This window comes from Marmota flaviventris, chromosome 6 (assembly GCF_047511675.1).
Source record: "Marmota flaviventris isolate mMarFla1 chromosome 6, mMarFla1.hap1, whole genome shotgun sequence".
Taxonomy (NCBI): Eukaryota; Metazoa; Chordata; class Mammalia; order Rodentia; family Sciuridae; genus Marmota; species Marmota flaviventris.
In genome coordinates this window covers 127,401,358-127,473,446 of record NC_092503.1, presented here as the reverse complement: position 1 = coordinate 127,473,446, position 72,089 = coordinate 127,401,358, and the positions used below count along the sequence as shown (strand labels likewise).

Below are 72,089 nucleotides of genomic sequence, written 5' to 3'. Positions count from 1 at the left end.
TTCATCCTATACAATATTTAATTTATACTTGCAATTAGTATTTAGCTTTATATAGAATAGAAGATCACAAGAAGAAAAATACAGGTTATTTTCATCTGACCCTGAACTCTGATTGAAACATATGGGGAAATCAATCCATAAAATTTTGAACTTATGTTAAAATTGATTGATATGAGATAGTCATATAATTGATTGAAAGCTTCATATCTCATTCAAGTAGTTAATATTTGTCAGAACTACATTTTTGTGCTTTTACCATCAATTTCAGTGAGAAACTAAGAGAGACATTAATTGCAAATGAAGTCTAGTTGTTCACAAAGGCACCAAGCTAGTTATTTCCAAACATTATAAAAGGTTTCCTGAAATGAAATATACTCTGCCTTTCATATGTGTATTACGTAGTATGATGTACACATTCCAATCTCCTCTGAGAATACATTCCCCATAAAAAACAAGTATCTTTTACTTACTTTATTTTGATAGACTTCAATATAAAGGAAATGTGAGGAAGTATATTTAAATTTTTAAATTTTCAGAGGACAAAGAAACTTTAGTTCACAGATGTATATTTAACTATTAGCTTCAGAGCAGTTAGTTTTTCTGTTGATGCAAATGACAAAGGAAGAACGCCTAGGTTAGGAAGGCAAAGTAGAAAATATTCAGAGTGCTTTCTGAGCATGCTATTTACATGATATTCATAAAAACTCTTGGGCATTCTTTTCACATAGACCATTCTTTTGTCCTTTTCCCAGGTGAGTTATCAGAAAAAAATTGGGGGACAGAGTTCTCTATGGAAATGCTTCTTTTGTACAATTAGTTACCTACTGATCTGAGCTCATTCAATTACCCCAAAAAGTGAACACTAATTTCAAATGGAATACAATTAAAGATGAATAAATTAGAAGAAAAAAGGATACAATTAGAACAGAGAAAATTTGAATAAATGTTTCAGGGGGATTTTTATGAGAATTCATTGAATATCTTGCACCACTAATTCTTAGAATAGCTCACCTAGATTTAATTATTTCTAATAGTAATTGCAAATGAGCACAAAATAAGTTTAAAACAAAACAGAAAAGTGATCTTTCCAATGAGAAGTATTAAATATTAAATAAAAACTTCACAATATTTTTTTTCTAGAAAAAAGAAGTAATTATGATTTTCTCTCTAACTTTTTATTGTCTTCCTCTCTACACATATTAGTGACATATGTAGATATAATTAATATTCTTTTCAAATTACATGTATTATATTAAACTACATTATTTAGAAACACAAAATCAATGACATTGAATAGAACAGAAAGCGATAAGCTTTTCCTTTGACTACTGTCCCCAATGGTGTATAATTCACCTTCTTTCTCTAAACGTAACTATATCATGGCGAGTGTATTTTTATGCATTATATATGTGATGATTATTTTTAAGTCTGCTTTCCCTTTCCTAGACCCACCCTCTATTCAAATATATATATATATATATATATATATATATATATATATATATATATATATGTTTTCCAGAAGACAAAATTACAACAAACTTTATAATATATCTAATTAACTTTTATTCATGATTCATGAATATGGGAAGCTTCCTTTCTCCTAAATAGAGTGAGCTCACACTGGTTAATGGCAGAACAGAAATTATCAACGTGGATAACAAAGAATTAACACTAGAATAAGTTCATTGGTAGATGTCAGTTCATTTCAGGTTTCTTTTTCTCTTTTCTTTTTCACCCCCTCCTCCTCCTCCTTCTCCTTTTCTCCTCCTCCTCCTCCTCCTCCTCCTCCTCCTCCTCCTCCTCCTCCTCCTCCTCCTTCTTCTTCTTCTTCTTCTTCTTCTTCTTTCTCCTTTTACTTCTACTTCTGCTTCTTCTTTCTTCTTGTGAAAATGGAACCTCCTTATTATACTAACTTGAGTAGGCCATAATTTCCTATTTTTAGCAAGAACATTTCTTTCTTTTTTAAGGGGGGATTATCTGCTTTCTTAGAGGTTCTGTTTGACAATGTTGTATTCAACATAACTGGCTTTATTTTGGCTTGGTCTGGTCTTCTGGGGCCACATGCAGGAACTCAGTCCTAAATAATGGCCTCTTAAATATTTTGTTTAATACTTTCTACTGTGTTGTTCCACTAGAGGTTGAATCAAAAAGATTCTTTCATATCTGTCTTCTGGTCAGGTTTAACTGATGGCAGTCACCATGTGAGCATTTAAGAGAGAAGGAACAGCTTGTTGGAGGTATACTCTCTTAGTTCTTTCTCACCTGAACCTGTGAGACCGGCTTTGTTGCTCAACCAAAGGACACAGATGCTGGGTGTGGCCATGCATGTTCAGACTTCTCTCTTCTGGTTTCCAATACTATTTCTTCTTTTTGCTACTTTAGGTTTTGGTTTGCAACCAGGCTCCCCACTCTTGCAATTATCAGGGTAGTGCTTATATAATACACACTTGGGATACCCTTGTAGGATTTCTCAGTCTTTCCCATACTTTTGTAAACACTTCCTTTCTGAAACATTCCTCAATGTCCTAGTTGGAGTGTTCCATCTCTTCTGTTGTGAACAATGGTGACATTAACTCTCCATTATAAGCAGATTGAGATAGCTTCCTGATTCAGGGTGTTTTTTCCTTTTGTTTATTTCTTTTTCCATTTTATTTTCTTTTTTAAATTGACAGAGTAGAATGTCTGTATTTAACTTTTACAATATGATGGTTTGCAGAATATGCACATTGTGCTATGACTAAGTGTAACTAATATATGGCTATTTAACATAGTTGTGATTTTTGTGGTGAAAATAGCCTACATACACTGTTTTATCATTTTACAAGACTACAATATATTTTTTAACAAAGTCACCAAGTTATACCATAGATCATTTGGACTTATTATTTCAATAATTAATATTTACTATCCTTTTTCCAACAGCCCATGGTCCACAAACACCCAGCCTCTGGTAACCAACACTTTGCTCTCTACTTTTATAAAATCAATTTTTTTTATTCCACATATAAGTTATATTATGCACTATTTATCTTTCTGTGCCTAGCTTAATAAATTTAATATCATAACTCTGCTTTCATTAATGTTCATAGATGACAGGATTTGTTTCTTTTTTATAACTAAATAGGAGTCCCTTGTATATATGCACAACATTTTAAAAATCCATTTACCCAGAAGCAGAACCTTAAATTGATTTGATATTTTGCCTAATGAACATCATTATGTTGATTTAAATTCCATTGGCTATAAACCCAATGGCAGGATTGCTGAGTTATTTTCCTTGCATATGTAATTTCTTTCTTTATAAGAGTTTATCAACAAAAATCAACATGGGATTAAAAAAGCAAAAAATAGTGAATTTTATAAATATTGGTTCCCAATATGAACCATTTCTATCATTATGCTCTGAGCTCTATGATCAAGATCTGTCAGTAACAAGTGTTGGGAAATGTTCCCAATAATATTTTTTCATTTAACATCATTTTTAAAATTAATCCATAAAAATTGTACACAATTATGTGGTATAATGTGATATTTAGATACTTTTATATATTCAAATAAGAGTAAACCTATCAGTCTTCTTAAACATTTATCATTTCCTGTGGTAAAGGCTTATTTTTATTAAATATACAATATATTATCTGTAGTCACCCCTGTGCAAAAGAACATGAAAACTTATTACATCTATGTAACTGCTACCTAGCACTTGTTGACAAACTTCTTGTTTCTCCCTCACCCTTACTTTCTATAATTCTGGTAATAGGTATTCTACTTTGAATTCATCTGGGAAACTACATGTGAGTGAGATAATGAATTACTAATTGTTCTGTGTCTTCCTTACTTCATTTAATGTAATGACTTCTAGTTCACACCATCTTGTTGAAAATGACAAAATTTGATCTATTTCTTGTGGCTGAATAGTATTTCATTGTGTATATGTATGTTTCTTTATTGACCCATCAGTGGATGACACTTAGACTGATTCTATTTCTAGGCTATTATGAATAGCACAACATTAATCATATGAGTGTAGATGTCTTTTAGGCATACTGAATTCATTTCCTTTGGATGTAAACCCAGTGGTTTGATTGCTGGATCATATGGTGATTCTGTTTTTAATTTTTTGAGAAACTTTCATAATCCATAAGAGCTGTAATAATTTACATTCCCACCAAAGAGCGGGAGGGTTCCCTTTCTCCCAGATCCTCTCAGGTACTTGTCGCCATTTCGGTAATAACCATTCTAACTACAGTGAAGTAAATATCTCATCTCTATTTTTATTTTCTTGATCATTAGTGATATGTGTGTTTTTCATATGCCTGTTGGTCATTTATGTTTTCTTTAGAAAAATATCTATTTAGGTTTATTGACCATTTTTAATTTGGATTATTTTGGTTTTTGCCATTTAGTTGTTTGAGTTTCTCATCTCTCTCTCTCTCTCTCTCTCTCTCTCTATATATATATATATATATATATATATATATATATATATATATATATATATATATATATATATATATATATATATATATATAGAGAGAGAGAGAGAGAGAGAGAGAGAGAGAGAGAGAGAGAGAGAAGAGGGGAGAATATATAAGTACACTTATAAAGCTAAAGGGGTAAATTGTAGATGAGACTGTTAGATGTCTCAAACTAACCATCCTCCCTTCTACATATTAGCAGAAATTTTAGCTAGATCTATGACTATTCATAATAAAAAAGATCACATTTCTCATTCTTCCATAAATCCAAGCTTTACCATGAGCCTGAATTTTAATCAACAAAACATATTTGAAATTATAATTGACAGAATGCTGAAATCCTTTGAATAAAATTTCTTCTTCTATCCAGTTAATTAGAGAATAGCTGATGGCTTGGAAAATACAATGGGAACTATCATCTCATGACCTATTAAATCCTGATTTCCAGAGGATCTTATGCACCAGATACAATCCAGCAACCTTGGATATTTGTGTCTGTGTTGACTTTTAAGTGAGAGAGGAAAATACTTTCGTTTACTCTGTTAAATGTGCAATTGCTTTAAACACTATGGCCATACATAATTCTGCTTAATATATTACCTCTATAACACACAAAGATGTGGTTTTGATTTAAGTTATTAATAGAAAAAGCTAGAGATAAAAAATAATATTAATTCAGAGACTAATGAATACCAATGGTACAGGGAGGTAGAGAAAGAAAATTCCCTATTGAATCAGTAACTCTTAAATATAACAAAAATATTGTATATGTACTAAAAGAAAAACATGATTTAGAAATTAATTGTTTTAGGAATACATCTTAATAATCTTTGAATTAAAAGCACAACTAGAGCTCAAAGGGCTTAATTGACCATATTGGGACAATATAGACAACCAAATAAAGTAAATTAGTAATATAAAAAGGGAATTTATGAGTAATTATGTTATAAATAAAAATATAAGTTAAAAAGAAAAAAAATAAATAAATGGAGGAAAGAATGCTTACTTATAGAATGTCAACCAATAAATATAGAAGGTACACTTAAGTAAGAGATTCATTAGTGGATACTAAATTAATGAGTGAAAGCTTAATCACGATCAACATATTTACATAATTTCAGACTATCTCCCTACAGATTACTAATTATTTTTTTAAATTAATTTATTTTTTTTGGTACCAGGGATTGAACTCAGGGACCACTGAGCCACATCCCCAGTTAGCCCTATTTTGTATTTTATTTAGAGACAGGGTCTCATTGAGTTGCTTAGCACATCTCTTTTTGCTGAGACTGGCTCTGAACTTGTGATTCTCCTACCTCAGCTTCCCCAGCCACTGGGATTACAAGCATGCACCACCACGCCTGGAACTAATTAATTTTTAAGAAAAAAAAATATTACTTCACACCAGAGACACCTTGAGAATACCATCTTATAGTTAAGCAATTAAAATTAACCTTATTGAGTTTTAAGACAGATAAACGTCATGTGCATTTCTGAAATGATTCATCAAGATTATTATCCACAAAGCATGTACCTATGTACCAATGATGTGTCAGCAGAAAGAGAAATAAGAAAAACTACCCCATTCAAAATAGCTTCAAAAACCATAAAATACTTGGGAATCAATTTAATAAATGAGGTGAAAGAACTCTACAATAAAAACTACAGAACACTATAAAATGAAATTGAAGATAGGCAGAATTAATATTATCAAACTGATCATACTACCAAAAGTGCTATGCAGGTTTGTGAACGTCTAGAGCGTTCGGGTCCCTGGGTAAGGGTCACGAAATAACCGGGACACAGGGGATGCAGAGCCAAGGCAGCAATCGCAACTGCATGCTGAAGTTTATTTGCAAGTTCCTTTTATACACTTCTTCTAACAAAGCAAGCAATTCGTCAATAACACTTTACCCACATTGTCCAAATATCATGCCTCAGCGGATACACAGAGCTAGATTCAGATTGTTCCTGTTTGTTTGATAAGTACCCTCCTAAAGTTCTTTGTAGACATTATCTAGTCCCCTGAGGACGCATTTGTTTCTTTAGAATGTACTGTTCCCAGGATAAGTATGCAGGAAGCTTCTTCCTCTTGGCCAAACCATGCAGAACTTGTGACTTGCGATAAGGGGAAGAGAACTTTTCCTCCTCCTAGCTGAGGTTTGCCTCAGCTGACCTAAATCACAGCCACAGCTCTTGCAAAATGTCAGGCCTGAGGGAGCTAAACTCTGCACACTTAAACCCCAACACAGGTTTAATGCAATTCCTATTAAAATTTCCACAAAATTATTCATACAATGAGAAAAAGCAGTCATTTGGAAAAATAAAAGGACCAGAATAGCCAAAGTAATCATCAGTAAGATAAGTGAAACAGGAAGCATCACAATACCAGAACATAAATTATACTACAGATCTACAGTAACAAAAATGGTAGTATTTGCACCAAAACAGGAAGGAAAACAAATGAAACAGAATAGAAGACACAGAGTCAATTGAAAATAAATAGAGTTATCTCATACTAGACAAAAGTGCCATATCATACATTGGAGAAAAGATAGCCTCTTCAGCAAATGGTGCTGGGAAAACTGGAAATCCATATGCAGCAGAATTAAATTTAAGCCCTATTGCTCACCCTGCACAAAAATCCACTCAAAATGGATCATGAACCCAAGAATTACACCAGAGACCCTGTGCCTAACCAGAAGGAAAATAAGCCCAAATATCCATCTTGTTGGCTTAGGAACTGAATTCCTCAACAGGATTCCTAAAGCAAAAGAAAAAAAAATTAAGAATAAATGAATGGATGGCATCAAACTTAAATGCTTTTTCACAGCAAAGGAAACAATCAAGAACACGAAGAGAAAGCTTATAAAATGGGAAAAAAAAACATTTGCCTTCTGCACCTGAAATAAAGCATTAATCTCTAGGATATAAGAACTCAAAAAACTTAACACCAGAACTATAAATAACCAAATCAATAAGTGGACAAAGGAGCTAAAGAGGCACTTCACAGAAGAAAAAAAATATATAATGGTCAACATATGCATGAAAAATGTTCAACATTTCTAGCAATTAGAGAAATGCAAATTAAAACTACACTGAGATTCCATCTCACTCCATTCAGAATGACAGTTATTGAGAATACAAGTAACAATAAATATTGATGAGTATGTGGGGAAAAAGTTACACTTATACATTACTGGTGGGACTGCAATTTGGTGTGCAACAACTCTGGAAAGCAATATGAAGATTCCTTAGAAAACTTAGAATGCAACCAACATTTGACCCAGTTATCCCTCTCCTCCACATATACACAATGGTCTTAAAATTAGCATACAACATCGGTGCAGCCACATCAATGTTTATAGAAACTCAATTTACAATAGCTAAGTTATGGAACCAACCAAGTCTCCCTTCAACAGATGAATGGATATATAAAATGTGGTACATATACACTATTGAATATTATTCAACCATGAAAAATTAAATGGTGATATTTACCAGTAAATGGAGAGAACTCATATTCAGTGAAATAAGCCAAACCCCCCAAAACACAGGGTGAATGTTCTCTCTGATATGTGGATGCTGACACACAATGGTGGGGCACAAATGATTAGAAAAAGGGGAGTGAAGGGAAAGGAGAGAGGATGGGAATAGAAACAATAGTATAATTAATTGGACATGAATTTCCTATATATGAATACATGACCAATGAAAATCCACATCATGTACAACAGCAAAAATGGGCTTCTAATTAGAATGTTATAATTCACATATGCATAATTTGTCAAAATACACTATACTGTAATGTATATCTAAAAAGGACAGCAAAAGAAAAAAATCACTCCTGTATGGTGGAGATATAAAGTGAAATTTGGAGACAATTGATAAGGTCAAGTCAATCTCAGAGAATGTCCTGTTGAAGTGTTTAGCAAAAAATAATTTGGGAAAAATTCATGTATATGTATATCTATACTTAAATTATATTTACATATTATATATTTTTAAATGGCACCAAATGTAAATGAAGAAGGACTCTCCATAAAGGGCAAATACAGTATTTGGATTATTAAAGCAACTTTTATAATTATATTCAAATATATTATAACCATAATTGAATAATATGAAAAACTAAAAAGAAACACTGAGTCAAGATATTGCCTTCCAGATTAAGGTTTTAGCACATGTAGTTCCTTCTGCTTTGAATGCTCTTCCCCTCTGACACTACATCTAATTTATTTCTACTTTACTTACAGATCTGAGGCTAAATGACACCTCCTGAGAAGAGCTTTCCTTAAATGAATTAATTACCTTCTATTTCACTCGTGAAGCCTTGTCATCGGTACAGCACAACCTTTGTTACAACATATAATTAGATGTTTAACATTATGATTTGGTATTCTGTGAGGGGGAATTTTGCATATTTTATCCACAATGAACCTCACAATTATCAATATCTATGTATGTAGGCATTAAGAAATTGTCAGAAACAATGGATGTGTAACCGGTGTGATGCTGCAATCTGTATATGGGGTAAAAATGGGAGTTCATAACCTACTTGAATCAAAGTGTGAAATATGATTTGTCAAGAACTATGTAATGTTTTGAACAACCAACAATAAAAATTAAAGAAAAAAAATAAAATACAAAAAAAAAAAAAAAAAGAATAAAATGAAATTAGTACACCAAAAAAAAAAAGAAAAGAAATTGTCAGCAAATAAATAACCAAAATAGCCCTGGTTTGGGGTGTGTACTAAGTTTAAGAATACAGACAAACTTTAATTGCCTCAGATTAAGGTGTATATGACAATAATGTAGATATAGGCAATATAAAAATATTTTAGATATTGATGGTGATTTAAATGTTAGGGCCCAAATCACCTTGTATTTAAGTTATTAATGTCTCATAATTGATAAGTAGTTACAAAATTATTTGTAACCAGATTTTTGAAAATTGAAATTTGTTGCAAATTTATAATTATGATATTCTAATAGTAATTTCACTATCAATAAGTTTTTATTTTGGGCTGGGGTTGTGGTTCCTAAAGGTATAGCGCTCACTTAGCATGCATGAGGCACTAGGTTTGATTCTCAGTACCTCATAAAAATAAAGGTATTGTATCCACCTATTACTAAAAATAAATAAATATTTTTAAAAAGTTTTCATTTCAAGTTTATGGTATTATAATTCTAAGATAGTGTCCAATATTAACCAAATATCACATTGGAAAACTCTTCAGGACAAAATACATTCGGAGCATCAGGTTTTTGATGTTTAGTATCACTACACATCATTAAGTACCACTTTCTTGATATTTAAGAAAATGTATGATGTAACTTAAAAATGCAGAAAATTATGAAGGCTATAGTAAAAATGTTCGGGTATCCTGCCATTTACCCCAGCACAATTAACTTGTTGGAGAGTTTGTTTACAGTTCTTTCTTACAAGCATAGGTGTATTCAAAATTAGGGTCATATTTTAGTATAGATTTATTTTCTGACTTCTCCTCTCCCACTTACCAATGAGTACTTCTCCATATAACTTTTAGAAAGAAATGGCCTATGAACATATATTAGTGAACAAGTCCAAAATCACACTGGATTAATCCAAAAAAGATTTAATTTTTGCTCAGGTTTCATATCCACGAAGTCCCTGAGCCCTCTTCCATGTCATTCTCCATTAAAGATTGAAGAAAATAAATTGTCTAAAATTTTCTATATTTCTTACCAGAGGTTTATAATCGGTGTAACTCACATTTATTGACTAAAGCTAATTACAATGTCATAGTTCCACAGGGAAGAAAATGGTAATCCATACTCAAAAGGAAAGATTTCTATAGTTTTATTCTTTTTCCTATACACCCCCTTTTGAAAAAAAAAAGTTTAAACTTCCAACCAATAAAAACAAACCTCAAAGTTCAGGATCTATAATTAGTGCTCCTGATCTCTTCATCAGAAGTACTTAATTCTCTTGATTTAGAGATCTAAGACTAAAACAACACATTGCCTGTCCTTCACAAACTCAAATTTTAATATGGGAATCTGGAAGAAAATGACCAGTGTGAAAACTTCATTCATGACATGAAATTTTGGAAATAAATATAAGTCACAGGTTCCTAGAAATTCTGAAAATTACTAGGCAGTTACTGTGAGTTAAGAAAAGTTACTATATTTTACTCATTGAAATAACACCTCTGTCTATTGTTCTTCATAACCTCTGAGTTCCACCCTTTTGGAGGTGCATCTGTTTCTTTGTCCTTCTATGAACTATATGCACCTGAAGAGGGCAAGAGAAAATACATAAACCTTTTCAGCTTTTTCCTGCTTAAAAGAGGTTGGAGTTCCAAAAGGTATTTTATATCTCAAAGAGACAGAAGCTTCTTTAGTCCAGAATCCTGCTTTATTTGACAGTATAACTCCCTTTAAAACTTAGCTTCTAATCTCCTTGATCCTCTTCTGTTGCATGTACAATACCACTTCCACAATTTTCATTAAGACATCTTGTTCTCTACAAATTTATTTGTAGGCTTATTGGTACTACCAATCATCAGTAGAATTGTTTTCCTTGAACCATTTATTTTAACTGTGAAGGGGTATATTAGGTGTTATTTTAATCCATTCAAAGTTTAGTAGGAAGTAAATTGTTTACATTCTTGTACTCATTCTTATCCCTACAAATTTCATTTTAATTATTTTTTGTTGCTCAAAGAACTTCCTCATGGTTTTTTAATATTTTTAAGTTCCACTGGAAAACAAGGAATTTTTCTGAGATTTTTATTATACTTTGTCAACTATATACCATAATAATAAATGCATACAGTTTTTCCAACCTCTTCATCTAGAATCACAATCATTGTGTTCATTCTGCCTTTCAAATTATTGAAAGTGATGCCCTTCTCAAAATTTTCTTATTGTATAGCACAGCAAGGATCACTATGGCTCCAATCTTTAAAACTGATTTCCTTATACGCTGATATCTGACCCTATGCCAGTGCCTCCTATTTCAGTTATTTTCTTAACATCAGAATTCTTCTATTGTTTTCTGATTTCAGTAATCAAGACAAACTATATTATAATTTAGTAGTAAAAATATCAAAAATATCAGTAACTTTAACTAAGAAAGTTGTTTTAGTCAGCTGTTTTGCTTCTGTGACACAAAGACCTGAGGAAAAATTTAGTGGAGGAAAAGTTTATTTTAGCTCATGGTTTCAGTAGACTCAGTCCATAGATATCCAACTCATTGGTCTGGAACTGAGGTGAGGCAGAGGTGAGGCAGAACATCATGTGGGAAATGTGGATGAGGAAAGCATTTCAGGATGTTGCAGTCAGAGAGCAGAGAGAGCTCCACTACCAGGTACAAAATGTATACCATCAAAGCCTGCCCCAGTAATCTATCTACTCCAGCTGCACCCTACCCTACAGTTACCACCCAGTTAATCCACATCAATGGCTTAATTCAAGGATTAAGTTACCACTTTCATAATCTAATCATTTTACCTCTGAAATTTCTTAGATTGTATCACACATGTGCTTCGGGGAATATTTCATATCTAAACCATAGCAAAATATTTATTTCTTTTATGCTATTTTTCTAACAAGGGTGTGAGTTCTACTTCACATTTTACCAAATCTAACTTTATGCTGATTAAGAACTTTACCTGGGACATTGTTTAATGGATAGAGAAAAAGACAACAAGGCAGAGTGTGCACTAGATCTTAAAGTCATCATCCAAAGTGAACCACATATTTTCATATTTTATTGGAAAAGCAAATTTTAAAAGCCAGACTCATAATATGCAGGGTGGTGGGTAGTGAGGCTCACTGGGATTGGACAGGGTAAGGTGGTGGGAAGGGAGGAGGGCTAGCAACAGGAAAGAAAGTAGAATGAATTAGAAATAACTTTCCTGTGTTCAAATATGAATACACGACCAGGGTAACTCCACATCATGTACAGCCACAGAAATGGGAAGTTATATTCCATGTATGTAAGATATGCCAAAATAAATGAAAAGAACAAATAAAAAAAATAAATAAAAGCCAGGTCTGCATTTAGGAGGGCAGGGAGAACTATTTCTACAGTCTGCCTAAAAGAAGAAATCAAATATAGGAAATCAAATATTTGTGAACATCCCTAATTTATTCCATGTGTTACTTCTGTTCAACCCAGGGTACTGTTATCTCATTCCTAAGAAAGAACTTGGAGGACTTAACAGAGAGGTTTTGAACAATTTATTATGCAGGAACTCTTTGGTGGCAGCAGGCCAAGATACAATGGAGGGCTGCACAACACCCACAACTGGGGCAGATATCTAGGATAGGTTGCATGTGCACTGCATAGATGAGTTTTCTTAGATGTTTTATTAGTATATTCTTTTACTTTAGAACCAAGTTGCTCTGCTTTGATTTGTATCTAAAAAATAGAGAAAAGTGAAGTGGACAGTTTCCCTTCTCCATTTCCTTCCACTCCTTAGAGTCCTTATTTCACCTCTCGGAACAACAAGCTTTCCAACAAATGTTTATCCCAACAACTAGCAAAATGATAAAGGAAATTTTTAAAAAATACCCATATTTCCACTCCTAAAATTGGCAAATGTCTCAAAAGATGAAAAATCTTAGAATTGGCAAAAGCTCATGAAACAAATATTCACATTTGCCATGTACAATGTTAATTGGAAGGTGAAATTAAGAAATTTATGTAGGAAAGTTTAGCCATATTTATTGATTCTTAAGTCTGCTAAGAAATTTCTTTTCCAGACCTAAAAATACCATTGTCAAAACTATAAGTTGACATTTGGATACATGTTCATATGTGGAAAAGTCTTTGCAAAATCATTTATAATAATCAAAAGAAGAAAGGCAAATATTCAGCAATAGAAAAACATTTAAATGCATTTAAATATTCTTCCATAGTGCAATTTGATTGCAGCTATTTAAACTATATTTTCAAATATTATAGAGTATTTTCAGGATATAAAAATACACATAAAAGAATTGTGAACTCTATGAACAGAAAGTAATGAAAAATAATATTCTAGTAATGGTGAACTCTAAATATAATTTTTTCAGGATGAGTTATTTCCCATAAAACTGTTTACTTTCACTAACATATAAGGAATGAATCTATATTATTTATTAAAAGAGAAAATATTATAAATAACCATATGTGACAATGATTAGATTTTTCTTTTTCCATAGAAAAATAATTTCTTTAGCTTTTGAGAATTCAGGTTTATATACTACCATGGAATTTTCTGTGACCACTGTCCCCAGAACCAGAGCATAATCCTGAATATTTTTTTCACAGAAGTGAAAATTTGCATCTGAGTTAATTACCTATATTTCTGATAACTTAGAATTTTAAAGATCTGTGAATGCTTTGGTCAAAAAAGGCAAGCTTTGTTTCAGTGCTCCTAGAGCACACAGTCTAATGATAAGGAAAGACATTTATCAAATGATGATTTAAATGTTAAAATGCTACAAATTAGAGGTACTTGGTAAATAAGTAAAATTGTGTACATTTGACTAAATCAGGGAGATAAAAAAATGTCCTAAATAAACAATTAGACCTTTATACTCAGTATCAGGTAAAGATGGGTGGAAGGAGTATTCTAGGTAGAAGATCAGTGTGCTCAAATGTTCCAGGTTGGAAGGGAACACAGTCAGCATAAGACAACAAGGACTGAATACCTGGGAAGTGAATATGTCTTTATTTGTTAGGTAAGGAAAGGTTCCTTATGATCTAGTGCGAGAGAGTAAAATTCTGAACAGGATGGTATAAGATATGGCTCATGTTTTCTGATTTGCATATATGAAAAAAGGCGAATTCTTTCATTAAACTAGTTTTAGAACAGAGCTTTGCAGGGGGAGTAAATGTTCAGCTTTTGAATGTGTTGAGTCTGAAATGTCTTTCAGACATTCAGTAAGACATTGCAATTCACTGCTGTAGCTAAAAGGACCCAACCAGAACAACTGTAAAGGAGTAAAAGTTTATTTAAGGGCTCATGGTTTCAGAAGTCTTAGTCAATAAAAGGTCAGCTCCATTTCTTCGGGCTCAAGGTGAGGCAGAACATCATGGCAGAAGAGTGAGTAACAGGAAAGCAGCTTACATGGCGATCAGAATGCAGAGAGAGCAGTCTCCACCTGCCAGATATAAATATGTATCCCAAAGCCATGCCCCCAATTCCCACCTCCTCCAGCCATTCCATACCAATTCAGTCATCACTCAGTTAATCCCATCAGGGATTAATTTGATGATTGGGTTAAGGCTATAACTCAATCATGTCTTCTCTAAAATGAGATTCACACACTTAGCTAGTTTAAGCTAGACTGAAGTCACACTACTTGTTCAGAATATTTTGGAAGAGTATATACAATGAATTTTTAGGAAGGGATGAGGGAGTAAAGGGATTGAGGATTTGCGTTATGATGAAAGAACTTTAGGGTTGAGATCATTGGCTATTTAATCATGAAGATGTGACAATCCGTATCTAAGAAATAGACTAGATGACTGTGAAAGAAATAGTTTACATGTGGGAAGGTTAAAAAAAAATAAAGCCTTCCTAACTCATCTGACATGGTTAAGAAGAAATTAGAATGACTTGGACTCAAGGAACACAATGCATTGGGGGATTTCTGGAAAACCAAGGATTTTTTAACTTAGCATATGTTGTGTTTCTTCAGCATTATTTTCTGGACAGAGAAAAAAAATCATATGTTGGTATAATTCAATGAAATCAAGAGAGCCTGGAAAATTGGAAAATCACTTCAAATGTTATAATAATTTTCAAGAATAAGGGAAGACTTGGAGTATGCTCAATGAAGTACTTATTTCTTATAGAGTAAGATTCTTGACATCACCCTCTTGAAGGCCTCCTTCATATATTTATTTCTAAGGCTGTGGATGAGTGGGTTCAACATGGGGGTGATGATCCCATAAAAGAGAGAAACCATCTTTCCCCAGTCCTTAGAGGTTGATGAAGGTAGTTGTAGGTACATATAAATGCCTGTTCCAAAAAAGAGTGAACCACAACCATGTGGGACCCACATGTCCCAAAAGCTTTCCGCTTGCCTTCTGCAGACTTTATTTTCAACACTGCTTGAGCTATGAAGCCATAGGAGATGAGGATCAATGTCACTGGAATTAGCAGAATTAATACACTGAAGAAAAAGAGCTCAGCCTCTATAGGCTTTGTGTCAGCACATGACAACTTGAGAAGTGCAGGAACTTCACAGAAGAAGTGGTCCACTTCCCTATGACCACAGCGTGGCATGTTCAGTATCAGGGAAGACTGCAACACTGAGTTGCTGAATCCAGTGAGCCAAGAGAAGGCAGCCATTCTTAAGCAGAACCAACGGTTCATGATGACTATGTAGTGGAGTGGTCTGCAGATTGCCAAAAATCTGTAAAAGGACATAACAGCCAGGAGGAGACATTCTGTGGCTCCCAGGGCCAGGAAGATGATGAGCTGGGCCACACAGCCACTATAGCTAATGGTCTTTTTGTTGCAACAAATATTTGCTAACATATGAGGGACTGTGCTTGTGGTATAATAGAGATCTAAGATAGAGAGATTAGTGAGAAAGAAATACATGGGTGTGTTAAGTTTGGGATCCAGAATGCAAACAATCATGATGGACACATTACCAAAGACAGTGAATGTGTATGATATTAACAAAACCACCAAGAGGGGCATTTGCAGCCAGGGTTTGTCTGAGAAACCAAATAGGATGAATCCTTTTGGGGAACTGTCATTTGCCCAGCTCATGATAATACTTACTTTTTATTCCTAAAAAATAGAGAATAAGAAAAGAGTCAATAAGTCAATAGATATTTGGAACTGAATTGAATTTAGATTAATTATGATGATTAGCTCTGCACCAAATATAATTCACAGTCAAAAAATTTGGAACCCTTCTGAAATACTTATCATTTGGTTAAAACATAGATCCTTTGTTTCCAGTAGTAAAATGTATTGATAAAGGACATTGTTATTAAATGACATAAAGTATATAAAATTACATGTAAAACTCATGGAAAATTATAAGTGCTCAATACATTTCAAGTCTTCTCTCATCACTTCTTACTCTACCTCAATAAACATCTTCAATAATAAATACCAGTGTAAATTAAATTATTTTAAAACCAGACTTAAAATGCTGAGCATATAAACCTATAATTGACCTAAAGCAATTCATCTAAATTTGGTAACATCTTTGCATAATATTTTTGAGTTATGTTATGTTATGCAACTTTATTTCCACCAAATACAATCCTGAGTATTAGATACTTTGATTCCAGATAATAAAATTAAGGCTTATTTGTGAGGCAGTAATGATCAAAGTTGACATCTCCCCACTTAAAAACGTATAACCTAATCCTTGCTTGACTCAACATGACAGACACTGCTCACTGCTTGAAATTTGATTCTCACTAAAATGCCGATAGATATGAATTACATTTTACCTTTTCTGTGATTTATGAAAATGAAAAATTTGCACACTTAGTAATGATGAGACCAAGATTCAAACCCAGGATTAAAGACCATGCTTTCTTTTATACCATATTTCCTTCTAATTTTACATATAGCAAGTCAAAATTGGCTACATATAATGTAACATTGAGATAACTTATACCATTTGAATTTACAAGCATAAAAACAGAGAATACTGCTATGTGCTATGACACACACCTGTAACCCCAGAGGCTCAGGGAGGAGAAGGGAGTTAAAGCAGGAGAATTGCAAGTTCGGGGTCATCGTCGGCAACTTAGCAAGACTGTCTCAAAGTAAAAAAAAATTGAAGGACCAGAGATGTAACTCAGTGGTAGAAGGGCACTGTTTTCAATCTCCAGTACTGCTGGCAAACTTAACAAAGAAGATGAAACAAGATATGGTACACTTTACCAAGGAATGAGGCATCTTTTCCAGAGTGACAAACACTGATAAATGAAGTATAGCATGACAATGGAAAGTTTACATGACAACTAACTGATACGGACCCAGCATTTATAATTCTTCCATTATACGTGGTTTCAATTTTGACTTTTTAAGCTACAAATAGACATCATTCTTTGGCAAATAATAATAATACACCTACATTTGAAAGATATAAAAGGATATGAGTTTAGACTTCTTAAAATTTATTCTAATTAGTTATACCTGGACTTTTTTGAGTGTTCACAAAACTTTCAACTTTTTAATGATGACTATATGTAAAATAAAAGAAATTACAAGATGAGAAATATGTAGTGTCTATGACAAAAAAGTTTAATATATTAAAATATAAATAATTATTACATGATAATAAGAAAATACAAAAATTTAAAAAGAAAGAGCAATGGGTATAAATAAACAATTTGTGGCAGGATAAAACTATAATTTGATGGTAAGAAAAGATATACAATTTTCACACCATTAAAATTTATCAAATAAAATGATGAGGAAACTATTATATTGTCAATTCATTTCATAATGTAAAAATGCATCACCAGAAGTTAGTTTTCATCAATACCAGAAAGAATCAACAAGCCAAATGTGCTTCTCTTTATGAAATATTAGGCAACATTAAAATAATAAATTATATCTCTCTGCCTCTAGAGACCTCAAAATAAGTCCAAAATATGGTTAAATAAAAACTAGAATGGAGAATCATGTGAATAATATTCTCTCATGTTTTTCTCATGTTTTTAAAATTTTCTTAAAAAATAGTTAGACATGCTTATTTTATTGATCATATGAGAGAGATGCGGCAAAAACATAATGCTTTCATTGGTCATCCCAAGAGGTTGATACTAGAAGGATTTTGTGAGTATGTGTGAATGTGTATGTGTGTGTACACATGCACATGAACACATATATGTATGAATATACAGATGATTATTAATTTCTGGGGTTTCTAATTTCTAAAATTTAATATATTACTTTGATAATTTACAAAAAAACATCAGGAAAAAAAATTAATGCTTTAAGGCAAATGACACTGATCATATCCAATATTGGAAAAAACATAGGCAAATGCATAAAACAGTAATGAGACACTACTGCAAAATCCTTTTCAAATAAGAAATATAAACCTACCACAAAATGTGAAGCATAATATAATGAGGTCTATGCTGGATGCTCTATAATAAATATACTGTCTCACTATTCCTTGGCCCAAACTATTACCAGAAGCACAAGCAACATTGCAACACATTTTAAAACAGTAGGAAAAGGGTTGAGCTATGAAACATCATTGAATGTGTCACATACAGCTACACAGATATCACACACACACACACACACACACACACACACACACACACACACACTCACCACCTCTACGTACTGCCTCTACATACTAAAGAGGAAGGAAAGGCAAAATTTAGAAAACAAATACCTGTAAGTGTTCAGATTGAAGACAGAGAATGGCAACAGTGACCACATCAGATATTAAAAATCATCTCTCCGCAGGACAGAGATAGTCTCAGAGTTGTAAAGCAGAAGAAAGCTTCCTGCTCACCCTGGTTTGGAGAAGTAGGGATGCATAGCTGAAGTTACTGGAAGAGTTAGTCTCCAAATTTGAGTTGAAGATTAGGCACATGCCTTTGCCTATTCTTTCTTATCCTCTCACTTCAACAACAAGCTTTCAAAATACTCCTCCAATAAAGACCAAAAAAGAGTGAGCTGTTGGAGTCTCTGCCTCTTTAGGAGCTAGAATCTACTTTATTTCTGAGCTGTGTGATCTTAGACAAATAAATTAACAACCTTGTGCCATGTACACATATTTTAATCACTGTGTTGATCAAAAGCAAGCTATTATGAAGTTCAAATGAGACAATGCACACAGGTCTGAACTTTGGATAGTGCATGAAACATAGTAAGAATTTAAAGAATGTGGATAAGTTATCATTTAGAGTGTGGGTAATAGTGATATTAGCAATGATCATTAATAGTAATATTGTATCATTCTCAACTTGTTTTACATATAAAAAACTTATTGTTGATCCTAGTGCTTCTTATATTCCTATTGTATTATAATATGAAATTCTAACTGTATAAGTCACTGTGTCTTTTTTTCTGACATAAGACCTAAAATATAGTTTTTCAATAAATGGAAATCAAGTCAATAGTTGGAGATATAAGGTTATCTGAAGGCCATGGTATTGAAGAGGATTCTACTCAGCAGTTGTTGTTTCTTCTATTTCTATTTTTCTTCACATCCTCTACTTCACGTTTCATTTTACATGACACTAGTGCCAGCTCACCTACCAATTTCTCTTTTATGCTGTCAGAAAATGAACTCACCCTTTGACAAGAATATGTTGACTCCACTGTCATCTTAACATTTATCCTATTTGTTTATCCTACATCATTTTTTAAAAGCCTCAAATACCACTGATTCTTTTTTTAAAAACCTTAAAAAAATCCCACTCTTTTGAGAAATATATGTGGAGAGATAATGAGTATATATTCATTCAAATGGATGAAAAGATTAAAAAGAACTGGTTCCCAGGAAACAAATTGGATGCTCTAGATATTAAATGCATTTCAAGATGTGGGTGAAATGATCTTGAGATATTCTTCCTATGCTTGGTAGCATTACTCTCTGTAATAAACACCCTCACCTTTTCCCTAAGTGTCAAAGGGTATCCATGCCTTTGTGCCATGTGCAGAAGGAAATCTGGTCCAAACACAAGTTGATAAATGCAATCATTTTTTTGTGCTTTCAGCCTCTGTGATATTCTTACTCAACTATTTTTTCCCACAAATTGAGAATGAAACTAACACAAAACCTGGACTGCATCAAGAACATATGAGAAAAGTCCTTACAATGAAGTGAAAGTGTATTATTATAGTTACTGTCTTCAATCACTAGGGCATTTGTGACTAGCATGGGCTCTGCTCATCATGTTTCTAGTGGATTTCTATGAGAAGTTGATTTTAGAGACATGAGCAATATCGTTGTTTGTACCTTTAAAAAGGATGTGCCTTTAAACAAAACCAACTAGTATTTACTAAGGGCCAACTATTCACACAGTATTATGTCCTCTATTTTAACCCAAGGGATATTGAGTCCCAGAAGTTTAATTGGTCACTGTGTCCAAAGAGTTACTCAGTGAACTCTAGTCCCAACTGTCCTGGAAGCATGGTACTGGCACAAACGTGGTTCAAAAATCCTAAAATATAGGTGAAAACTACAGTCATAAAGAATAAAACATTAAAAAATAACTTCAGAGTTGTTTAATTAGGGCAGCACAAAGTTAAATGGATTATACCCCCATATTCCTTTTAAATGGTCTCAGGGTCAAATAGGGAGTCTTATGTCAGTATATACGGAAAAAAACATTTATATACTTCATTGATTTTTGTAATGCATAAGTTTGAACTAAAAATTCTGGAGATATTCAGGTTTAGAATATGCACCAATAAAAGATGAAATTATATCATACAAAGTCACATGTAAATTAATCCACATAGATATTTAAAGTTAACAGTAATTTACTAGGGTAGAAAAAGTAGAAATAATATGAGATTGGAGCAAGAATATTTTAATAAGGTTATTTATAACTTAATATTTGCCCACTTAAGATTTTTAATAAAATAAAAAAATTATAATTGCATTTAGCAATTATAATTTTCCTATATACATATATGAAAATACCTAAGTGAATCACACCATTGTGCCCATCTGCAAGAATGGGACCTAATTAGGATAAAATGTATACCATGCTTGTATAATTTTATCAAAATATATTCTACTGTCATGTATAACTAAGAAGAATCAGTAAAAATAGAAAAAAAATATAAACACTGATCTCTAAAACAAAACCCAAATAGCCCAATCAATTAACAGGCAAAAGAACTAAAAGGACACCTCTAAAAAGAGAATATACAAATGACCAACAAATGTGAAAAATGTTCAATTTCCCTAGCAATCAAAAAATGCAAATCAAAACTACATTGAGATTTCATCTTAGTCCAGTGAGAATGGCAATTTTCAAGAATATATATTATAGAAATTTGGAGCCCGACCCCACAATATGTAGATTGGAGCCAACTTTTTCTTCTATCAGACACAGAGTCTCTGATTTGATATCTAGCTCCTTGATCCACTTTGAGTTAACTTTTGAGCATGGCGAGAGGAGGGGATTCAGTTTCATTTTGTTGCATATGAATTTCCAGTTTTCCCAACACCATTTGTTGAAGATGCTATCCTTCCTCCATTGCATGCTTTTAGCTCCTTTATCAAATATGAGATAGTTGTAGCTTTGTGGATTAGTCTCTGTGTCCTCTATTCTGTACCATTGGTCCACCCACCTGTTTTGGTACCAGTACCATGCTGTTTTTGTTACTATTGCTCTGTAATATAGTTTGAAATCTGGTATCGCTATACCGCCTGATTCACACTTCCTGCTTAGAATTGCTTTTGCTATTCTGGGTCTTTTATTTTCCCATATGAATTTCATGATTGCTTTATCTATTTCTACAAGAAATGCCATTGGGATTTTGATTGGCATTGCATTAAACCTATAAAGAACTTTTGGTAATATCGCCATTTTGATGATGTTAGTTCTGCCTATCCATCAACAGGGTATATTTTTCCATCTTCTAAGATCTTCTTCTACTTCTCTTTTTAGGGTTCTGTAGTTTTCATTGTATAAATCTTTCACCTCTTTTGTTAGATTGATTCCCAAGTATTTTTTTTTTTGAGGATTTTGTGAATGGAGTGTTTTTCCTCATTTCCGTTTCAGAAGTTTTGTCGCTGATATACAGAAATGCCTTTGATTTATGCGTGTTCATTTTATATCCTGCCACTTTGCTGAATTCATTTATTAGTTCTAGTAGTTTTTTTGTAGACCCTTTTGGGTCTTCTAGGTATAGAATCATGTCATCTGCAAATAGTGATAATTTAAGTTCTTCTTTTCCTATTTGTATGCCTTTACTTTCTTTCCTCTGTCTAATTGCTCTGGCCAGTGTTTCAAGAAGTATATTGAATAGAAGTGGTGATAGAGGGCATCCCTGTCTTGTTCCAGATTTCAGAGGGAATGCCTTCAATTTTTCTCCATTCAGAATGATGCTGGCCAGAGGCTTAGCATAGATAGCTTTTACTATGTCAAGATAAGTTCCTGTTATCCCTAGTTTTTCTAGAGTTTTGAACATAAAGGGATGCTGTACTTTGTCGAATGCTTTTTCTGCATCTATTGAGATTATCATATGGTTCTTATCTTTAAGTCTATTGATGTGGTGGATAACATTTATTGATTTCCGTATATTGAACCATCCTTGCATCCCAGGTATGAATCCTACTTGATAATGGTGCACAATAAATTCCTTAATAGGACACCCATAGCACAAGAGTTAATAACAAGAATCAACAAATGGGACTTACTTAAACTGAAAAGTTTTTTTCTCAGCAAGAGAAACAATAAGAGAGGTAAATAGGGAGTCTACATATGGGAACAAATTTTTACTCCTCACACTTCAGATAGAGCCCTAATATCCAGAGTATACAAAGAGCTCAAAAAATTAGACAATAAGAGAACAAACAACCCAATCAACAAATGCGCCAAGGACCTGAACAGACACTTCTCAGAGGAGGACATACAATCAATCAACAAGTACATGAAAAAATGCTCACCATCTCTAGCAGTCAGAGAAATGCAAATCAAAACCACCCTAAGATACCATCTCACACCAATAAGATTGGCAGCCATTATGAAGTCAAACAACAACAAGTGCTGGAGAGGATGTGGGGAAAAGGGTACTCTTGTACATTGCTGGTGGGACTGCCAATTGGTGCGGCCAATTTGGAAAGCAGTATGGAGATTCCTGGGAAAGCTGGGAATGGAACCACCATTTGACCCAGCTATTGCCCTTCTCGGACTATTCCCTGAAGACCTAAAAAGAGCGTACTACAGGGATACTGCCACATCGATGTTCATAGCAGCACAATTCACAATTGCTAGACTGTGGAACTAACCCAGATGCCCTTCAATAGATGAATGGATAAAAAAATGTGGCATTTATACACCATGGAGTATTACGCAGCACTAAAAAATGACAAAATCATGGAATTTGCAGGGAAATGGATGGCACTAGAGCAGATTATGCTTAGTGAAGCTAGCCAATCCCTAAAAAACAAATATCAAATGTCTTCTTTGATATAATGAGAGCAACTAAGAACAAAGCAGGGAGGAAGAGCAGGAAGAAAAGATTAACATTAAACAGATACATGAGGTTGGAGGGAAAGGGAGAGAAAAGGGAAATTGCATGGTAATGGAGGGAGACCCTCATTGTTATACAAAATTACATATAAGAGGTTGTGAGGGGAATGGGAAAATAAACAAGGAGAGAAATGAATTACAGTAGATGGGGTAGAGAGAGAAGATGGGAGGGGAGGGGAGGGGGGATAGTTGAGGATAGGAAAGGTAGCAGAATACCACAGTTACTAATAGGGCATTATGTAAAAATGTGGATGTGTAACCGATGTGATTCTGCAATCTGTATTTGGGGTAAAATTGGGAGTTCATAACCAACTTGAATCTAATGTATGAAATATGATATGTCAAGAGCTTTGTAATGTTTTGAACAACCAATAAAAAAAGAATATATATATTATAATAAATGCTAACAAGAATGTAGGGGAAAAGGTACACTTACGCATTGATGGTGGGACTGCAAATTATACAACTACTTTGGAAAGTCATGTGGATATTTCTCCATAAACTAGAATGGATCCATCATATGACCCAGGTATCCCATTCCTTGGTATTTATCCAAAAGAACTAAAGTGAGCTTATTGCACTGATACAGTCACATCAGTGTTTATAGAAGCACAATTCAAAATAGTCAATTTATAGAACCTCTTTAGGTGCACATAAACAGATGAGTGGATAAATAAAATGTGGAATAGAAAATGGAGTTCATTACTTTGTCTCCTACTAGACCATCATGAAGTGATCACTTGAAGATATACTTGGAATGCCAGTTGAATGCAATCCCATCCTCCAAGACCCAGGATATACTTTTTTTTTAAGTTTTATTTGTACTTTATAGTTATACATAACAGATAAATTCATTTTGGCATATTTCTGTGTCTACTAACATTCAAATTAATTTGCCCTATATTTGTCTCCAGTGCCTCTTTTCTCCATTCTTTCCTTCTTTTCCCTATTCAATTTTATATACTTTACTGTTCTTTCTTCTATTCAGTTATTTATATCTATCTATCTATCTATCTATTTATATATGTATGTATATATACCATATATATATATATACACTAGGTATATATATATATATATATATATATATATATATATATATGCATATATATACTTCATATGTGTATATATATATATATATATATATATATATATATATATAGAGAGAGAGAGAGAGAGAGAGAGAGAGAGAGAGAGATAACTGATAGTGAAATTGTATTTCAGTATGTCTGTTTCATACTATATCACTATAGTATGCTAGTATGCTGACTTTAGTTCATACATGTACATGATCTATATCTATAGGATATTTACAATACATATTATATATATATATATATATATATATATATATATATATATATATATATATATATAAATAATATGTATTGTATAAGTATAAATAGATAATGAATAGTGAAATTGTGTTTCAGTATGTCTGTTTCATACTATATATGACTGACTTTAGTTCAGTGAATTGTATTTATCAATTTGCACATGTTGAATCAAGCTTGCATTTCTGGGATGAAAACCATTTGATCATGATCTATTCCCTCCTTATGTGTTTTTAAATGTGGTTTGCTAATATTTTCTTAAAAATTTGTGCATGTTTGTTCATCAGAGATATTGGTCTGAAGTTTTCTTTTCCTGATGTGTCTTTATCTGGTTTTATGGTGTCAGGGTTATGCTGGATTCATAGAATGTATTTGGAAGTGTTCCCTCCATTTCAGTTTCATGAACTAATTTGTTAATGACTAGTGTTAGTTCTTTAAAGGTCTAGTAGAACTAGAGAATCTATCTGGTCCTGGGCTTTTTGTTTTTGAAATGTTTTCAATTGCTATTTCAATTTCATTGCTTGATATTAGTCTGTTTTGGTTTTCTGTCTTCCTCATTCAATTTGTGTAGGTCTTAAGTGTCTAGAAATTTGTCGATGTTTTCTAGATTTTCCAGTTTGTTAATGTATAAATTTTCAAAATAGCTTATAATAATCCTCCAAATTTCAGAAGTATCTGTGGTGATATTTCTTTTTTCATCTCTAATTTTATAAATTTGGGCCCTCTCTTTATTTTGGTTAGTTAGGCTAAGAGTTTACCAATCTTATTTTTTCAAAGAACCAACTCTTTGTTGCCACTGATCTATGTATTGTTTTTTCATTGTCAATTTCATGAATTTTTGACTCTGATCTTAGTTATTTTCTGCCTTCTGCTGATTTGATGGAATGCATGTAATCATATCAATTTTTGTGTCTTGTAATACTTATATTTTTTACCTACAATATGGTTATTTTGGAAAAAATTCCATGAGCTGCTTAGAAGCAAATAAATTCAGCTGATTTGGGATGAAATATTCTATAAAGTCTGTTTGTCCATTTGATTTACAATATGATTTATGTTGGAAATACCTTTATTGATTTTATGTTTGGATGGCCTATATACTGGTGATAGGGATGTGGTGAAGTCATTTAGTATACTTGTATTGGGGTCTATCTGGGATTTAACATCAAGAATTCTCTTTATTTGTTTTTATGTAATTAGGTTCATTGACATTTGGGGCATAAATATTTACTATTGTTATATCTTGTTGTTGGATTTTTCCACTTACCATTTACCAATATGTTGTTTCTTCTGATTAATTTTTACTAGACAGCTGCCTTTTCAGATATGAGAATACCTCTTCCTGCTTCTTTTTGGACTCCACTTGCATAGAATTGTTTTTTATCTTTTTACTTTCAGCTTATGTGTATCTTTGCCTATGAGATGAATCTCCTACAAACAGCATATAGTTGGATGCTGTTTATTAATTCATCCTACCAACCCATCTCTTCTAATTCAGGAGGTGAGATCATTCCATAATACTATAGATAGATGTTTATGTGTTTTAGAGAGTTTCTTTTTTATCTTATCTATTTGGGATTTTAAATTATATATATATATCAACCTCATTTCTAAGGGGAGGAAATTTTTCTGCTATTATCTCTCTGAAGAAACCCTTAATGATTTTAGCCTGTATCTCCATAGTTGATTCAGGTGACTCCAGAGTTGATCTCTTGATTTTGTCCAAGAATTCTTGCATATTTTTGTCATGGTCTTTATTTTTTTTCCTTCCTTACATACTGAGCATTCAAGTTCATATACTTTGTCTTAAAGTACTGAAATTCTATCTTCAAGGTCTGAAATTACATTCTTCATGAACTCTATTCTGTTGGTGATACTTTCAAGTGAATTTTTAATTAAATTCATTGTGTGTTTCATTTTCTGAATTTTTGGTTGGTTTCTTATCAATATACCTATTTCTTTATTCAGATGGTCTTTCACCACCTGTATTTGCTCTCTTAATTTGTTCCTTGATCTTCTTTTTGTTCAGGAAACATTGTAATAATGAGTTTTTATAGTCTTTTCTGGAATTTCATACACTTACATATCATGAGTTTCTTTATTGAGGAATTGTGAATTTGGGGAGAGATTTGTTTGCCTATTTCCTCATGATTTCAAAGGTCTTGGACTTATGCATCTTTGTAAAGATGAATTCCTTTTTATACACATATTTTGGTGTATGTTTATCTTTTGTTAAATTTCTCTGTTTTTGTTGTATGAGTAACTGGCCAAAAAAAGACCCCTTTCTTTTTGTTCCTATTTGAGACCTGGTTATTGGTTTAGTGGTTTTTGTCTCCTCTATTCTATGTTTTGAAGTATTGTTGAGGCTCATATTTATGTATGGAGTAAGCTTTGCTGTTACTTGTCTTAGTTATGTTGTTACTTAGCAGCAGATCTTCTACTCTGTGAATTCCAAATGTCCCAATCACTTCCCAGCCCCTCTTAGAGAAAGGGGGAACAAAGAATAGCAATAGTGTTAGCAACCAATGTACAGTTTTAAAATAAATGTCCAGTGTCTAATTTGACATTTGTAACACTAATTAAAGATGAATGATGAGGTCAGCATTTAGCATCAATACTAACAATAAATAACCATGAACTACAACAGACATAGACAGCAAGTTGTCTACTATGTCATCCACTATATAGATAATCACACCACGAATGTGGTAGAAGTTACTTAAAATATATATTTATATAAGATAATAAAATTACAGTTCCTTAAATGAGGAGAAAACATGGTAGGAAAGCAAGAAAAAGCTTGAAATATTTTTAAAGTGAATAAAGGAGAAGCAGGGGATATGTAACAGATGACAGCTGTAAAAATGGAGAGATAAAAATAACTAAAAGTAATAAAGGAAAGAAATAGAGGAGGACAGAACAGGAAAATTTGGCTATTAGTAGAGTGAAGAAGAGATAATAAGAGGAACAAAAACCAAAGCAAAAACAAAGAAACAAATATAAGACCAAAACAAACAAAATTCATATAAAATTTTACCCCAGTAAAGTCAAAACAAGGCTAAATAATAAATGGGTGAAGTAAAGATGGATTTCTCTTTCTTTTTTATACACATATTTTGTGTATATTAAAAAGAGTTAAATTTAACCAATTATATTTAAGCAATTAAAAAGAGCAAAATTATATGAATATGTATATGTATATACATATTCATATAATTTTATTCATATACATATATGCATATATATATATATATATATATATATATACATATATACATATTCATATAATTTTACTCATATATATATTACATATATACACACAGCATCACACGGATTGAAAAAAATTTAAAAATTTAATAATAAGATAAAATAAAACTTAAAAAGAAAAAGGAGAAGGACTAAGAAAAAATCTTCTCAATGAGAAACTAAGCACTTGCTTCCACTGAGATAGTCAAAACTGTTGACAAGGAGAATGTTCATTGCTTATGTTGTTGAATCTTCCTGTTTGTTCATCTATTTATTCATTTATTAATGGGTTCTGTGACCCTTGGGTCAAGGGCTGGGCGTTGTTAAGTTCCACTTCTATGTATCTCATCAAGCTGCCAGCCACTGTGGCCAGGATCCAAAGCTGCCAAAGCACGTCTGTCTCATCTGACCATATAGACTGGAAAAAACTGGGGAATGCTGATATATGATGCACTTCCATAGTGGAACTGGTGCAGAGTTCTAAATTGAAAGTTCCAGAAGGTGAGGTTTAACCTTGGCTGACCTTTGAAATTTTGTCAGTGGGTATTTGAGACCTGATCCACACCCCCTATTAGTGGGATAATCTCAATTTCTGCTAGATATCTGGGTCTCAGGGATTTCCCCAAAATTCCATCTTTAGGATAAGGAACCTAAACCTCCACCAGCCTCATTTATTCACTGAAAATGAGTAATAATTGCCCAGTATCAGACCTGGAATCCTGGAGTATAGACATGTGTGTCTACCTGGTTACTGGCATCGTTTGAGTTGTTCATATGGGATTCCAGCAACAAAGGGAGACCTCTCTCCTCAGTATTCTGAAACTGGATTGCTCTGATCATAATTCTCTATGCACATATTTTAATCACGTTGGTCCAGGCACAATCTGGACCCCATGATAGGCAACTGCGGGGTCAGGAAAGTGACTGTCTTTACGAGTTTCCAGTCTGCTATTGCTGATAGCTGCCTCTAGACAACTTAAAATAGGTCTCTGCTGCACTGAACATGGGTTGAATGGTTTGGTTACGTTTCACTCAACACTTTCTCCCATTGTCCCTGGGCCACATAAGATCCGATTTTCCACTGGTTGGCTGTGGAAAAGTTGGTGCATCTCTAACATATTCTTTCTTATTTTATGTTCAAAATCTTCAGCTTTCTGTTTCTCTATGATGATTTTACTGTCCAATGTTGAATTTTAGTGAATTCCTTTAGTGGGTATCTTGCTGAAGTGCAGTCTTTCCACTGATTAAATCTTCTGTTGAGTAACTGCTGGGGAGTGCATTTTTCCTCTATTCTTCCACCTTTTGACTCACAGAGTATACTTGAAATAATTTATCTTAAAGCCATAACGACCAGGGCCTCAGTTACCTCTGTATCATTCCTCAGGTAAACTACTGTGATCAACAGAGGAACTAGCTAAGATAAAGATGAATAGAAAATGAAAATAATAAGAAGACAGTGGATATAATTAGTGGACCTGAGGTCAGTTGCAGTGGTAGTCATTTCATAAGTTCCACCTAGACCACTATAAACCTGTAAGAACTCTGCCGAATTCATGCAAAGGAGTGAATCTGAACATTTAAAGGTGTATACAGTATTGGAAATTAAAATGTCCTGCTCAGAACCCACTTGCAAAATAAAGGCATAATCTCAGGGGCTAGATATGTTATTGACAGACAGAGGTCATCTAGAATTCCCCCTTTGCTTCATTTAAATGTATGGTCCCTTTCCAGTGAGCTTACATTCAGCACTGATTAACTGAGAGATTTAGTTTGGCCTCTTTCCTCAACTCAGAATGTCTCAATTATCATCTCATATCGAATAGTCCTTGTAGGGTACAATGATACTTAGGAAGAGTTAAAATTGCAACTTGACATTTCATTCTCGTCAATCATTATTCCTCCCCTTTCCTTTCAAAGATGTTGACACAAAAATTATTTCCTAATAAACCTCCTCTGAATAATAGTCTCCATTTCTGAGTCTGCTTCCTGGGCAAGTCCATCTTCAAAATGTATTTTAGAATTGGTAGTCACATGCACGTACACACACACACATAGTCATACTTCACCAATATTACACATATCCCTACTATGAGGCAATTATATAAGCATGATTAAATGTCAATAAATCAGGAATATTTGTCTAAGCAGAACACTGCAGGCAACCAAAGCAAATACAAATTTTTAGAAAGTGTCAATGCTTTAAAGACAAATGACTCCATGCTCTGAGATTAAAGGTTTTATGTGATCAAATTGCCAATAGCCTGGCTGGTCTCTTTCATGCCTGGTACCAAAGTATCATGTGCACAGCATTGAATTCTGCCTTTCTTTTTTTTTTGTTTGTTTGTTTTTTTGCCTTTCTAATGGTCAGAAAGTTCACACAGTCAGCAATGGCAGTTCCTGCAACAGTGTTGGTCCAAAATCATCCATGCTGCTAGGCATGTACTTAGCCTTCATATATTCCACCATATCTACTCTATTGAGGACCCATTACATAAAAAATGAATTGAGTACCATCCACATGTTTGGATCAAGACCCTTATTTCAGTAAAATTCATATACATCCATATCTTAACCCATTCCTCTTTCTAAACAAAGGAGACTATCAAATGTGCTGTGCACAATTATGCCCACTGAAAGAGTTTTCCCTCACTAGTGTCTTTAGGGCAACACTAAATTGGAATATACTGCAGCATTTGTTCACTGACAAATTGAAGACTGACTAATGGGGGTGATGGCCAGTGTCTCGTTAGGGGGTTCTTCTTCCTGCCTAGGAGGATGTAAGCCACCCTAAAACTTAAATCTCAAACAATTAGTGAATAGCAAAACACAAATAGTCAGATATATATTTATAAAAGTGAACCCCCTGATAGATCTAGTCCACATGTATACTCGAATTAGACAAAGAAAAGATGGTTCTGGTGGTTTATTTAAGGAGTCACACCAAAGGCAGGGATGAGGTTTCAAGAGCGGAGTCTTGCTTCATGATGTCTTGCAGTCAGCAGATTGATAGACATCTTGACAGGTCACACCCATATCAGGTGCTGTGTGGGCCACTGCAGAGCAGGATAGAAATTCACATGTCCCTAGGCAATTGACCAGAGAAAATGTGCCCTGGTTATTTCAGATACCAAATGTTTCTCTCCACTAGGCTTCCATGTGTGATGACCCACATGCAACCCATGGATGGCTCATGACAGCTGACCATTTTAAAAGTCCTAAGTGAGGTTCTTATTCTTCCAGGACTTGGTCAATTGGGAATCCAGTGAGACTACAGATGTGAATTGAGAGTATAGCACTGATGGAACAGCAGTAGGTAATAGATGGCAGGGCCACTAGTTGAGATAACTTAATCAAAATAAGCTCTATTTGCTACAAATTCATCCCTTGCTCTCCACTTAAAGTTAATAACCTTTTCAGTCACGTAACAAATAGTCCATAGTAGGATACTTTGGTGTGGTATATGCTGCCTTCAACTCTATTTAATTCCATCAAGAACCATGCCTCTTTTCTTGCAATAAGGAATAAAAATATATTTTCTTTAATAAAAATATTTTAATTAAATAAAATATTAATATTAAAGAAATAGTAAAACAGGTTATTTAACCTCTAAAATTCCACTAATTTAGTGGTCCTAAATCTGTGTAGGTTTTATGTCTCACTCTGGCACTCAAACTTCTTGACATTTCCTACTCATTTGGTTTGATTAGGATACTGCCATCAATATAGGGGAACGTGTATTTTCTTTAAAGGATAAGGACATTCAAAATCCTTTCAGAGTATATTTTGTCTGAAAAGAAAGTTAACATGGCTCCAAGGTGAGACAATAAATATCAACTATAGTACTTCCCACAGAAATGTAAATTGCTTTTGATTCTTTTTACTGATTGGTATTGAAAATGATCTCTTCAACATATCAACAACTCACCAAAGACTGTATTAATTTTTTTTTCTGGTAAAGGTTCTACAACTGATACAGCAACTACAATTGGGGAAATCTTTTGTTAAATGTTCAATGCACTTTTATCTACTATAGTTCCTCTAAATTTTCAACCTTTGTATTTTAAAGACTGAAATAAAATCTATGCCTTTTCTTGAGGATTCGTTATTGCTTCTGATCTTGGAAGAGAAGTGCAATTTTATGGATATTCTCTTGGCTCTTAGTGCATTATGGCATCAATGAGAGAGTTTTTTCATCTGTTAAGTATATTCTGTTTCTATAATACATTCATGGATCCAGGAAATAACCATTGGTAGGTCTAGAAACCCACTGGACTAGTTACTCATTGGACTTAAACCAGGATCTTATATGTCTCCTATGTTCTGTAACCCTCTATCTAGCAGTCATGATGATATTTTTTGTTCCCTAATATTAGTAACACTTAGCCCCTATGTTAATCAGTCCTCAAGATTTTTATCTCAGTATCTGTCTTTCCTCTTGGATAATTACTCTGGTAAATGACTCTAGATCCCTACAAGGAAATATTTGTTGGAATATTTATCTTATAGTTTTGAAGTGGCATTCTAAAATTCTTTAAAAGACTTTCCCTCCTTTTTAATTAATAGTATGTAAGTCTGGGAACTGGTCTAGATAAGAAAACTGGGTGAAAGATCTTTTTGTTTGTTTGTTCCTTTTTATTGCAGTTTCCATTTCTGTTTTACCAAGTTGCAAGATACATAACTCAAGAAGCTCTAAATCTACTGAAGTGCTAAAAAGATTATAGGCTATTATCCATCACCACAGATCTTTGTGGGTCAAAGCATTCTGGCTTCTGATCACACCCTGCTCTTCCTTATATTTAGATAGCTCCTGATAGTTAAAAACTGTCATCTAGTTTCTACATATTTGAAATCATCCTGAAATTAGAGAGACTAATTCCATGAAAACATTTTCTATTGTCAATCTATTGACATAACACTTCTCAAAGTTACCTTGTCTCTTTAACTATTACATCCCCTCTTCTTCTAATAAAAGGAGTTGTCTCTAGGACAAACAAGGAGTACATATCTCATTATCCTCTTAAGGTAACTTCATTTAATTCTTCATAGATATCATTATATCAAAATTTTAATAAGCTACTTCTGAAATAGATTAAAACTGGATTCAGTATTCTTTTCCAGGAATGTCATTGGGAAGTCAGGGAAGAGTATTTGTATGTCTATAAACTTTCTTCTATCCAGTTTTAAAAACTATTTCCCCCCTAAAAAGAGTCCTGGTGGTTTTTGTTAAATCCTGCAATTTTTAGAATAAGGTATTTCTTTCTTGTTGCAGGAAACATTAGCATTGCTTTGGGGTGTTAAATGAAGGCAGTGAGATTTTGAAGACTGTACTACCTTATGAGGAATCGGTCTCAGGTTAAAGCTTTGCATTTTTTCCAGGCCAGTGGAGGATTCTCTCTACCAGTCTGGGGGAGACAGCTTCAGTCAGTTTGGAAGGGTCAAAGCAATATGGAAATACTTTTTTTGAGATGCAACTATACATATATACACCATCCTAAGTCCCAAAGTATGGCCTCTTCCCTTTTAGGGCCCTCACTGTAGCACAAAAGCCCCATTGAGCATATGCATTTTGTCTCTTGTTTGTTTGTCTTTTGTCTTTTTTTTTCTTTACCTTTGTGACCCTCATAGTTAAATCCTAGGTCTTATTTCCAATAGTCTCCCTTAGGATGGAGAATTAGGTGCAAATAACTGATTCAGAAGGAGATTTTAGGAACAAGAATGAGGGAAATGGGGAGTGAAACAGGTAAAATATACAAGAAACACAGGGATATAATAGGTTGGTTGTGTGCAATGGGAACTCAGTTCTCTTATGATCATCCTAGAAAAGAATCTTTTTACCTGAAGTAAGAGTGGTCGAAGGACTTACCCACTCACTACCATCCTCAGTGGTTGAGGGTTTCCCCAGGGTCATTAAATCTCTGCACTTCTGGGCATCACTTGATATTGTGCCAAAAGTTTTCCCATGGTATCAGACAAGGCCATGGGGCAGAGAGGGAAGATATATACAATTTGATGTGATACATCACTGACAGTAGGTGTGAGACTAATCTGAGTTCACACAGAACTCTTCACTGCTGCTCTGCTGGAATTAACTGGGCTAAGGAGATGAGCTACACTGGCACCAGAATCACCTACTTTAGGAGGTGAAATGTAGATGCTGTACTCTACATTTGTAACTGCAGGAATCAGAATGAACTGGCTTTCTGTATAAACTCCCTTTATACAGAAAAGCAGAGGAGGTGAGCTGAAAAAAAATCACAGGGACAATAGGTATTTGCAGGAAGAAGACAATCTCAACAGAAACGAAGATGAAGAAAATTCTTGCATCTTGCATAGTGAAAACAAGCTAATTTTTTAATCAAAAATTAAAAAAAATAGTTGATGTGAGGAAAAATGATTAGAAATTAATGAGGAACTGGAAGAGATAAAGTAGAGGGATAGACATATAGATATATAAAATTAGATGCAGATATATAGACACTAGTATTAGAAAACAAACTAGCAAGGAAGAATAATCTGAAAAAATAAAAACCATACACCAGAAGTTGTTTGCTATGAAGTGTATTTTAAAAATTAAAAGATGGAATAAGAAGCTGTTAACTTTGAACATGGGGAAAAAAAAACAGATGAGATTCTTTAAAACATCAAACTACTCTTTTCCCAATAGTATCAAACTCAAATTTAAAACAAAAGTGCCAACTAATTTTTTAAAAATCCTACAGAAACAATAGCACAGAAAAAAGTCAGAGATAATGTATAGATTTTCTGGAATGCATGGACTAGCAAAGAAAATTTGAGTAACATAAAAAATATGACAAAATTCAAACTGTAAAAGATCAATGCATCTAAATGCCGTAAAAAGAAAAAAAAATACTTGTATTGAGTGTAATGTGTTTATTAATATTCTTTAATGATAAGAATTACTAGTTGTGAAAATTTTAACTAAATCTGCTTCTAGTACATGGATCAAGGTAAGAGTATAACTATTGAATGTGTTGTAAATATTACTTTATGTCAGTTTTTCTTAGGCATAATATATTATTTTAATGTCTTCCTTGTAAGTTTTTTGTTTTCTATAGAACACTTTTTCTACTATTTTCATCATCACCTATTTTGAATAATTTAAAAAAAATACAAGTATATTAGAATATAAATTTAGGTTATTAAACAGGAAAAAATTCTCTAATAATTGAGAACGTGAAATACTACAATAAATGATCAAGTCGTATTCTTCATTGAATTAAGAGCATATTAACTACAGATATTAAGAGGATATTAAATACAAATATTTCTGCTTTGAAGAAGAAATATGCCTAACTTATAAAGAAAGGGAAGCAGGTCTGGGATTATATCTCAGTGGTAGAGTACCTTGTCTAGCATGTGAGGCCCTGGCTTCAATCCTCAGCACTGCAAAAAATAAATAAATAGATAGATAGATAGATAGATAGATAGATAGATAGAAAGATAGATAGATAGAGGTATTGTGTTTATCTACAACTTAGAAAACTTTTTTAAAAGGTTACATTTATTTTTGAAGCTTTTTTGCAAAGAAGGTAATTTAGAAATACAATACTCTATTTCTCTAAATGTTATTTTTACTCACACTCTGCAAAACATTGGTTATATATTTTGGTGTTCTGCCCTGGAAAAAAATTCTTTGAATATCATCATCATCATTATCACCATGGCTAACAGAGAGGTTGCAAGGCTACTATGTGTCAGGGGTTCATTTTAGTATTTTCTATGTGGCTTCACATTTAGGTCTTCAAACAATTGTATGTGGGTTCTATGATTTCTCAATTTTCAGATAGAAAATTTAAGGAGAGAACCATGTAAGAATGAAATAGTTAAATATGTTTCATAAGATCACACCGCATAAAGGTGGCTGAAAAAATAAAAGAGAAATTGAAAAGGAAAAATGGAAAAGGAATAAAAAGAAGGAGTGAAGAACAGAAAGTGGAGAAGTCAGAAGGGTAAAAGAAATGAAGAAGAAAAGGAGAAACATGAGAGAAAGATGAATTGAGATTCAAAGACAGAAATAAAAGAAACAGAGAGATATGGAAAGGTAATATGCTGTGAACAGTACAATATATATGTACAAAATCATGAAATAAAGTGATAAATGTGTACTCTTTACGAGCAAAGATGCAGAACATCTAACATTTAGCAAAGTGATTTTCAATAGCAAGTGCTTAGATATTTTTGCATAATATTTATAGTGAAGTTATCAAAATTGAAGAAAATGTCAAAGAAGGAAAGAGAGAGAGAATGAATGATTGATAAAAAAAAATACTAAAGCACTTCACTAAATTTTGTATTTTTTCCCAAAATACATCAGGTAAAAATCTCATCTTTGATCAGAAAGGAATCAAACAAGCCATACTGCCCTTTTTCCTGTCCCTGAACTGGACTCATCTCAGGCTTTTGAACAAGTACTTTTGATCCATCTCCCAAGGAGGCAATTGCCCCAGAAGCTATGATCACAAGTTGCAATGAGAGCCACAGTGACTTCATCCTCCAGGGCTTCTCTGACAAACCTTATTTGGAGAAGGTACTTTTTTGGATCATTTTGGTTTTTTATTGCTTGACACTTGCAGGAAATATGGTCATAGTTCTTGTCTCCATGAAGGATCCAAAGCTCTACAGCCCCATGTATTTCTTTCTTTCCAACCTTTCCTTGCTAGATCTCTGTTTCACCAGCAGTTGTGTGCCACAGATGTTGGTTAATTTATGGGGTCCAGAGAAGACTATCAGCTATATTGGCTGTGCTATTCAACTCTATGTCTTCCTGTGGCTTGGAGCCACTGAGTGTGTCCTTCTTGTTATCATGGCCATGGACCGCTATGTGGCAGTGTGTCATCCACTGCAATATACCACTACCATGCATCCCAGAGTTTGTCTGCAGCTAGCAACCCTTGCCTGGGGAACTGGTCTGGTGCAGTCTTTGGTCCAATCCCCTGCCACCCTCCAGTTACCCTTCTGCTCCAGGATAATAGATGACATTGTGTGCGAAGTCCCAGCTCTTATTCATCTCTCCAATACAGATACTACCTACAATGAAACCCAAATGTCCATTGTTAGCATTTTTCTTCTGGTGGTTCCCTTGATCATTATCCTTTCCTCTTACGGTGCTATTGTGCATGCAGCACTGAGAATAAAGTCGAATGCAGGACAGAAGAAAGCATTTGGTACCTGTACTTCTCACCTTCTTGTGATCTCCCTGTTCTATGGCACCGTCACAGGTGTCTACCCTCAACCCCAAAATCGCTATGTTCATGAACGGGGCAAGTTTCTCACCCTTTTCTACACAGTAGTAACCCCAACTCTTAACCCCTTCATCTACACTCTGAGGAACAAGGAAGTAAAAGGAGCACTAAGAAGATTAAGGAGGAGGACTGGGTTTCCCAGAATAACTAAAAAGGTTGATATTTGTTTGCCTATTGCTTAAAAAAATGAAGCAACCTCATCACAAAAGCTGCAGAACATAGGAAAGAACTATATTTTGTGATTTCAGTTTCAGCCATCAGGAGATACCAATTTTTATACAATATTTTATTATCCTTCTGTCATTTATTAGGCCCTTAATTTCTTCATGATGCTGATTTAGGCACAAGATGGTATAGAAATTAATATATTTAATAGTTATTTTCTTAAAAAAGTATATAATACTGTTGAAATGTGGGGGGTACAAAAGAAACACAACACTTGCAAAATAAGATACCAAGTGATATATTTCATGCTTTTACATTGATTTAAGTTTCATTCTATGTTTTTCCAAGTCAACTAAGTGCTTTCATCTAAATGTCTTGTCCCAAAAATATTTCTAAAGTTTTGAGACACAGACTTTAAGAAAAAAAATCATATTTACTTCTATAATTTAATCTAATGTATCTTTGTTCTGAATTATTTCTGTCTCTCTGCCTCAATATAACATCATTGCCACTTAATGCACTTAGCTCTACCCAATGAAAAAATGTAACTAACCACACTTACTGTTCCCTGATGTAATTAGTCTAAGATTCTATGTCCACATTTCTAAATTTTTGGATTGACATTCTGAACCCTTGATTAAAGCACTTGGCTTTTGTTTGTTTTTTTCTTCATTCTATGTCCTTATTTTAACGAAATGTCTCATTTTATCAAATTCAATTCTTATTCATTTTCCATGTAGATATTCATTGATTTCCTATTATGTACCTATTGTGCATCAGATACTAGATTATAGAATGGCAGATACAACATACAAAATCATCAACATTTTGGAGCTATGTTCAAATGGCAGACACAGATATTAACCAAAATAATTTTTATTTAGTAGAGAGAGGATTGCTTCTTACTGGCTGCCTGGGGCTCGTTACTATGCTACCTCCTTTTTGGCTTTTAAATATTATCCAACAAAGAACTACTTATTGGGCTGGAATTGTAGTTCCTTGGAAAAGTGCTTGCCTAGCATGTGTGAGGCACTGGGTTCAATTCTCAGCAATCTCATAAATAAACAAAATAAAGGTCCATTGACAACAAAAAATATATATATATATATATTTAAAAATCTACTTATTGCTGCTTTAAAGTGTCTACTACTTTAGTTGGTCTAACTAAAATCATGACTCAGACTTGTTGACTATCGTGCATGGATTTTCTGATCTACTGAGTTCATTCTTCAGCTGACCCCTGTGCACTGTTGCCTACACTGTGTTCAGGCATTATTCCCACTCATGTTCAAAAAGAACTACTACATATTTGTGATTGGATGAGTCACATTAAATTTTTAAAGTTGAATTGTTATTTGCAAACCAAAACTGAACTGGTCATAAAAATATAGTATAATCACTATGAGGATGCTTCATGATTTCTCACAGCCTAGAAGACATCAATTTTTATACAATATTTTGTTATCCTTCTGTTCAGTTGCAAGAAATATAGGGAGTAGCTGAGAGGAAAACTAGGACAGAAAGTGAATTGGACAATTTTACTCCCAGATTTTGGAGCTGGAGTAATTCTGTAGGAAGACTAAGTTTATGAGCCAGCATTATAATGTGTACTGAGAGTAAAAGGTGGCAACTACCTTGGAAATGGAAGAAAAAGATGTTACATGTTCAAAATAATGAATTGTGGTACTTCAGAATAAGAACTAGGGCTTTGGTATAGAAGGAAACTGGGTCATTTAATGGCAAAATTTAAATGCCTGTTGAAAGAAAGAGACTTGAATAAATGACAGCAGCAAAAAGAAAAGGAACAAAGGTGCTTGAACATGAGAATTCATAAGATTCACACAGTTTGTTAAAATTAAGATTTTTTTTAGAATTTATGATTTAGAGAATCAGAACAAGCTTGCCTTAAAATGGCATTTTAATTAATACACTAAGTGATTCTGATACAGGCTGTCTCAGATCATAGTGTAGGAAATACCTAGAGGGTTGTTCAGCTAAGATGGCATGGGCTTTAATGAGTCAATGCAGTTTGAAAAGAAGACTGAAAGGAATAATGGTCTAAAAATGGAATGAAGACAGTAGCTCATTTATCATAATTTGAGATATTGAGGGTAGAAATATCTTCTCATGAGGAAGTTCTGAATGAAATGGTTTCATTTGGGAAGAGTCTAATTTCACTGAATGCCAAGCAGTGTAGAAAATTTAAGGTAAGTAATTTGAGATTATGAGCTTATTAATTATGCAGATGGTGCCTTGGAAAGTTTGAGGAAAGAGGCAGGTGTGGAGATGAGGAGGAGATGCCCTTGTGGGAATGGAATATAAATATAAACAACTCAGACCTGTTTATAATTTTGGAGGTGACTGTTCATAATTTTGGAATGATAGGAGGCACTATAGTCTTAGCTTATGTACATGTTTGTCAACATTCATTTCATTTGAATCATGAGTATTATGGAATATAAGCCAACACACAAACACTTTTTTTACATATTGATGAACAAATCAGAAAAGTTATCTTTCTTCATAGACATTTTAGATAATGACAAATATTTCCTGAGATGAGTGGCTAAATCAGAATCCCTTACAATGTAAATTAAAATACCATTCCAAAAATCAAATGCTCTAAATCAGAAATTTTAGAGAATCGTAACAAATACATTATTGTCTCTTATAAATTCTCAACATATGACATAAGACCATAATGATTTCTTAGGTCCTTAGGGATGATTATTTTATGGCTTCAGATAGTTTCTTAGAAATTTCTAGAATGGGTAACAGAAAGCAAAGGAATATAGCATCATTTTCTAGCTCATGTGTTATATATGGTTAGTTCTGATTATTAATTGGCTTTAATCCACTTGAGGTGCTTAACACAGATGATATATTGCCATAGGGCAGAACATTTGTGCTTTCATGACATTTAATGAGAAAGATTGTGGTCAGAAGCAATTAAGTCTCAAATTCTGTCCTGGGCACCTAATCACCACTAGTCTCCAAATTCATCATGGATGTCATGTGCATGTGTGAGTGTGTGTGTTTGCATGTCTGATTTTCTTTTGTATGTAACCATATAAATGTCAATATATGTGAAAGAAGTATCACTTTAAAATGTGACTGTTATGAAAATTGTAATAATGTTTTTCACATGGACAATAGGTAAATCAGTAAGAGCAGTATGTAAAACAAGCAAATGAGAGTAATAACAGGGAAAAATCACTAGTTATGAGGGATACATTTAAAAGCATATAATTCATAGACTTTCAATAATTGGGTTTAAATTTGCCTTTCAGATTTCTTTCTTCCTTACCAAGGTGCTATACACCCCAGTAACCATATACTTATTCCACCTATATATTCAGTGCACAGATATATTTTCCATGGGCCTTAGTCCTGTATTTGTTATCTTGTACTTCAAAGTGAAATTCAATTGTCAAAAACTATTAAAATCTCCCTTTTATTTCTCATCTTTATAAAATTAGCCATGCCTTCCTTAATGAATTTTATTATTTTATCAGTGTGTTACCTGGGTAATTTATCAGAATTACAGCATGTTTATAAATAGTCATTAGCATTTGAAGATAAGGACATCTTGTTCACCATTGTGCAGTCGGTGGCCAAATATCTTTACTTACTGTAAGTAAACTATAAAATTCTTAAGGGATAGAAGGTGACATCATTGAAGAGAAATTATGAGAGAGGAATTTGCATTTTCCAGACATCTATATTTGGATCAGGGAAGAAGATACAAATTTAAGCCTGTTTCCAAGTCCTAAAATAATTTTATCTTAATGGTTCTTTATGTCATGTTCAGTGTGTTTGAAATGCAGGCTTTTGGTAAATGATGGTGCCAAGTGAGTTAGAGCAGAAATAATTTGCCTGTCTTAAGCCTTATCCTGTGTTAAGATCAGAGGCTTGGGATCCAACATGGCGGCGGGCAGAGAGGCAGCGTTTTCAATACCCCCCCAGTGATGGGGTCATAAGGATGCATAGATAACGCTTACACTCTACCAACGGAGATCTCCTAGCAAAATTCCACTGAAGAGAGACCGGCCGGGAGCTACTAGGATTTTTTGAAGTGACAGATTGCCCCAGACGAGCAAATCCCTGCCAGGAGACGCAGAGGTCCAGTTCCGCCAGGCACAGTCTGCGCACTGCTGTGTGGCTGCCGGCCCGTCTGCCAGCAGCAAATGCGACCGGGTCCCGCTAACCTCCGAGATGCAGCTTGGCAGGAAGAAGTCTTTAGCCAAGCCTTCATGAAATAGCGAGCTGGGAGCTGAAGCCAACCTGGGACGCACCAGTCCCACCCCTCCCTTTGGACACTCCGGCAAGGAGCCTGGGGCCCGCCATAGCAGAGGGGTGACATCATCGGAGGTCGGCAGACGGAATTCCTTCCCAGCAGAATCCACTTCAGCAGTTGTGTGACTCCCTCCCCATCCAGATACAAGTAGCCAGGACACTTCATGGACCTCTCAGGGGTCATGTCTGTAGGGTAGCAGAGGGGATCCCCGACCCCCAACCCCCCATATCACCAGCAGTGACTCCCAAGGTCTTAGCCGCCAGTTTACCACAGCACTGGGGCTTAAATGGGACACGCGGTGGGGCTGCAAGTGTAACTAGATCTCTGGGGAACCGCTTCTGGTGAGCAGGACCTGGCTGGCTGGCTGACAGGAGGAAGGGGGGTAAGGGCCAGAGAAGTGAAACGGCTCTGGACTGACAAGTCCAAGAGACTACCAGGAGACGCCTTACAGGGATTGCTATGGGCAGGTAGAGAGCAGAAGCTCTGCTCGGAGAGCACAGCTCCGCCTACTGGAAGAGAAGAAAATGGATCTCTAAGACTTCAATATTTTTTTTTCTTTTATCTTCTTCTCTCTCTGTTCCATTCTCCCCTTTTCCTTCTCTCTTTCTTTCTTGTTTTAAGTTTTATTGTTCTTTTCATTCTCCTCTAATCTATCTCTCTCTCCTTCTTTCTTTTTAAGAGCACCTTCATTCCCCTACCCCCAACTTTCATCCCAAGCATTATGTCTTCCATTACATGTAATTGTCTAAATGCAAATAGGAGAATGTCTCGAGGCTGTCTATAGGGCTCCTAAATACCTAGGTACTACCAACACCTTGATCCAATTGCCTGTTAGTATCCACCTTCAGTAGAGCAATCTTCTAAAGTAACCAAGACATACTAACCCTCGTACCATCATAGCACCTAACCTAAACATATAGTCCTAAGAACAAACAACAAATCACTATATGCATACAGGATCCAGAAGCCTTTTATGAACTGAATGAATTAGCTTTAAAGTACAATAAAGCCCAACATTTCTAGATATAATCTCCCACCACAAAGGAGAGACAGCAGAGATAAACAAAGCCAAAACAAATATATAGGAGAAAGCAGTTACAAAGCAGTAAAACAGAGCTGGAAAGTAACGTGAACAACATGAAGAAACAAGGGAAAAAAGGACTACAAACAATGCAGGACAATTTAAACCTACAGGAGGACCTAGAAGCATCAGAAACATGGACAGGGAAAGAAATCAAGGCATACCTAACTCAGATGGAACAGAATATTAGAGAAGACATGAGACAGCAAGTCCAAGCATTGAAAGTATATTTTGAAAACGAACTAAACAAACAAATTCAAACTGCAAAGAACGAGCTTTACCAGGAGATAGAGATTAAAAAAAAAAAAAAAAAAAACCAAACAGTAATCCTAGAAATGCAAGAAACCATAAACCAGATTAAAAACTCTATCAAGAATATTACAAATAGACTAGATCAAGTAGAAGTCAGAACATCAGATAATGAAGACAAAGTTTGTCAACTTGGAAAGAATATAGTCAACAGAGAAAAGATGCTTAAATCTCATGAGCAATCTATCCAAGAGATATGGGATCTCATAAAAAAACCAAATCTGAGAGTCATTGGGATAGAAGAAGGCACAGAGGATCAAACCAAAGGAATGGACAACTTATTAAAGGAAATAATCCTAGAAAACTTCCCAGAGATGAAAGATGGGATGGATTGCCAAATCCTGGAAGCATACAGGACCCAAAACATCCAAAACCGTAATAGACCAACTCCAAGACATATAATTATGAAGATAGCTAACATACAGAACAAGGAGAGAATATTAAAAGCTACGAGAGAAAGGATGCAGATTACATTCAGGGGTAAACCAATTAGGTTAACGACTGATTTTTCATCACAGACTTTGAAAGCGAGAAGATCCTGGAACAACGTGTTTCAAATGCTGAAAAATAATGGATTCCAACCAAGAATACTGTATCCAGCAAAATTAAGCTTCAGATTTGACAATGAAATTAAAATCTTTCACGATAAACAAAAGCTAAAAGAATTCACAGCCAGAAAACCAGTACTGCAAAGCATTTTGAGCAAAATACTACAAGAAGAGGAATTGAAAAATAGTGCCCAAAACTAACAGTGGGAGGTATCTCAGTAAAGGGGGAGAAAAATAACCAAAGAGGAAAAACTAGCCAAACTAAAATAAATAAATAAATAAATAAATAAATAAATAAACATGACTGGAAGTACAAACCATATTTCAATTGTAACCTTAAATGTTAATGGCTTAAATTCACCAATCAAGAGACATAGGCTAGTAACCTGGATTAAAAAACAAAACAAAACAAAAAAAAAAAAAAAAAAACAAATCCAACAATATGCTGCCTTCAGGAGACTCATATGATAGGAAAAGATATACACAGGCTGAAGGTGAAAGGTTGGGAAAAATCATACCACTCACATGGCCCTCGGAAGTAAGCAGGAGTGGCCATACTCATATCGAATAAAATCAACTTCAAACCTAAGTTAATCAAAAAGGATAAAGAAGGACACTATATACTATTAAAAGGAACCATCCACCATCAAGACATAACAATTATCAATTTGTATGCACCAAACAATGGTGCTGCAATGTTCATAAAACAAACTCTCCTCAAGTTCAAGAGTCAAATAGACCACAACACAATAATTATGGGGGACTTCAACACACCAGTCTCGCCACTGGACAGATCCTCTAGACAAAAGCAGAACAAAGAAACTATAAAACTCAATGACACAATCAATAACCTAGACTTAACCGACATATATAGAATATATCAACCATCATCAAGTGGATACACGTTCTTCTCAGCAGCACATGGATCCTACTCAAAGATAGACCATATATTATGCCATAGGGCAACTCTCAGTAAATATAAAGGTGTGGAGATAATACCATGCACCATATCTGATCATAAAGGAATGAAACTGGAAATCAATGATAAAAGAAGGAAGGAAAAATCCTACATCACATGGAAAATGAACAAAATGTTACTGAATGATCAATGGGTTACAGAAGACATAAAGGAGGAGATAAAAAAATTCTTAGAGACAAATGACAATACAGACACAACATACCGGAATCGATGGGACACAATGAAAGCAGTTTTAAGAGGGAAATTCATTTCTTGGAGTTCTTTCCTCAAAAAAAGAAAAAAAAAAACAACAAATAAATGAACTCACACTACACCTCAAAAACCTAGAAAAGGAAGAGCAAAACAACAGCAAATGTAGTAGAAGAAAAGAAATAACTAAAATTAGAGCAGAAATCAACAAAACTGAAACAACAACAAAAAAAACATTGAAAAAACTAAAAGTTGGTTCTTTGAAAAAATAAATAAGATCGACAGGCCCTTAGCCATGCTTACGAAGAGAAGAAGAGAGAGAACTCAAATTACTAACATACGGGATGAAAAAGGCAATATCACAACAGACACTACAGAAATACAGAAGATAATTAGAAAGTATTCTGAAACCCTATATTCCAATAAAATAGAAGATAATGAAGATATCGATAAATTTCTTAAGTCATAGGATCTACCCAGATTGAGTCAGGAAGACACACACAATTTAAACAGACCAATAACAAAAGAAGAAATTGAAGAAGCCATCAAAAGACTACCAACCAAAAAATGCCCTGGACTGGATGGGTATACAGCAGAGTTCCACAAAACCTTTAAAGAAGAATTAATACCAATACTTTTCAAGCTATTTCAAGAAATAGAAAAAGAAGGAGTTCTTCCAAATTCATTCTATGAGGCCAACATCACCCTGATCCCGAAACCAGACAAAGACACTTCAAAGAAAGAAAACTACAGACCAATATCTCTAATGAACTTGGATGCAAAAATTCTCAATAAAATCCTGGCGAATCGAATACAAAAGCATATCAAAAAAATTGTGCATTATGATCAAGTAGGATTCATCCCTGGGATGCAAGACTGGTTCAATATACGGAAATCAATAAATGTAATCCACCACATCAATAAACTTAAAGACAAGAACCATATGATCATCTCGATAGATGCAGAAAAAGCATTCGACAAAGTACAGCATCCCTTTATGTTCAAAACACTTGAAAAAATAGGGATAACAGGAACTTACCTCAACATGGTAAAAGCTATATATGCTAAACCTCAAGCTAGCATCATGCTAAATGGAGAAAAACTGAAGGCATTTCCTCTAAAATCTGGAACAAGACAGGGGTGCCCTCTATCACCACTTCTATTCAATTTAGTTCTTGAAATACTAGCCAGAGCAATTAGACAGACAAAAGAAATTAAAGGCATAAAAATAGGAAAAGAAGAACTTAAATTATCACTGTTTGCGGATGACATGATAATATATTTAACAGACCCAAAAGGGTCTACAAAGAAACTGCTAGAGTTAATAAATGAATTCAGCAAAGTGGCAGGATATAAAATCAACATGCATAAATCAAAGACATTCCTGTATATCAGCAACAAAACTTCTGAAATGGAAATGAGGAAAACCACTCCATTCACAATATCCTCAAAGAAAATAAGATACTTGGGAATCAACCTAACAAAAAAGGTGAAAGATTTATATAATGAAAACTACAGAACCCTAAAGAGAGAGATAGAAGAAGATCTTAGAAGATGGAAAAATGTACCCTGTTCATGGATAGGCAGAACTAACATCATCAAAATGGCGATATTACCCAAAGTTCTCTACAGGTTTAATGCGATGCCAATCAAAATCCCAACGGCATTTCTTGTAGAAATAGATAAAGCAATCATGAAATTCATATGGAAAAACAAAAGACCCAGAATAGCAAAAGCAATTCTAAGTAGGAAGTGTGAATCTGGAGGTATAGCGATACCAGGGTTCAAACTGTACTACAGAGCAATAGTAACAAAACAGCGTGGTACTGGTACCAAAACAGGCAGGTGGACCAATGGTATAGAATAGAGGACACAGAAACCAACCCACAAAAGTACAACTATCTTATATTTGATAAAGGGGCTAAAAGCATGCAATGGAGGAAGGATAGCATCTTCAACAAATGGTGCTGGGAAAATTGGAAATCCATATGCAACAAAATGAAACTGAATCCCTTTCTCTCGCCATGCACAAAAGTCAACTCAAAATGGATCAAGGACCTAGATATCAAATCAGAGACTCTGAACCTGATAGAAGAAAAAGTTGGCTATGATCTACATATTGTGAGGTCGGGCTCCAAATTCCTTAATAGGACGCCCATAGCCCAAGAGTTAATAACAAGAATAAACAAATGGGACTTACTTAAACTAAAAAGTTTTTTCTCAGCAAGAGAAACAATAAGAGATGTAAATAGAGAGCCTACATCCTGGGAACAAATTTTTACCCCTCACACTTCAGATAGAGCCCTAATATCCAGAATATACAAAGAACTCAAGAAATTAAACAATAAGATAACAAATAACCCAATAAACAAATGGGCCAAGGACCTGAACAGACACTTCACAGAGGAGGACATACAATCAATCAACAAGCACATGAAAAAATGCTCACCATCTCTAGCAGTCAGAGAAATGCAAATCAAAACCACCCTAAGATACCATCTCACTCCAGTAAGATTGGCAGCCATTATGAAGTCAAACAACAATAAGTGCTGGCGAGGATGTGGGGAAAAGGGTACTCTTGTACATTGCTGGTGGGACTGCAAATTGGTGATGCCAATTTGGAAAGCAGTATGGAGATTCCTGGGAAAGCTGGGAATGGATCCACCATTTGATCCAGCTATCGCCCTTCTCGGACTATTCCCTGAGGATCTTAAAAGAGCGTACTATAGGGATACTGCCACATCAATGATCATAGCGGCACAATTCACAATAGCTAGACTGTGGAACCAACCCAGATGCCCTTCAATAGATGAATGGATAAAAAAAAATGTGGCATCTATACACAATGGAATATTACGCAGCACTAAAAAATGACAAAATCATAGAATTTGCAGGGAAATGGATGGCATTAGAACAGATTATGCTAAGCGAAGCTAGCCAATCCTTAAAAAACAAATGCCAAATGTCTTCGTTGATATAAAGAGAGCAACTAAGAACAGGACAGGGAGGAAGAGCATGAGGAAAAGATTAACATTAAACAGAGACGAGTGGGGGGAGAGAAAGGGACAGAGAAGAGAAAGCATATGGAAATGGTAGGAGACCCTCAATGTAACACAAAATTACATATAAGAGGTTGTGAGGGGAAAGGGGGGGAAACAAGGGAGAGAATTGAACAACAGCAGATGAGGTAGAGAGTGAAGATGGGAGGGGAGGGGAGGAGGGATAGTAGGGGATAGGAAAGGCAGCAGAATACAACAGTCACTAATATGGCATTATGTAAAAATTGTAAATGTGTAACTGATGTGATTCTGCAATTTGTATTTGGGGTAAAAATGGGAATTCACAACTCACCTGAATCAAATGTATGAAAGATGATATGTCATGAGCTTTGTAATGTTTTGAACAACCAATAAAAAAAATTAAAAAAAAAAAGATCAGAGGCTTAACTTTTAATACAATGACTAAGAGATATGATAGTCCTTGAGAACCGTTGGGGTTTTTTTTGTTATTGTTGTTTTGTAATATTTATTTTTTAGTTTTTTTAGATGGACACAATGTCTTTATTTTATTTTTATATGGTGCCGAGAATCAAACCCAGTGCCTCACACATGCTAGGCGAGCACACTACCACTTGAGCCACATCCCCAGCCCTGAGAACCCAATGTCTTATCTGATATATAAGTATGTGTAAATTCTTGGATATTAAGTGTAGCATGCATCAGTATTGATGAATGTATGTTACCATAGAACATTTCAAAATTTTTTCATTATGCTTCGTCCCAGTCTCATAAAAAACTTTGATATTTATATTATCATAAACTAGTGTTTTTTCCTATTCTAGAATAAAATCATACATTATGTTTATTTTCTGCTTGGTTTTACACTTATATAATATTTTTGTGATTCATTTAAAAAAAAAACTATATATATATATATATATATATATATATATATATATATATATATATATACTTTTTAAAAATTTATAATACATAAGGCAAAGTATGTGTGAAAGAGTTCAGAGCTTTTATGCTCTTTCAGGATATACCACCTTCCAGGAACCTCTACATGTTCTGCTCTTTAAAAGCCCCTGAGATTTACCAAATAGATATGTATATCAAATTATTATTTGTATTACCAAATAATATAGTAATATATAAATATGGCAAATATATTTATGTACTACTGAATATATTATTAACATATTATAAATATATTTAGGTACTACTGAAAATAGGCATAAGTTATTTTGCCTATTGATACACATCTATGTTTGTGTTAGCTATTACTGTGAAAAATACCTAACAAAATCAACTTAAAAGGAGAAATTTATTTTGGCTCATGGTTCATAGTCAGTTGATTCCATCATATAAGACTGAGTTTTGGACTGCGAAAGGCAAAATATCATGGTGGGAAGTACATAGTGAGCAAAGCTGCTCACTTCCTGGTGGCCAGAAAGCAAAAAGAGAGAGAAAGTGTTTAGAAACAAAATGTACCCTTCATGGGAATAGCCCAAATGACTGACTTCCTCTAACTAGGCCCTGCCTCCTAAAGCTTTCACCACCTCCCAGTAACCCGTTAAGCTATGAATCCATGCATGAGGTTAGAATCACCATGGTTCAATCATTTCCCAAAGGCCCCACTTGTGACCACTGCTGCATTGGAGACCAAGTCTTTAGCATAGGAGTATTGGGTTTGCTTAAGATCCAAACCATAGCAATGTTGTTTTGTGATTTCACTTTTGTTATGTTTTCTGAATGGGAGTGTTCTTTTATGCCTTCTCTTGATCCCACAAGTCAGGGGCTAACAGCCTCCTGTTGCCTAAAACAATACCCTAAAATGTTCAAGTTTGTGTGCCTTCTTCTAATGCCACAGAGTTGGGCCAGATGCATGTGAGAGCACTTGCACTCACCTGCTATGGGGATGCACTCAGGGAGCCAGGCTGGGTTTGTGGAAGGGTAAGTACTATGTAGTTTTTGGTGTCACTAGGAGCCCGTTGAGGGTAGATCATTCACAGGTAAGAAGTCGCAAGTACCTAATGGATGAAATTCCTGATGTAGTCATGGAGTTGTAAGTAGCATGTAAGTAGCTACCTCCTTCCCTTCTCCATGACCCTTCTAACTACTTGGTTTTGCCTATCACCTCAATATTCTTAGTGGTGCAAGAAAGATGTGACCCTCCAGAGTAGCATTCCACACTGCTGGGGTAGAATGTTCCCAATTTTCCTCATGAAAGAAATCACCTCTAATAGGATTATTGTTACCATGAGATTTGCCAAGTTTGGGAGTGGGTAAAGTGAAATAATTCTTCTAACTTTCTTAAACTCCATTGGTATGTTAGAACTTTTTGCTGGGCTCTGAGATTCTTAAAAAGGTATTTTTGTTCATAGGTTGTTTTCAAAATTGATGCTTTTTGTGTGTGTGTGTGTGTGTGTGTGTGTTTTGTTGACATTCTGGTGATGTCACTCCTTCAACGTCTTTTTAAATGCTACCATTAAGGTTTTTTTCATTGTTAAGTGGGGAAATAATCTTTGAGAATATTCTGTTGAGGCAGCCCTTTTTGGTTCTATAAGACTTCCATCGCCCTTGAGGGGCGTGCATCCACATCTTCCCAGTGGTATTCAAGACAAACCCCAAACCTCTGTCATGCTTGGTATTTGAATCTCTGGTTACCACATAGTCAAGGAGCATTTTCCATTCTCAAAAGCCTCCTAAGATTCTCATCAGTTATTTCAAAGCTTAATCCTCCATGAAAAACTTCCACAACTGTTCAAACTCTTTATGAAATGACTTAGACACAAAAAAAAGCAAGAAAAGCAACTTCCCTGCAGCATCCATGGGCAGAAAGAAGTAAGCTAACAAAGATATATAATATTTTTTTTCTGGTTTAGATATTATAATATCTAAACTGCAGGACTGGGGTTGTAGCTCAGTAGTAGAACACTTGCCACACAAATGTGAGGCACTGGGTTTGATCCTCAGCACTACATAAAGATAAATAAATAAATAAAAATAATGATATTGTGTCCATCTACAACTAAAAAAATATAAAAAATAAAACTACAATGAATATTTTTGTAGGCAAATATTTTTTTATTTCTATGGGTTAAATATCTTAGGAGTGGAATTGTTGGATCATGAGCTATATCTATAATTTAACTGCTTTGGAAACTGCAAAAAAAAAATATAGATATATTGGTTTCCCTGGATGTCTGTGCATTTTTGTGTTTGTACCAGCAATATAAACAAGATTGGATCATTCCATATCCTCTCCAAAATTTTATATTGTCATACTTCCTCATTTAAATCATTCTGATGTCTGTGTTGCCATCTCTTTGTGGTTTTACCATTGCATTTACCCAAGGACTAATTGTGTCAAGAATTGTTCAATGTCCTTATTGAAAATAAAGTGAAGAACCAGAAGACGGGCAATGGAGAAATGAAATACAGAGACAGGCAGAGATACCCACGAGAGTTTACTTGCCAGAGCTGACAAATAAAGATCATCTGTCCATAGGCAGAGAGAGAGGCAAAACAGGCTTGTGGTTTGGGACTTTTATGGGGCAGGCTCAGGGATTAGAGACAGCAGGTCCTAATGTGGGTGATTAAGGGTTGGGCTGGTATGAAGGGATGGTGAGCTTTTCTCAGAAATGCCATTGGGTGGGAAAGCAAAATTTCTCTTAAAATGGCGGCTGTCAGTTAAGATGGTCATCCAGATACTAAACAAGGACCTTACACTTATCTGTCATTTGCATATTTTCTTTTGTGAGGTAGCTGTTTGGTCATTTTCTATTTTAAAAATTGGATTCTTTATTTTTTTTTTTATTTTTGAGTTGATGGAGTTCTTTTTATATTCTGAATGTAAACCTTTGGGCATATGTAGGTACTATGAATATTTTCTCACATTCTGTAGCTTGCCTTTTTACTTTCTTGATGATATTTGATAAGAAGTTTTAAATTATGGCAAAATCCAATAATTTTTCAAAATTTTTCTTAAATTTTAATTTGTTATATATGACAACAGAATGCATTACAATTCATATTACAGATATACAGCACAATTTTTCATATCTCTGGTTGTACACAAATAGAGTCACATCCTTTGTGTCTTCATACATGTACTTAAGGTAATGATGACCATCACATTCCACCGTCTTTTTTCCCCCCATACCCCCTCCTTTCCCTTCCCTCCCCTTTTCCCCTTTGCCCTATCTAGAGTTCATTTAATCCTTCCATGCCACCCTTCCCCCTGCAGCATATTATGAACCAGCATCTGGTTTGCTGGGACTGGGCTAATTTCACTTAGCATTATATTCTCCAGCTCCATCCATTTACCTGCAAGTGTCATGATTTTATTCTCTTTGAATGCTGAATAATATTCCATTGTGTATATATACCTCATTTTCTTTATCCATTCATCTACTGAAGGGCATCTAGATTGGTTTCAATTGTGAATTGTGCTGCTATAAACATTAATATTATTTTATATTTAAAATTTGTTATTAAGGACATATCTTAGGAACATCCAGATAGAAGAGATGTATAGGGCCAGATATTTGAGGGGAGGTTGTCATAGACCTTCCATTCCTTATCTGAGTACTTTATCTTCTCAGCACAAAGTTGCATTCACCAACCAGGAATTTCATTAAATTCCTTGTTCAATCATTATTTTAGCGCCTTACCTTGAGCCCACACCCCTTTCCTGGAGGTCAATAACTGGAATTAAAAATTATAATCATTTGTATTTCTGGTTACCACACCCTTGCTTAAGCTACCTGGGAAGTCAACATTTCCATAAATTCAAGTGTGGTCAAAAGAGATTCCTTATGAATAACAAAAGACAGTCCTATCATTCAGCAAATTCCTAGAACTTTGTAAACTCTCTCCTAGGACCTGGGTATAAAGACCAGATATGTGCCTTTGTAGACCACAAGATAAGCCCTTGTCTTTTATAATAAAAAAGGTCAAAACAATTAAAACATACTGGTACATATGTTTTAATTGTTGTGGTTGCTTATAATTCTTGCTACTTAGGAGGCAAGTGTAGGGGGATTGCAATTTTGAGATCAGCCAGGGCAACTTAGTGAGACCCTATCTCAAAATATTTGTTTTAATGGGTCTGGGGTATAGCTTCAGGACAAAGTGCTTGCCTAACATACTCAAGGCCTGGGTTCAAACCCCAGTACCTCAAAAAAGAACAAAAAGAAGTTACTGGTGCATTACTAGAGTTCCCATTGAGTCATTACCAATCTGTTCACACCCATCATCCTGTTGTATGAAAATATCTCCCAGATGAGACCACTCAAGGTTACAGGTATTCATTTGAAGATGTTATCAATGCAGGAATGGTCTCAGCAACCTCTGGTTTGAGCATTTCAAGCATCTGATAAAATTGACCTAGGAGAAAATATCATCTCTTGCTTTGAGATTCCTTCTATTCATTAAGATAATATTGTATTTCCCTCACCATGTAGCCCATTTGTTCATTGTTATACTCTCAACTACTGTCCCTCATTTTCTTCATTTATACCAAGGTTCTCCACTTTTGGAGGGAATATTTAGCCACTGTGCTGCTTCAGACTGTAGATAGTAACACTAGTCCACCAAGTACTTCCCCCTCACATTTAGATAGGGTAAGGTTACAGAGGCACAGAGCTGTTCTGTGACTACTAGGCCACATTTACTCATAATCTCAATTGTGCCAGATAGGGTAAAAGCACACTCTGCCCAATGAGATCAATAGGAATTAAAATACAAAAGTTTAAAAATACAGTTACAGGTTCTAGTTTGGGAAACATCCTCTTTCTGATACATATAATAACAGTCCTGCAAATAATCCATCCTTTAGGAAGAAGAAAAAGTGATCTAAGGAAGAAAAGAAAGGGACAAAAATATTACCACATACAATATCCCACTCCCTTGATAAGAATCATCATACTGTTATCACAGGAAAGCAGGGAGCTGAAACTCCAAATCTTGATTCTTATATTCCAACAAAATATAATTTAAAGTCAGACACCAAAGTCATGCAAGAGAACTTTATTGTAAGTAAAAGTAAAGTAAAATCAAAGTGAAACTTAAGCAGAGAGCACTTTCACTGAAAAACCAGCCTCTACCTCAGAGCAAAGCCTGTCCAAGGAAGGAGATGACCTTTGTCCTTGGAAAGACCCACAGAGCACTCCTAGGCACCTACCTACCCTGCTGAGTTGTTTATCTACAAATAACAAAAGAGAACTTCTGTGCCAGGTGTCCCTGACTCAGTCAAGCTAGGTGGAGACCCATAGCAACCCCCTATCAGCCATCAATCAGCATGAGACACAGAAATACCTGTGATGCCAGATGACCCTCCCAGGAGTTTATGATGGTTGATAATGCGTTGGGAAACCTTGTAGTTCAGCAAGAACACCCCTCTTGGCTTAAACCAATCAGTTCAAATGAATCCCCCTTTTGTATTAACCAATCACCCCTTCCCAACTTTTTCCCACCAGTGAATGTGCTAGTCATGTTTTAGAGTTGTTTTATGATTTTCCTGCGGTGTGTGATGATTTGCTAAGAGATGTTATGATGTATGTGAAGTCCCTGCCTTCCCCCAAAGAGTGTATAAAACTGCTGCAAATCCTGGGCTCGGGGCCTCTCAGCGTCACCAGTTACTGTGTGCATGCGGAGGATGGAGCTAGCTCACAATAAATACCTCTTTGCTGCTTACATGGGTCTTGGTCTCTGGTGGTCTTTTTGGGGTCTTAAATTTGAGCATAACATCATGAGAGAAAGTGGGCTGTTTCAGAGCAGATGACAAAGGAAACAATGCTGTCTCCAAATTTATTACTGTTTGATGGAGAACTGGGGACCACCTTCTGTACTCCTTACCAATTAGGTGTTCAACTCCTCCTTCACATAGGGTGGTGGAGGTTTTGACCTTAATTGGTCCTCTCCAGAACTATCATGGTGGCCATCCTATTTAGGGAGGCTTCATCTACAAGTCAATCCCATGTTCATGTGGACGCTGGGGTCTATAGCTGGTTAGAAGTTACCTTAATATGCCTGCACTACTACAGGAATTTTTTTCCCAAACAACTGTAGATACTTATAGCCATAATTCCTAGCTGTATACCAACATCAATGGGGCTGTCAAGAGTTAGGCCCATTAATGCTTTCCTCTTGATGTGATTTGCAACTAGCTCCCTTGCTTCTTCCTGTTTTCTCACAAAATAATCACTATCCTTTGCTTTCTCATCTACTTTGAAAGTAGTTTAAAGAAGACTGTCAAGTAATTTAAAGAATACTTGGGACCCCTTGCCTGCATTTCAATCAATTGCTAGCTACTATCTAATACCATTATCATTATTCTTCCCTCTTCCTCCAAAATTTACAAAATAAAAAAAAAAAAAAAATTGAGTCAGCCTTTCATGCTTAGGAAACAAATGTTTCAAATTGTCCCTTTCCAATTCTCTACCAAACTATTATTCTAAGTAAGTTAACTCTGAGCCCACTGATGTATATTATGAGCTATCATGTTTCTTGGTCTGAAGAAATGACAGTTACAGTTATAGTCTGTTATAATTGGTATACTATTTTGTTGTTGTGTTTCTGACCTTTCCTAGCATTCTAAGTATTTACATCTACTATCAGGTAAGCAAAGCTCAGTGTAGATTGTTTATTCCTCTCAAGATCCATTTGTAGCCCTCCAGAGATATGAGCATCAGTCTGATTCAGTATTCATATTTAGAGTCTTCCCCTTTGGAAATCTGCCAAATAATCATCTGTAGTCTCTTTTCTTGGCAAATAGAGCAGCTTTTATCTGTCATTTGTACTTTGCAGGGCGCCAGAGAAATCTGTCTTAATTCAGCCCATCTCTGCATTGTTGTAGTCCCTCAATGTGCATGCAATCCATGAACCCTGATGGCTACCTATAGGGAGTATACAGAGATAGCCACTCCTTGATTCCATTAACCTTCTGATTCTAGAAAACTGATTCTTTCTGATGGGCATCAATATGTCTTACTTTATCCTCAAATTCTCATGGCTATTTCCATAGAAACAGACCCCATATAGATATCTCTTTAAAAAGCTGGCTTTCCATTGTCCTTTTGTCTAACCATATAGCCAAGCTTTCGACACTAAGAGTCAGGAAAAATCCAAATATAGGGGCATTTACCATTGTTCAATTCTTCTATCACTTTTAGAAAAATAGCATGCATTTCACCCCCATTGAGACAATTTATTCTTACTTTCTTTAATGTCTTTCACTGATCTTAATGTTTTGTCTTGAAACTGCCATGCTAACTGCTTTGAACAACCAATCAGTAATTTGTAATTTGTTTGTCAATCATAAGCTGTTTTTAGTGTGCTGTACAAGTAGAAATAGGTACTGGTAACACCTCAGGTGGTTCTAAAATCAGTCAGAGAAAAAGAAGTTCCAAGCCCACAGATATTGTATAAGCCTCCTTGCAATCTCCTGATAGTGTGCTTCTATATGCATCATTCCAATGTTATTACAGAACTGTTCCAGACATTGCCTTTTCCACTAGGGAGATTGTCCAACATCACCTAACACATCATGAGTTCTTCAGGTTTTAAGATTGTCCTTCACTAGTAAGCATGGTTTAAATTAATTTCTAATAACAAGTTTGTAAATTCTCTCTCAGATGTAAATTCTCTTCTCCAATATCCCAATAGCTTGGTAATCAGAGATCCTAAAGGTACTTCCTCTTGTGCCAGCATAATATCTCCTTTAGGGAATATCTTTGAATTTAATTGTTGGAGTTCAAACTCAACAAAATCTGGGTATAGTCAAGCATTAAGTTCTGACCTAGCATTCTTTTGGAATTTCATTTTGCTGATCTATTCACAATAACTTAGGGATTACATATTTTGTTTTTTGCTCATTAGTTTGCATTTCCTTATGCATCTAGCCTACCTACTCCCTGGGTCCATCTCTAAATTCCATTGATAACTTTTATCTAGAGTAACAAATTACAGCCCAGCTGCTTTTCCATACCATGAATGTTCGTGTGGCCACCCAGGAGTCAAGGGTTACTTTCTCTTTACACTTTCCTTGCTTCCCTTCCCAAACCATATGTTTTTGTGAGCCATGGATGCTCTAGCAAAATCTAAATTCTGATAAAACAAATTTTCTATCTCATGTTCTTTCAACACTAAATACATAGGGTTTTCTCTGCATCAACAACAAATTCTCCAATTCTCCAGATACCAGCTGGGTATACTACATTTGAATTCATTTCTGACAGTATCTATCTGGAGTTAGCATCACATACAACAAGACTCAGTTTCACAAGACTGACCTTGCTTTAGATGACAACTGAAAGTCTAGGCCTCTCATACTTCTGCTTGATGGGCTCTGTGTTGAGAAATGCTATGCCCTTCTCCTTTGGTTCAGTAATGAATACCCCATGTGACGTAAACTTGGCATTCCTAGAAATCTAATATTTTTTTCACTTTAGAAAAAGAAGACTTTAGACAGATACTGACTTCTCTGCCAGGTTATTCATCTTCATCCTTAACACACACAACTTAACTTACAATTTGGCAGGGACATGTCTGCAATGGGTAGGGCAAGGGAGAGGAAGCAGGCAGTTGAATGATTGCATCCTTATGGAAAATGTTGGTGGATGTTGGTTTTCCAGTTAGTGTAGACAGAGCAGTAAACTTTCTGTGGATCCAGGATGCAAGTGTTAATTTAATAATTGTATTGTAGGAGTATGCATATTTCATATAGATTACGTTTTTTGACAAACAAGAAAATAGTCATTGTTCAATGCTTTCTCATCAGCTTCAAGATAATATGTCATTCATTCAAAATATATTAAAATATGCAAAACCTGTGGTTGGGAATAATGACTTAGAGATGCTAAGGGGATATTTTATCTAAAAGCTGGAAATTTGAAGAGACTATTATTAACTGAAGTTAGAGAAGTTGTTGTGTTTTTGTGGATTGAAGTGATGTATTTGGATTTCACTACAAGAGCAATGGGCAAACATCCTAGCAGTTTAAGCAAGAGAAACCATCTGTCTCTGCCCCTGGGATTCTCCTCTGTGTCTGAATCCCTCTTTTCCCACTTATCTCTATCTTTACCCATGTGCCCTTCATCTGTCTCTGTGTTTCTTCTCTGTCTCTTTATTCTATACCCCTCTGTTAGTTTTCATTGCTGTTATTGTGGCAGTATCTCTGTCTCCCTCTGATTTTAGCCTAATGCTGAACCTTCCTATCACTTTGAGGAAATAAAGAAAGATAGAAGCATAAATCTGAAGCATTATCTTTTGTCACTTTCTTTACATTGGGTCCTGCTTTCACCCTTCTGTCTCTGCATATCAATGAGCATATATTCCAGTCTCAGAAAGTAAGAGAACAAAGTGGGCAGAATTGTGAGTCCCTTAACTTACTCTCCTCAAACATGCTCAGCCTTTCCAAAGAGATTGAGCATCAGAGTTCATATGATATCTCATCAAAATGAGCAAGTTTACAAAACAAGAAGTGTTCCTCATGATTTGGTATCCACATCTATATTGAGGAAGAACTCAGCTAAGCTGCAGTATTCCAATTCCTACCACTGTTAGAATAGTTCTACACAACATTCAGCACTATGGTTATCATTGTGAACATCAAAGTCCTAGAGTGACTATTACTATTTTAGGGAGGTTTCAATGTATTTATTGGTTTTTAATACTTTGCAAGTGATACCATATGTTCAGTATATGTAGTATCACAGATTCCTTCAGTTGCACAAAACATAAATCACTTCTGGCCATTTTAAGAAAACTAAATTGGCAAACCTCACACAGTAGGACCAACACTGCAGTGAAAAGAATCAGTGTAGGCCTGCCCATCTTAGTCTGGAAATAATGGAGAATCTTTCAGACATTCCTATTTGTTGAAGATTCAAAACTTTGTAAATACTGATGTGTCCAACTTGGATCACATGGTTGGCCCAACATCAATATCCTGATTGAGTGCTCACCAGAACTAGATGGGATGGGAGAGAGCCATTCTAATAAAATAATCTTGGGTAGAGGAAGAAAAGATATGGCAGCTCCTCCCATCCTAACTCATAGTCAACTGAGTATTTGATTTGTTATAGTCTTCTATGCCCTTACTCTGCCAGGAGATAGAAAGTGTTCATAATGAGAAACATGAAGAACAAGGTTAGGACCATTTATAGCATGACTATAAACCCTTGATATTTGAAGACTTTTCATATTTCCCTAAATTCTTTAGGAGTTGTAACATTTTGAAATTCATAATGTTAAGGATAATAAAAATTAAAGTCTTCACTCTGCCACCTGAGCTCTGACCAAACACAAGAAGGGAGAGGTTGCTAAGGAAAGAACTTTATTAGACCTTTTGAAAATAGTATGCCCTCTGTGTTCAGAAGAAATGCTTACCTTAAGAGAATATTGACCATTAAGGAGGGTAGGCATGTGAACTCTGTAAAATTACAAAAACAAATCAAATAGAAATTCTATTTCCCCTTTGCTTTCCCCTTCCTCCTTCCCTTCCTTCCTCCCTCCCTTCCTTTCTTCCTTCTTCCTTCCTATCTTTTTTCATCCATCTTTCTTTTCTAGCTTTTTCCTCCTCCATTCATTAACTTTGAACAGCTAACAAATTTCAAGGCTTTAAAATGATACTATTCCAATGGTTATTGGCATAAAAGAGCCATGAAAACTTGGAGCAAGCCCCAGTTGTGATTGTAGGTTAAAGTAGAAAACTGTACCTTAGCCAAAACCACAAGGGTATGTACTCAACTTCCTCTTTCCTATAAAATCTTTGATTCTGACTTTACCTCAGTAGTATAAATCCTGATGTTCATCAGCAGAATAAAACCTTTAACTTTTATTCATATGAGTTGTATCATTTTTTTGACCATCTTAACTCTCAATGTTCCTCAAATAGCACAGGTATAAATACAACAATTTTCTCTGTATTTGGGGTTGCTAGGATGGACAGAGTTCCTGATGAGACCGGGCAGATCAAATAGAAATAGGTAGAAAGGAGATCAACAGGGAAGAAGATGGGGACTATAACTTTAAATCCCAAAGCTCCATGAATGCCCTCACCTTCACACTCAGGCCTGAATTCTTAAAAAATTCTGATAAATTCTAAGAATACTATAAATCTGGTTAATTAGTGCCTGTACTTAGTTTACAGAACATATGTTTAGATTGACTTTTAAAAACTTAGATAGAAATAGTGTTAGAGATCCATAATATAGATACAGTTTAAATTCCATATATATGGCATTTAAACTGTATGTATGTATGATTATATATAATCAAGCTGAAGAGTCTGAGAACCAGATCAACATAGCCCACTCTGCTCAACAATTAATTAAAGGAATCAGACTCATTAGGCTGATGCCACCTCTAATATTTCTCTTGTTCACATTCAAAGGTTTCCTTTAAAAGAAGCCCAAAACACATCTCACTATAAAGCTCCCAAACTCCTTCTCATTTTGAATATATATTGCTCTATTGTTTGCTGTCCTGGATAAACCTGCTTAGTCTCCTAAATAAGTTTATACTAGTCCCTCTCTTGATGCTCACTGAAATTTCTTTTTGTGGCATAATCAAAAACTTCTCAGAGGCCAGACACAGTGGATCACTTTTGTAATCCCAGCAGCTTGGGAGCCTGAGGCAAATTTAAAGCAAGCCTCAGCAACTTAAGACCCTAAGCAATGTAGCAAGACCCTGTCTCTAAATAAAATATAAAAAGGGTTGCGACTGTAGCTCAGTGGTTGAGCACCCCTGAATTCAATTCCCAGTACAAAAAAAAAAAAAAAAAAAAAGAACAATCCTATCAGGGCTGAGTTGAGACTCCCTTCTCTTTTCTAGGAAGTTCAACTGGTGTTTTTTTTTTTTTTGTTGTTGTTGTTGTTTGTTTGTTTGTTTGCTTGTGCATTTGGGGGGAGTTTTATTTATATTTTTTTGTTTTGATTGTTTTTATCAAAAGCAGATTTGTACATTTCTACCATATGTGTGCTATGACATGAAAATGCAGTTGATGGCTAATATAATTATAAGGATTCAATTACAAGAAGATAAATTCAAGTAATCCAATGTCAAATAGTTAAAGCCAAAAAAACTTTAAAACCATACCAAATGAATGAAAAGGAACTTTCCAGAGCAACAACGTGCACATCGGATGAAAATATCCATTGTTGGAAAACCCTAAAATTGCTTTCACATGAAGTTAAGGATTAAGCAAATTCAATAAACAGAAATAATATTTGAACATTTGAAATAATCTCTAAATGATGAGAGAAACCAGAACAAATTTCACCAAACAAATGTAATGATGAATTTTGTTGCTGTACTTGGAGAAGATAGAACAGGTGCAGATGCATTAGAGTAGGTATAATGAATAAATCAGAATATGAGGGCTCAGTTGTAGAGTCCTTTCCTTGAATGCATAGGCCCTGGGTTCAATCCCTATCATCACAAAAAAGAAGAAGAAGAAGAAGAAGGAGGAGGAGGGGGAGGAGGAGGAGGAGGAGGAGGAGGAGGAGGAGGAGGAGGAGGAGGAGGGGGAGGGGGAGGAGGAGGAGGAGGGGGAGGAGGAGAAAAACAGCATATGAATAATGCTTTGAAAAAACTTCAGGAGAGAACATAAAATGGTCTAAATTATCTAAGGAAAATAAGACTTCTCTTATTTTCCTTAGATAATATGCTCAATCATTAAAATCTTTCAGAATAAATCAAGCATCTTTGCAATCAGATAGTGCACAGAATGAAAGTTATTCTCAAAGACTTCAGGACTAATGCATATCAAGAAAACAAAATAAAACCTCAAAAGATTCTTTGTATGTTTTCTGTCTTTACCTCTCCCAAGTATAATATCAATACTTTTTATCCTTGCTTAGGCTCTGCTTTTGAAAGAATATGAACTAAGAAACTCTATCAGGTTTTATTTCAAAAAATGAGAAAGACATACTTTGTGTGTGTGTGTGTGTGTGTGTGTGTTTTCCTCTATTATCACAAGGCTCTAATTATTCAAAAGCTTTTCTCTCTTTTTCCTTCTCCCTGAAGTGTATCCACCAACTTTAGACCTCCTAGTTGATAGACTGCTCCCAAAATAATAATTTGCATATGTAATAGCTCTGACTGATGACTTTAGTTTTGGATTCTGTGGTTCTATATTATGAATCTCAGGAACCAAATTCTGTAAAATAGCAAACCCAGAATCAGTTGTTTATAAATGGAATACATTTTTTAGTTTATAAAGAAATAATTTTATCATACTAAAGCATAAACAGAACAAATATTGTTATTTTATAAGTGGTCTAATGTGGTTGGATCATATGGCACAAGGATTTTTATGACAGAGAAACCATCATTCTTTTCAATAGTAGGAGGATTTGCCAAAAGAAGGACATCTGGAGAAATTTTACCAGTGAAGTCTAAGAAGTTTGGAACTAGGCAGAAGAGGCTGAAGGTAATGGTGAAGAATTTACAAAGTGTATCCTGGTCTTTTGGCACCATCTACTGTTGATTCTAAGTAAAAACAGAGAATGAAGAAAAAACATTCAGAAAGTAATGGAGTGTGAGTGTTTTTCTGGTTGCATCTTGGGGTTTCACAACAGAACAAAATGGTCCGTGTAGTTAGGAAAACCCTAGCTCATATCACCTTAGAGCCAACTCTCTAGATGTCAAATCCTAACCTAACCTTAGAAATAGCCACTTTGCTTTTCATCTTGTCTCACTCAAGTTCTTCCAACTTGTATCATTCCTACCCTACTAGTCCCAGATACTGGATTACCAAGCATCTCCAAACATCCAACCCAGAGATAAACTCTGTGGCTACAGAGACCCCCATATCCCTCAAACTCATTACGTCCATTTCATGTGTGGCATGTCTGTTCGTCATGCCTGTCTCTTCATCATGCCTGTCTGTTCATTTTATTTAACTTTTTCCTGTTGCTAAGATTGCAGTGCAAATCTACTATTGAACTTTATGTCTCTGTGGATTTTCCTCTTCTAGACACTTCATATGAACTGAATTAATTGTGTGGTGTGGTCTTCTATGCCTGGCTTTTTTAAAAAGTTTATTTTTTTGTTGTTCTAACTAGTTATACATGACAGTAGAATGCATTTTGACATCAAACACATGAAGTATAACTTCTTATATTCTGGTTATACATGATGTAGAGTTACATCAGTCATTTAGTCATATATGCACATAGGGTAATAATGTCTAGTTCATTCTATTATCATCCCTATCCCCATAACACTTCCCCTCCCTTTACTCCCCTCTGTCTAATCCAAAGTACTTCTATTCTTCCCTAGAACTGCCCCCTGACCATTGTGAAATAGCAATCAAATATCATGGAAAAACATTCAACCTTTGGCTCCTTAGGATGGGTTTATGTCGCTTAGCATGATATGCTCCAGTTCCACCCATTTACCAGCAAATTTCATTCTTCTTTAAGACTAAGTAATATTTCATTGTGTATATATACCACAATTCTTTTATCCATTTGTCTGTTGAAGGGCACCTAGGTTGATTCCATAGTTTAGCTATTGTGAATTGAGGTGTTTATAAACATCGATGTGGCTGTGTCACTGGAGGTATGCTGATTTTAAGTCCTTTAGGTATATACTGGATCAAATGGTGGTTCCATTCCGAGTTTTCTGATGAATATCCATATTGCTTTCATAGTGGTTGCACACCAATTTGCAGTCCCACAAGCAAAGTTTGAATAAAACTTTTTCCTACATTCTCATCAACATTTATTGGTGTTCGTATTCTTGATAGTTAGTTGCCATTCTGACTGGAGTGAGATGGAATCTCAGTGTAGTTTTGATTTGCATTTCCCTAATTGCTAGAAATGTTGAACATTTTTTATATACATGTTAATTGATTGTATTTCTTCTTCTTTGAAGTGTCTTTTCAGTTCCTAAACCCATTTATTGATTGGATATTTTTTGTGTTTTTTTTTTTTTTTGATGTTATGTTTTTTGAGTTCTTTATATATCCTGGAGACTAATGCTCTATCTGAGGTGCAGGTGGCAAATATTTTCTCCCATTGTGTAGTCTCTTTCTCTATTGGTTCCTTTGCTGAGAAGCATTTTAGTTTGATTCTATCTCATTTACTGATTCTTGATTTTACTTTTTCTGCTTTAGGAGTCTTGCTAAGAAAGTCAGTTCCTAAGCCAACATGGAAAAGACTTGGGCCTGCTGTTTCTTCTATTAGGTGCAGGGTTCCTATTCAAGTGCTCACATCTTTGATCCACTTTAAGTTGATTTTTGTGCAGGGTAAGAAATAGGGGTTTAATTTCATTTTGCTACATATGGATTTCCAGTTTCCCCAGCACCATTTGTTGAAGAGATCATCTTTTCTCCAATGCATGTTTTTGTCATCTTTGTCTAGCATGAGATAACTATATTTATGTGAGTTTGTCTTAGTGTCTTCTATGCTGTACCATTGGTCTCTGTATCTGTTTGGTGCCAATACCATGCCATTTTTGTTACTATGTATGCCTGGGTTTTTGACATATAATAAAACTTCCTAGGTCATTCATGCTATAGCATGTATCAGTTTTTCATTCCTTTCCTTGCTGAATAATGTTCTTCAAAACAAAGAGAGTTTAATACCTGCCACTTAACAAACATCAATTCTTCTAATGCTGCTCATAAACTAAGATTCTTTGAACTGAAATCTGTCTATGTGTATCTTTTTCTTGGCCTGTTCATATTTATTTTTTTTTTTCAGCGTATCATGATACTTAAAGTCAGGGAAATTGGCAAAGATACAGATTTCTGTTTTTTTTTTTTTTTTTTTTTTTTTTTTTTCCTGGAAAGTCAGAAATTTATGTAATTCTAGTCTATTCAGCAGACTAGACTAGTCTAGATGCTCTATAAAAGTCCTCTTTCTTTTCAAATTGGGAAACAGGATTTTCCAAGAAGGGGGTTTTACGTTTGGGATCTCTTATTTAGAGAAACAAAGGAAACAGTAAAGGAAACAATTAAAAGTCTGAAGAGAAAACTTACAAAATGAGAGAAAATCTTTCCAGCTACTTTTATGACTGGGAATTAACAACCAAAGTACATAAAGAACTCAAAAAAAAAAAAAAAAAACTAAATAAATAAATAAAGATTAATAAATAATTCAGTCAATAATAAATGATCAAATAATCTAAACAGACTTTCTCAAAAGAAAAAATAAAAATATATGAAAAAAAATGTTCAATATCCTTAGCAATCATGGAAAAACATATAGAAACTACACCAGGATTTTATTTGACTCTAGTTAGAATGGCCATCACAAAGAATACAAGGAACAATTAATGATGATGAGGATGTGGGAAAAAAGTACATTCATACATTGTTAGTGGTACAACCACTTTGTAAATAAATATGGAGATTCTTCTAAAGACTAAGAATGAAACTGCCATATGTATTAGCTATCCCTCTTTTAGTACTTATCCAAAAAACCTAAAATTGGTATAATGTAGTGGTACATACATGCTAATGTTTACATCAGTTCAATTAACAATAGGCAAGTTATGGATCCAGCTCAGGTGCCCATCAACAGATGAGTAAATAAAGAAAATGTGGTGCACATATACATATGAGTTTTATTCAGTTGTAAATAAGAATTAAATTATTTCATTTGTTGGTAAATGGATAAACTGGAGGACATCATGCTAAGTGACATAAATCAGGTCCTTAAATTGAAAGGTCAAATGTTTTCTCTCATACATAGAAACTAGACCAAAAGAAGGGACAAAGTGGGGAACCCATGAAAATAAAAGGGACAGTGGAACAGAGGAAAGGGATTGAGTGGGAGAGAGGAGGGATAGGCAAAGAGAGGAATGGTGAAATGAAGTAGACAAAACTATGCTATGAAAATATATGAATTTTGAATATATGAACAGTTGATTTCAGTTAATATATGAACAGTTCATTTCACTTTTATGTATATCTATAAAGCACTAATTAAAAAAAAAAACTATAAGTAAATAGAAGGAAGACCCACACAGTAGAATAAGGGGAATGGGGGGCAGGGGTGAGAAAGTGAGGAAAAGGGAAGGTATTGGGAACTAAAGTAGAGCAAATTCTATTCCATGTTGTTTGTATGATTATGTCAAAATGAACCCAATATTATGTATAAACTATAACGGGCTAATACAGATTGTGTATGTATTACTGTAATGCACTAATAAAAATACAAAAAGAGAAAAGTGAACGTGATATATACACAGATATATTTATATGTAGGTAGATGTATCTGTGTGCGTGTATATATAGATAAAACAATGAAGATTTACTCAACCACAATGAAGAACAAAATTGTCACTTTCTAGTAAATGTATTAATAATATAAAAAGAAAGGAAATGTGATATAAATATAGCATATATCATATAAATATATCTATTGATATTTATGTGATATATATGATATGTATCTATATCAATATACACACACAATAAATTTTTACTCAGCCACCAAGAAGAAATAAATTCATTTCCTAGTAAATAAATGGAACTGGGGAACACCAGGCTAAGTGAAATAAGCCAGACTCAGAAAGTCAAGGATTAAATATTTTCTCTCACTACAGAGAGGGAGAAAGAGCAAGAGAAATTTAAAAATGGGAAGAAATCTCAAAAAATTAGAAAAGAGACTAATAGAGTAGAATCAAGAGAGAGGGAGGCTAGGGGGGGATAGGAAAGAAATACTGGGGAATTAAATTTATTACTATACTATGTCCATGTACAAATACACCACAGTAGATTCCAGATATATATAATTACAATGCATAGATTAAAGGAATAAAAATAGAACGAGATCAGTAGCATATAGTAAGTTGATCAGGGAGAGGGAGAAGAGGAGGAAAAGGGAAGGTACTGGGGAATGGTATTGATCAAATTATGTTGTATACATGTAAAAATATTGCATAAAGAATACCAGTATCACTTATAATTATAGTGCACCAATAAAAATAAATTTTAAAATACACAGAAAATAGAGATATGCTTTTAAAAAACTAGAAAATATAATTAATATGGTTCTTGGAAATTATTCATTTTAGTTTCAAAACCTTGTTTTAAACAAATAAAAAAAGACAGTAGAGTCTCTCCTAAATTAACAAATACTCTGTGTGTTTTAAATTTTAGTTTGTGTAAACTTTAATAGTAGTTACATATTATTAAATTTACTTTCCCCTTAATTTTTTTCTCATAAAAATTTCATTTTTTCTTATTTCAAAAATAGGATCTTTAAGATAAAATATCAGCTTTCTTATCTCAAATGTTTTGTACTTTTTCATTAAAGCATAACATTTTTCCCATAAATTGCTAAGAAAATTATTCAAAGGATCAAAATGTATTTTTATTACATTTCCCTCCACTTTCCAAGTGAAAGTTAGCACACAACTTATCCTTTATTTCATTGGATATTTGGTTTATTTGCCTGATAGGTTTTATATTCTAACATTTTTTAAAAAGAAAAATGGAAGTGTATGTTGAAAATGTTGAATCAGATTATATTTCTGTCTATTGCTCTTCAATTTTGGGGTAGTCTATCCCTACTTTCAAAGAAATGAAGAACTCTTGTGTTTGCTCTTGCTCTCTCTCTCTATGACTGGGGAAAATTCTGAAGAATTCTGAATAAAAGACTCACGTTTAAAGTTGAGAAAAAAAGCAAGAGAGCTTTTCATTTAAGCTGTTATTTACAAGAGGGAAGAGTATGACCCAAGGGATCTCATTATAAAGTTGAATGAAACTACTGGTGTTTATGATCTTACCTTCTTCCTATCCCAAGGGATTCTTTCACTTTGGATTTTAACTTCTCCCAATCCTATTTGAAGTTATTAAAAAGTTTCAAATGAATTTAATAGTAGCTCATAGAGCAAAATTACTTTCAGAGATTTTTCTCCTTGGGGAGGAAGATAATTAAATAATTGTTCACAGTAAAGCAGTTAAAACTTATCTCTATGTCTTCCTTTTATTTCCAGGTACCAGGAAATCATCAATGTAGCATTGAAAGGACTGGAACCAGCACCTAATACCCCTTTCTCTGGCAGGTGGTCAACTATTTAAGTTGGTTAAACCATCCTCTGGGAAAGACTTGAGGGAAGAATACAGAATGTGATTTTGCTACATGTCATGGTCCTTTCTTGAAGGGATTACTCCCCCCACCCCCCGCACCAGCCTTCAATCAAAGAATATGGTTCTGGGAGCTGGGTGAAGTCTGGAAACCAGTTTAGACAACCTGCATCCCTACTATGTTGATTCCCATTATGTTTCTGCCCCTAGACCTAGAGTTTTTGTGCTAGTATGTTTCAACTAGCATCTTAATCTTAATACATTGGGCTGCTATAAAAAATATGAGCTGGATAACTTATAAACAGCAGATATTTATTTCTCACAATTCTAGTGGCTAAGAAATTCAACATCCAGATACCGGCAGATTTGGTGTTTGATGGGGGGCCCCTTTCTGATTCATAGATGGTGTCTTATCACTATGTAGAAGGAACAAAGCATCTCTCTGGGGCCTCTTTTAAAAAGTTGCTATCCAACGAATTAGGGTTCTTCCCTCATGATTTAATCACCTTTCAAAGATGATTAATAACATCACAATACTATCACCTCCTAATTTCATCACATTGGTGATTAGATTTCAGTATAGGAATTTGGAAAGTACACACACATTCACACTATAGCACTAGATTCCTCAAATGTTTTATTTTTAAGTACTTTGTAATAAATTATAAATTACTACAGGTCCTTGTAGGTCAAAGCTCCATAGTCAAAATGAATAATTATAGTACCCATTTACACCCTCTCTATAATAGTAAATACTACTTCTTGGAATCTACTTTTTTAGATATTCTTAAGGTCATATAATCTAATTCTATTGTTACATTCCCCACCATGATCTCTTATCCACAAACGTCAGATACAATAGAGTATTTCAAGGATAATGATGCCCTTCTTACCAACTCATTTTAATTCCTTAGTGAAGAAAATATCCCCCAAGCTTACTAGAGGGTCAGCTTAGATAATGGCTGAACATAATGCATCAGATAAATTCCAATTTTCTATCTTCCTAGCCTACTGATTATTCTATACAGAGATAAGAAATTCCAGTTTTCCAAAGTCATTGACTACAGACCAACAAGGAGTTCCAGCTTTAGTTAGCAAATGTAAAAGAATATTACTTTCAGGAACTTGAGCCAATTCATTGTATCCTGTGCTCTGGGTGATACCACCCATGTCATTAAACTCAGATCATTCACATTTTATATTTTATATTCCCTAACAAACACTCCCATACATCCTCTTTAAGTCTTCATAAAAATTGTAAGAAACTGAAATCCCTTTGAAATAATAGATAATGTTCTCACAGAGGAGTATTTATCAGTGTGTGATGATATCTCTTTGTAATTTTCTCTGATTATTAAAATTTAGCACATTTTAATGTATTGATAATTTTAGTATAGTTATTTGTGAAGACATTATTCTATCATGTTGTTTATCTTTTGTCTTATCAAGGATTAGAAATTCTTTATATATTCTGAATAGAAGTCATTTCACACAGAGGCACATGTACCCACACACACATTGCCTCTTTTAATGAACCTTTTGGTATACAGACATTTTAAATTTTACTATGATCGATATAATCAACTTCTATTATGGTTAATATTTTTTTGTCTGATTTAAATGACCTTTTCCTATTCAAAATTCTTGAGGAAAACTATTAATACCATATATATATATATATATATATATATATATATATATATTTTTTTTTTTTTTTTTTTTTTTTTCAAATTTGTATCTATAATCAATTTGAAATTATTGTATATAAGGTTTAAATATATTTTTTCCATATGGCTATCAATTTGATCTGGAACAATCCAAGGAAATACTAACCTTTCCCTATTGCACTGAAGTCTCTCCATTTTCCATAAATTGGTTGACTATATATGTTTGAGTCCATACACTGCATTCTTCCTTTGTTCAGTTTGTTATCATTCCCATTAAATATAATGCTTATTGAAATTAGTCATCATTAGACTATGAAAATTTGTTTCTTTTTCAAGTTTTCTAAGAATATTTGTTTTCTCATAATTGACTGTAGAAATCCATTTCTGAATCTGTTGAGATTATCTTATTTTTCACTTTTATTCTGTCAATATTGGAGTACATTCCCTTGATAAAGATGCATTATCCTTTCTTTATTTATGGATTTGGTTTGTTAATATTTTATTAGGGATATTTAAATCTGCATTTACTAGAAATATAAGTAAGCACTTTTTTTATCCTGTTAATGTTGAAAGTCTATTTAATGATGACCTCCTAAAAATAAGTACCATGTATGTAATGCTTACTTACCATCAAGTTATAAAAAAATATTAATGAATTTTATGATTGAACATAAAATTTTTTCTCATTTTATTTTATTTTATTATTATTTTTTAATAGCTACACATGACATTACAATGATCTTGGAAGTTCATACATTTGAATCATTGGGGTATAATTTCTCATTTTTCTGATTGTACAGATTGCAGAATCACACAGGTCATAGAGTCACCTATATACATACAGAAATAATAATGTCTATTCTCTTCTGCTGCACTTCCTATCCCCCCTACTCCTCCCCTCCCCTCCCATCATTTCTCTCTATCCAATCTAATGTGACACACTTTTTTTTCTTTTTCTCATCACAACATCATACATGTATTCTGTATAATGATGAAGGTCTCCTACCATCAAGTTATATAAAAATATTAATGAAGTTTATGATTGAACACAAAATTTTGAAACTAAGGATGATTTGTTAGTATTGTAATATCAACTTCGAAATCTAATTTATTCCTATATTTTATTTTAGTAGCACAATTTTGAGAAAATTCCAATTCATACATAAAGTAGCTACAATTACAAATATATTTTGGTTAACTTGATATATCAGAGTTTTTAAAAGTCAGTAGAGAAAGAAGGAGTATTTGCTGTCTTCACAAAATATTTTAAACTGGAACCAATTAGTGAGTCATAGTAAAAATTTACAGTGAGTACATAATTTTAGGCATTTTGTTACATTATCATAATAGTTTGAAGATATTTAATTAATCATAATTTGAATTCAACCTTTGTAGACTGTTTCTTAACCTCCTTACCCACTTAACCCTTAGACTTTATAAAAAGTGCTTTGTTATCACCATTGTACATTGTCAAAGACTTTGAAAATAATTCAACAACTGTAACATTATTCAAGATTTGTAAGTGAAAGTTCTATTACCGAAACTTCTTGTTTTGAAGTGAGATTTTTTTCCCTTATTTTACAATAAGAAATATCGATACTAGAACATAAATATTTAGATATTATTTCTTTTTTGGATGATGAATACCAAAAAAATAACTTATGATTTAAAGTTAGATAGGGCCAACTTCTTTTTCTGGAATTTCCTGTAAAAATATTTAGTGCGTGCTTTTGTGCTCCCAGAAACTTTCTTTTCCAATAGGCCTCTTCAATATCCTATTTAATTCCTCATTCCTTACTGTATATGCCAATGGGTTCAAGCTGGGGGTAATTATGGAATACATAATCCTGAAAGTTTGCCCTCATCCAGATTGTTTTTTGCTTGTATTTACATGCAGACAGCAGTCTTATAGCAGATAGACCCTACAATTAAATGGGAGATATAAGTCTCCCTATTGCAGACTTGATCTTCACTACAGTTTCAACAAAATAAGAATGAGAGGAAAGGGTTCAAGGAAAAGGAAAAGAATGCATCCCCAGTACTGGGGAATGAGAATGATCAAAAATTGTCATGGCATAACCAATACAATTTGGCATAACAAACCACAATATTATATATAATTATAATGCACCAATATAAAAGTAATAATGATATAAATACATAAATCACCCTCTGCACAAATGGTAAAAAAGTTTTTCTTCATAGAAATGGTATCAACACATGCAATCTCTCCTTTTTTGTTGTTCTTTTCAGACATATGTGATAGTA

The 72,089-nt window shown here is 34.3% G+C and overlaps 1 protein-coding gene and 1 pseudogene across 1 annotated transcript; one reads left to right on the top strand and one right to left on the bottom strand.

Moving 5' to 3' along the window:
* Nucleotides 1–15,305: 15,305 nt before the first annotated feature.
* LOC114082273 (putative olfactory receptor 2B3) lies at nt 15,306–16,246 on the bottom strand (annotated as a pseudogene).
* Nucleotides 16,247–36,738: 20,492 nt separating this feature from the next.
* Nucleotides 36,739–37,710, top strand: LOC114083852 (olfactory receptor 2H2-like). Its single transcript, XM_027925124.2, has one exon. The coding sequence runs from the start codon at nt 36,739–36,741 to the stop codon at nt 37,708–37,710; it is 972 nt and encodes a 323-aa protein (XP_027780925.1).
* Nucleotides 37,711–72,089: the final 34,379 nt, after the last annotated feature.

Bases quoted from the DNA above. Each gene is read 5' to 3' on its own strand.
- LOC114083852 (XM_027925124.2), top strand. From the start codon at position 36,739: ATGATCACAAGTTGCAATGAGAGCCACAGTGACTTCATCCTCCAGGGC.